The 69,356-nt window shown below is 51.9% G+C and overlaps 2 protein-coding genes and 1 pseudogene across 5 annotated transcripts in view; all 3 read right to left on the minus strand.

Annotated features, from left to right (window-relative positions):
* Positions 1-10,265: 10,265 nt before the first annotated feature.
* On the minus strand, positions 10,266-21,288 carry UBTF (upstream binding transcription factor; the record flags this gene model as incomplete). 3 transcript variants are annotated; one of them, XM_080712536.1, is made up of 20 exons in its annotated part: positions 10,266-10,391; positions 10,483-10,629; positions 10,736-10,807; positions 10,904-10,951; positions 12,585-12,774; positions 12,873-12,961; positions 13,314-13,424; positions 13,514-13,669; positions 13,996-14,151; positions 14,230-14,343; positions 14,451-14,492; positions 14,779-14,920; positions 15,063-15,196; positions 15,537-15,647; positions 15,988-16,108; positions 16,370-16,434; positions 18,610-18,765; positions 18,862-18,945; positions 19,413-19,588; positions 21,231-21,288. In XM_080712536.1, the coding sequence occupies 20 exons, from the start codon at positions 21,286-21,288 to the stop codon at positions 10,266-10,268; spliced, it is 2,298 nt and encodes a 765-aa protein (XP_080568662.1). The 3 variants fall into 3 exon arrangements, with proteins under 3 accessions (XP_080568662.1, XP_080568663.1, XP_080568664.1); XM_080712537.1 differs by lacking the exon at positions 15,537-15,647; XM_080712538.1 differs by lacking the exons at positions 15,537-15,647; positions 15,988-16,108; positions 16,370-16,434.
* Positions 21,289-36,249: 14,961 nt separating this feature from the next.
* On the minus strand, positions 36,250-37,123 carry LOC308275337 (small ribosomal subunit protein RACK1-like; annotated as a pseudogene). The gene has a single exon. The product of its transcript is annotated as a small ribosomal subunit protein RACK1-like (transcript).
* An 18,907-nt stretch (positions 37,124-56,030) lies between these two features.
* SLC4A1 (solute carrier family 4 member 1 (Diego blood group)) overlaps positions 56,031-69,356 on the minus strand; it is a gene marked incomplete at both ends in the record, with an annotated part of 13,782 nt that continues 456 nt past the window's right edge. Inside the window, 17 exons of the mRNA XM_080713150.1 lie at positions 56,031-56,111; positions 57,241-57,414; positions 57,491-57,660; positions 59,860-60,113; positions 60,421-60,587; positions 61,099-61,188; positions 61,552-61,725; positions 65,000-65,194; positions 65,284-65,432; positions 65,595-65,807; positions 65,981-66,191; positions 66,689-66,870; positions 66,991-67,075; positions 67,197-67,320; positions 67,684-67,819; positions 67,910-68,090; positions 68,715-68,791. Of these exons, the coding sequence (XP_080569276.1) occupies positions 56,031-56,111; positions 57,241-57,414; positions 57,491-57,660; positions 59,860-60,113; positions 60,421-60,587; positions 61,099-61,188; positions 61,552-61,725; positions 65,000-65,194; positions 65,284-65,432; positions 65,595-65,807; positions 65,981-66,191; positions 66,689-66,870; positions 66,991-67,075; positions 67,197-67,320; positions 67,684-67,819; positions 67,910-68,090; positions 68,715-68,791 (2,663 nt within the window). The remainder of the gene's footprint in view (positions 56,112-57,240; positions 57,415-57,490; positions 57,661-59,859; positions 60,114-60,420; positions 60,588-61,098; positions 61,189-61,551; positions 61,726-64,999; positions 65,195-65,283; positions 65,433-65,594; positions 65,808-65,980; positions 66,192-66,688; positions 66,871-66,990; positions 67,076-67,196; positions 67,321-67,683; positions 67,820-67,909; positions 68,091-68,714; positions 68,792-69,356) is intronic.

The raw sequence follows: 69,356 nt of genomic DNA on the forward strand, positions 1-69,356 counted from the left end.
TGTGAGACCATCATTGTCTCTTCCTTCCACCAAACATTTATTGAGGTGGTAATATTCAGAATATGAACCAGGCTGGGGAAGGGAAGATGCAGAAAGTGAGCAGACCAGATCATACAGGACTAAGCATGTGTCAAGGAGCTTGTGGGCTTTAACCCTATGAACAGTGAAGAGTCTTCCAGGGAAATCCTTTGGTCTGACTTGTGGGTTTAATTAATCACGCTGGACTGGATGTGATGGTGTACACCTGTAATCCCAGTATTTGGGAGACTTAGGAGGATCCCAGGTCTGCAAACAGCCTCAGCAATTTAGCAAGACCTTCAGCCACCTAGCAAGACCCTATTTCAAAACAGAAAAATAGCCTGGCGTGGTGGTACACACCTGTAATCCCAGTATTCAGGAAGCTGAGACAGGACCTCAGGAACTTAGTGAGACCCTTGGCAACTTAGTGAGATCCTGTTTCAAAATTAAGATATAAAAAAGTCTGAGGATTTAGCTTAGAGGTAGAATGCCCCTGGGTTCCATCCCCAGTGCTAAAAAAAAAAAACAACAAAAAAAAAAAACCCACAACAATTAAAAAGGCTGAGACTAGTCAGGCGTGTTGACGCACGCTTGTAATCCCAGTGCTTGGGAGGCTGAGACAGGAGGATCGCGCAGGTTCAAAGCCAGCTTCAGGTACTTAGTGAGGCTCTCAGAAACTTAGTGAGACCCTGTTTCCAAATAAAATATAAAAAATAGGTCTGGGAATATAGCCTAGAGGTAGCAAGCCTCTGGATTCCACCTCTAGTACTACAAAAAAAAAAAAAAAAAAAAAAAAAGAGTACTCCTGGGTTCCATCCCTAGTACTGCAGGGAAAAAAAAAAAAAAAAAAAAAGGTCTAAAAGTGTAGCCCGGAGGTAGAAAGCCCCTGGATTCCATCCCCAGTATTAAAAAAAAAAAAAAAAGGCTGGAGGTAGAATGCCCCTTGTGTTAAATCCCCAGTAGCACAAAAATTAAAGTTACAAAAGGGCTGGAGGACGCCGGGCGTGGTGGCACACGCCTGTAATCCCCGCGCTTGGGAGGCTGAGACAGGAGGATTGCCAGCCTCAGCTACTTAGTGAGGCTCTCAGCAACTTAGTGAGACCCTGTTTACAAATAAAGTATAAATAGATCTGGGAGTATAGCCTGGAGGTAGAAAGCCTCTGGGTTCCACCCCAGTACCACCAAAAAAAAAAAAAAAAAAGCAGTAGGAGCAGTAGGTTGTCATTGACTGAGTTGTATAGAATAAAGGAGACCGGGGCCCTGAAAACATCTTTAATGGGGATGGAGAACGCCATGGGGGGTGGCAAGTTCACGTAGGGACACATTGGGGTTACTGTGGGATCAGCTGGTTGATACACAGGTGGTTGAACTTAGTCAAGAGCAGAGAAGTTAGCCAGGTTTTCCGGAACTTCTACAGCATGGCTTCAGCCTTGCTTTCCTCTTCTGATCTCCCACCTACCTTTCAGGAATTCTCCACTCCACTGGTATTGATCTGTCTCTACTTAAATATGCCCACAACATCCTGCCCTAAGGGATTTGCACATGCTCAGGAACTTCTCCTGGCTGTTCCTGCTTTCCTGAATGCCTCCTGGTATCCTTACCCATGGCTGTCCTCATACCAAACTTCTTTACAGCTGGACTGGACTGTTCTGTGTGGGGACCTCTTTGGGCATGCACCCAGTGTCCATAGTTAGCACCAGCTAACTAAGGACTGAGCTGGTCCTGGCTGTGGGGGAGGCCCTGGGGTTACAGCAATTATTAAAAAAAAAAAAAAAAAAAAAAAGCCCGGCAAAGCCTGATATAGAAGAAACAAGTCTGTGTGCGGAGGTGTCCAGGCTGCTGAAGAAACACAGGGCATGGAGACCTTTTTGTCAGAAGTTCAGGGAAGACCCCTCTGGAGGAAGCAGGCTCCTCAGTGGAGCCCTGATTGACTAGCCATGGAGAACACCATATGTACAAACCCTGCAAGAGAGGGTGGTATGTTTGAGGCATGGAGGGATAATGTGGCTGGATTGGGGGCAGAGAGGCTAGCAGGGGCAGCTGACTTACCTCCTGGGGCCTCAGGGCTGTACTTAGTCAATGCACGTTTCTTGGGTGTCATGTATACGCCAGGCAGTTTGGGGTTCTGGAATTATTGTAATGAACAAGCAAGTTAAGCATCTTTCCCTTGGGGAGATAAGAAATGAACAAGTAAACAAATACATAATATATAAACAATGCATGTATTAGGAAATGGGGGAGGAGGCCTCTCTGGAGAGGGTAGTTGGGAAAGGCCTGTGTGTGAGGTGATATTTTAGCTAAGGCCTGAGGAATGAGAAAACCAGCCATGTGTAGAGGAATAGCTATTCTGGACAGAAAGAAGAGTGCAAAGGCCCTGTGGTAGGCACGTTCAAGAAATAGAAGAGAACCCAGGTGTGGTGGCGCACGCTGGTAATCCCAGCATTCAAGAGGCTGAGACGGGGATCGCGGTGTGTGGCCAGCCTCAGCTACTTAGTGAGGCCCCTTGCAACTCAGTGAGACCCTGTTTCGAAATGAAGACTAAAAAGATAGGACTGGGGGTGTAGCTTGGAGGTAGGATGCCCCTGGGTTTCATCCCCAGACTTGCAAAAAGAAAAGAAAAAAAAGAAATCCCTTGGTTGGATCATTGTGAGCACTTGGAAAGAGTAGGGTGAAAATAGAAAGAATGTACAGGCCAGGTAAGACAAAATTTTTCTTGTGTGGGTGGGGGGGTACTGGGAATTGAATCCATTGTCTACCTCTAAGCTACACCCATCCCTTTTTTTTTTTTGACACTGGAAACTGAAGGTCATTCTACCTCTGAGCTATACCCCCAACCCTATTTTTATCCTTTATTTTGAAACAGTGTCTCTCTGAGTTCTGAGGTCCTAACTAAGTAGCTGAGGCTGGCTGCAAACCTATGATCCTCCTGTCTCAGCCTCCCAAGTATTGGGATTACAAGCGTGTGCCACCATGCCCAGTTTACATCCAGGCCTTCTCTAATTTTTTAAATAGAGCTTCAAAGTTAAAGTTACCATGTACTGATTTTGAACCTGTCTTAGCCACTCAAGTACTAGAATTACATGTGGTAAATTTTTTAAGTAAAGAAGTCATCTGATTTGCTTTTTTGGTTTGTTTTTGAGATGGGGACTTGCTATATTGCTTAGGCTGGCCTCAAACTCCTGTGCTTAGGTGCCTCCAGCTCAGCTTCCTGATCACTTCGGACTGTGGTTGTACACCACCATGCCTGGCTTCAGCTGTTTTTCCTTTTCTTTTTTGTAGTCATGAGAATATACTACCACTGAGCTACATCCCAACCTTTCTTTCTTTCTTCTTTTTTTTTTTTTTTTTTTTTGTGTGTGTGTGGGTCTGGAGATGGAACCCAGGGACATTCTACCTCCAAGCTACACCCCCCTGCCCTATTTTTTATTCTTTATTTTGAAACCGGGTCTCACTGAGTTGCGGAGGGCGTCACTAAGTAGCTGAGGCTGTCTGCAAACCACAATCCTCAGGTCTCAGCCTCCCAAATGCTGGGATTACAAGCATGCACCACCACATTCGGCTCTTATTTTTCATTTTAAGACAAGGTCTTGCTAATTTTCCCAAGCTGGCCTAGAACTTTCAATGTTCCTGCTTCAGCCTCCCAGAGAGGCTGGGGTGATAGGCATGGGCTACTGTACCTGGCCAGATCTTTCTTTCTTTCTTTCTTTCTTTCTTTCTTTCTTTCTTTCTTTCTTTCTTTTTTTTCTTTCTTTTTTTTTTTTTCGGTACTGGGGATGGAACCTAGGGGCATTCTACCATGCCCAGCTTCTAGATTTGTTTTTTTAAGGCTTGACTGCTGCTGGGCGTGGTGGCACACGCTTGTAATCTCAGCATTTAGGAGGCTGAGACAGAAGGATTGCAGTTCACGGACAATCTCAGCTACTTAGTGAGGCCCTTTTTGCAACTCAGTGAGACCCTGTTTCAAATATAAAAAATTAAAAATAGTAAAAAATAGGGCTGGGGGTATAGCTCGGAGGTAGAATGCTCATGGGTTCCATCCCCAGTACCGAAAAAACAAAAACAAACAAAAAAAAAAAACCACTTGACTGCTGTGTGTGGAGCAAACTATAGGGGCAAAAGTGCCGCAAGAAGGCCGATTTTAGGAGGTCTTTACAAAGCTGAACAGTGGAGGTTGCCTTCACTAGTCTGGGAACGGCAGCTGTGGAGAAGGGGAGAGAGCTCTGAGAGGGGTGTAGGAAATAGAATAGACAAGTCTAGGTGATGGAAGTGAGAGAGGAGTTGATGCCCTGATTTCTAGGTCGAATAGGAACTAAATAGTTGATCGCTTTAGGTCTTAAACTACAAGACATTCTTGAGGTATCCCAGAGGATGCACAGGTGCACAGAAGAGCAGTCAGGGTCTTATGCCATTTTCTGCTACAACCATAAAATATCACAGACTGGGTAAATTACAAACAATAGAAGTTTATTTGGCTGGTGGGGCGAGGTGATGCAGGGTTGTAATTCCAGGACTGGGGATTGAACTCAGGGGCATTCTACCTCCAGGCTATGCACTTAGCCCTATATTTTTTTTATTATTTTTTTATTTGTTTGTTTGTTTGTTTGTTTGTTTTTTGGTGGTACTGGGGTTCCTGGAAGCCCTTCTACCTCACGAGACCTATTTTTATATTTTTATTTGGAAACAGGGTCTCTTAAGCCAGTGAGGCTGGCTTAAAACCTGCGCCATCCTCCTGTCTCCGCCTCCCAAGCTCAGGGATTACAAGCGTCTGCCACCATGCCCAGCTTATTTTTTATTTTTGAAGCAGGGTCTCACTAAGTTGCAGAGGACCTCACTAAGTAGCTGAAGCTGGCTGAAAACCTGTGATCTTCCTGTCTCAGCCTCCCAAGTGCTGGGATTACAAACACATGTCACCACTTGCCCCCACCGCTAAGGATCAGTTTCAAAGCTAGCTTCAACTACTTAGTGAGGTTCTCTGCAACTTAGTGAAACCCTGTTTCAAAAATAAAGAATAAAAATAAGGCTAGGGGTAGCTCAGAGGTAGAGTGCCTCTGGGCTCAATCCTCAGTACCACAAAACAAACAAACAAAAACAAAAATCAAGTTTATTTGGCCAACAGGTCTGGAGGCTGAGAAGCCTAGGAGTCTTGGTGCGAACATGTGGCGAGGGCCTCCGTGCTGTGCCGTGCCGTTGTGAGAAGGCAGGGAGGAAGTCTGACTGAACTCGCCCTTTTTATCAGGAGGCCTTTTTATCAGGAGGTTCGGGGAGACAGGACACCTGGGATAGGATGTGGGGGAGGGCTGACACCTGCAGAGTAGCCCAGCAGGCAGGACACAGACAGGCACTCCCTGGATACCATGATGGACATGTTAGTGACCAGAGAGGAGCCCCAGGGGAATGGTGAAGGTTTGGCCAGAGTCAGGCATGGTTTCATACTTCTGTAATCCCAGTATTTTTTTGGGGGGGATAATGGGGCTGGAACCCAGGGGCATTCTACCTCTGAGTGACACTCCCAGCCCTAATTTTTTTTTTTTTTTTTTTTTTTTGTGTGTGTGTGTGTGTGTGGGTCTGGGAATGGAACCCAGGGGCATTCAATCTCTGAGCTATATACCCTCTGCCCTGTTTTTTATTCTTTATTTTGAAACAGGGTCTCACTGAGTTGCGGAGGGCCTCACTAAGTAGCTGAGGCTGTCCACGAGCTGCGATCCTCTGGTCTCTGCCTCCTGAATGCTGGCCTGAATGCTGGAATTACAAGCATGCGCTACCATGACCGGCTCCAACCCTACTTTTTTATTCTTAATTTGTTTTTGGTTTTTTTTGTGTGTGGGTTTAGGGATGGAACCCAGAGGCATTTGACCTCCGAGCTACACCCCCCCGCCCTATTTTTTATTCTTTATTTTGGTCTCACTGAGTTGCAAAGGGCCTCACTAAGTAGCTGAGGCTGTCCGCGAACAGCGATCCTCCGGTCTCACCCTCCCAAATGCTGGGATTACAAGCCTGCGCCACCACGCTCGGCTCTATTCTTAATTTTTGAAGCAGGGTCTAACTGAGTTGCAAAGGGCCTCAGTAAGTAGCTGAGGCTGTCCGCGAACTATGATCCCTCTGGTTTCTGCCTCCTGAATGCTGGGATTACAAGTGTGTGCCACCACGCCCCACTTTTCTTTCTTTCTTTCTTTTTTTTTTTTTTTTTTGGTACTAGGGATGGGACCCAGGGACTTTTCTACCTCCAGGGTACACTCCCAGACTTATATTTTATTTGGAAACAGGGTCTCACTAAGTTGCTGAGAGCCTCACTAAGAAGCTGAGGCTGGCTTCGAACCTGTGAGACCCTCATATCTCAGCCTCCCAAGTACTGGGATTACAAGTGTGCGCCACCACGCTTGGTTTGCAATCCCTGTACTTGGGAGGCTGAGACAGGAGGATCACAGGTTGGAGGGCAGTCATAGCAACTTAGCAAGACTCTCAACTTAGGCCCTGTTTCAAAATAAACAAGGACTGGGGATGTAGCTCAGGGGTAGAATGCCCCTGAGTTTGGCCAGGAATGGGAGAGGGGTCAGGGTGGAGGGGAAACTCATGGACAGAGCCAGGACCTTCACCCCTTCTAGACTCCAGGAACCCAGCTGAGGCCTGTGCAGTGAAGACGGGCCTCCTTATCCACGGTCATCCTGTTCCAGCCGCTTCCCACCAGAGAGCTGGGGGGAGTTAGGAAATCACGTCTAACTCTGGTGGAGCGGAAGGCTACAAGTAGGACGACCCCCAGAACCCCTGATAAGCCTTCACAGACTGCAAGGGCTTGCCTCCCAGAGTGAACCCTTGACCTCAGGGGTTCATCGTTTCCTAAGGTAGTGCCCTCTGGGTGGGAGAAAATATGCTCTCCAATTTCTCAGAGTCCTTAGTGGCTGAGAACCCCAAGTGAACAAAGAGAACTGAGAAAGTACAAGAACAGAAGCACAGCCAGGCATGGTGGCACGAGCTTGTGATCCCAGTACTTGGGTGGCTGAGACAGAAGGATTGCAGGTTTGTGGTCAGTCTCAGTTAGTGAGGCCCTCTGCGACTTAGTGAGACCCTGCCTCCAAATAAAAATATAAAGTAGGAGGCAGAGACAGGAGGATCGCACAGGTTCGAAGCCAGCCTTGCTGGCTTAAGAGACCGTTTCCAAATAAAGATATATATAAAAAAAAATAGGTGTCTGGGAGTGTAGCCTGGAGGTAGAAGGGTTTCCAGGAACTCCAGTACCACACACACACACACACACACACACACACACACACACACACACACAATATACATATATATGGTAGGTCTGAGGGTGTAGCCTGGACGTAGAAGACCCCTGGGTTCCATCCTTAGTAACACACACACACACACACACACACACACACACACACCAGAGCACAGAACATTGTGAAGGTTGCGAAGGCAGGCTGTCCATGGAATCTTTAGAAAGAGGAAGGTGGTTTTAGAAAAGCCAATGATGTGAGGCGTGGTGGCACACACTTGTAATCCCAGTATTTGGGAGGCTGAGACAAGAAGACCCAGGTTCATGAACAGCCTCAGCTACTTAGCGAGGCCCTTCGCGACTCAGTGAGAGCCGGTTTCAAAAATAAAAAGACAAGCCGGGCATGGTGGCACATACTTGTAATTCCAGCACTTGGGAGGCTGAGACAGGAGGATTGCTCAGGTTTGAAGCCAGCCTCAGCTACTTAGTAAGGCTCTCAGCAATGTAGTGAGACCATTTCCAAATAAAATAAAATAAAATAAAATAAAATAAAAAAGTAGGTCTGGGAGTGTAGAGTGGGGGTAGAAAACCCCTGGGGTTCCATCTCTAGTACCACAAAAATAAGACAAAAAGACTAAAAAATAGGGCTGGGGTTATAGCTCAGAGGTAGAGTGCTCCTGGGTTCCATTCCCAGTACTAGGGGAAAAAAAAAAAAAAAAAAAAAAAAAGCAAACAAGCTGGCTTCAAGGGTTTTCTATACCAAATCTATCGGGTCACCTCTGCCACCCACTTTTATTTATTCCAGTGACCAGACAGCAGTCAAACCTTTGTTTTTCATTTTATTATACAAAAAAAGGAAAACAAAACTTCCACAGTTGGCCTTAAGCTTAGGCAGACACCTCTAAGCCACCCCCTCCCACTTCCCGTGATACAAATTCAAGTGTGGTTGTTGTTGAAACCTACAAAACACTCCTTAAATATTAGAAAAAAAAGGTGAGGGACTGGGGGTCCTCCCACCCCAGCCATCCCGTCCCAGTGCCAAAATGCACTCAGAGCAGCCTCTTACAGCGCCAGCACCCCACCCCCACGGCCCTGTCTGTACTGTAAGAATTTTTCAGTTTTTTTAAAACAGGAAGAAAAAGCGTCCTGTTCAAAGTTGTTTTTAAATGAAAACACATTCCACTAAAACATAATAGTTCAGGGGCATCAAAATAAAAGAAATAAGGTTCTTTGCAAGGGCTCCAGGGAAGAAATTGAGCCTGTAAACCCCTGTACCTAATTCCAGGGTCAGAAGGGAGTTGGGAGTGGGGAGTTCCCTCCCTAAACCTCCCCACCCAAGCACCAGGGTCCAGGTGAAGCCATCGGCTGTCACTTGAGAGGGACATACAGCCTATCTGAGGCGGGGCCTTCGTTTCCTGCTCTACCCCGTCGGGCAGAGCCCACTTCCCCTATTCCTGGCTTCCATTCAGAGAGGGACGGTAGAGCATAAAGCCCCAATTAAATAGGTCACTGACATGATTGTAAAAAAAAAAAAAATTGTTTGACCAATTTAGTAAAAAACAACAAAAAATTCAATCCACAGAGATAAGGTGGCTTGGCTTATTAAGAGTCAAGGAATCAGGGTACCAAAAAGCTGAGGATGGCTGGCAAGGATTAGAGGGCCAGCTGCAGGAAGCAGCTTCTGCAGCCCTTTCCCAACCAAGGAGCTGAGGGCAGGGCAGAGGGGAAGCAGACCTGAGAAATCAAAGGAAATGGGGCGGCCAGACGACAGGGGGAAGGCAATAGGGACGTATACATAAGAGCTCCCAACACACTTCCCGGCGCCCAGGTTCCGAGCCCAGGGTGGCCGGGCTGGCCCCTCACGGGAGCCAGGGCGGCCTTTTCCAAAGACAAGCTTTCAGGTTCACACCATCACCTGCCCTTCCCACCTTCCTGCTGGACCTTAGGAGCAGCAGCTCAGATGCACGTGACCCTGGCAGAGGGGAAGTGGTACAGAACCATCCAGAGTGACCTCACCACCCTTCCCTGACCCAGAGACCAGGCAAAGCAGAGGCCGTGCAGAAAGGGGGAACCTGGGCCTGTTCACACCTGGGTCACCATCTCCTGGCCCTCACCAGCCCTTTCCCAGAATCACAAAAACCGCAGTGGGCTCCAGGACAGACCCTTCTCTCTTCCACACACACTTGCACACATCCACAGGTACACCCGTGCTATGTACAGGACACACACACACACACACACACACACACACACACACTCTCTCTCTCTCTCACTCTTTCACACACATCAAGACCACTTAAAAAAAGCCCCAAATCTACCCCCCTAAACCCTCCCTCTCCCAGAAATGACAATAGAGACGGCAGCCGAGATCGGTAGGAAACGTCTCGTTGACAGCTCAGAGCTTAAAAAAAAAATATGTACACATATATAAAAAACACTTCTGCCCCCTCCCCCATAAGTGGGTCCAGGCAGCTCCTTCCTGCAGGGGCAGGGGAGAGGGCCAGCAGGGGAGTGCCTGTTTTCTCACAAAGGCACCCGCCCTCCTCTCCCCACATGTCCCCCGCCTCCAGTTCCGATGCAGGGGTCCAGGTGGAGAGCCCCTCTGGGAAGGGGTCCTCCCCAGGCTTCCACCCCACCTTGGTTTGGGCTGCAGGTATGGAGGGCCTCACTGAACTCTTTGGGAGCCCCCCCACCCCTACTCCCCGGTCCATTGTCCATGCCGGACCCACAAGTGCAGAAGAGGGGTGGAGCGTGGAGCGGTCCGGTCTGTCCAGTGCTGGCTCAGTCTGATGGCTGCTCTCCCTGGAGGACTCCCAGGGCTGACGGCTCCGAGGCTGCAGAGTCCTGGCCTGGGCTCCTCCAGCCCTACCCCCACAATATTTTGATTTTAAAAAAAGAAAGAGAAAGAAAGAAAGAAAGAAAGAAAGTGGGGGAGGCCAGAGGGCAGGGGACAGAACATGGGGAGAGACACAGGTGGTCAGCTGGGGAGGGGAGCGTGGGGCTCTCCCTGGCCGCCCCGGGGGGCTGAGCCTCAGTTGGAGTCAGAGTCTGAGGAGTCCCCTGAGGAGGAGGAGCTGGAGCTGCTGCCCTCGGACTCGTTGTCTTCATCCTCGTCGTCGTCCTCGTCGTCGTCGTCGTCCTCGTCATCCTCCTCGTTCTGGGGGGAAGAAAGGATGTGGAGTCACCAGGTGGCCCGCGTCACCCGTGGGACCCAACTGTCCCCGGCCACCACGCCCCGGCCACCCCACCTCATCGCCGTCTTCGCTCTCGTCCTCGCTGCTGGACTCGGAGGAGTCGCCGCCATCCTCGGAGGAGTCCCCGTTCTCATCATCTTCCTCCTCTTCATCGTCGTCGTCCTCGTCCTCCTCATCCTCGTCGTCGTCCTCTTCAGATTCCTAGGAGGGGCACAGGAGGCACCTCAATGGCCTTGGCCCATTCCAGGTGCCCTGCTCCGCCTACCTGCTGTACAGACACCCACTCCCTTTTGGAGGGGCTCCTTACCGACTTGGACTGCAGGGCGGTCCTGCTGGACTTGGGGTTTGGACCTCGTAACTTGGTCATGTTTTTGCGTTTCTGAGGGAGAGGATTGGAGACGCAAAGGGGGCAGTTGTGAATTCCAGGCCCCGGGGTACCACCCATCCCCAGCCACAGACCTGCTCACATACTTACATTGGAGATGTATTCTTTATATGCTGCACGGACCTGGGGAGACAGACTCTGGGGAGACAAGAGGGGAACCGGGGGTTGGAACACTCCAAAACTACTGCTCAGGCTATTGGCTGAACATGCTGACCTCTGCCAGGAAGTAGGCAGAGCATTTGTTACCCTTCCCCACAGAACTCCCAATCTTTGAGTATCTGCAGAGTCCCCGGTTTGAGTTTCTGCTTTCGATGTGGCCAGACTCTTTTTTTTTTTTTTTTTTTGGCGGTACTGGGGATGGAACCTGGGCATTCTATCATGGAGCTACATTCACAGCCCTATTTTTATTCTTTATTATTTTTTTTGGTGGTGGAACCCATAGGCTTTCTACCTCTGGGCTATACTCCCAGACCTATTTTTATATTTTATTTGGAAACAGGGTCTCATTAAGTTGCAGAGGGCCTCACTCAGTAGCTGAGGCTGGCTCCAAACCTGTGCAATCCTCCTGTCTCAGCCTCCCAAGCACGAGGATTACAAGTGTGCGCCACCACAAATTGCTTTATTCTTTATTTTGAAACAGGGTCTCACTGAGTTGCAAAGGGCCTAATTAGTTGAGGCTATCGGCGAACCGTGATCCTTCAGTCCCAGCCTCACAAATGGTGGGATTACAAGCGTGAGCCACCATGCCCGGCTTGCCAGACTTCTTTTATGTGTGTGTGGTACTGGAGACAGGACCCCAGGTGTTCTATACCTGAATTATACTTCCAGTCCTATTTTTTTTCTTTTTTTGGAGGTACCAGGGATTGAACTCAGAGGCATTCTACCTCCAATTTACACCCTAGCCTGATTTATTTCTTATTTGGAAACAGGGTCTCTCTAGGTTGTTGAAAGCCTCACAAAGTTGCTAAGGCTGGCTATGAACCTGCGATCCTCCTGTCTCAGCCTTCCAAGTACTGGGATTATGAGCATGTGTCAACATGCCCAGCTTTTTTTTTTTTTTTAATAGGGTCTCACTAAGTTGCTGAAACTGGCCTGGAACCTGTAATCCTCCTATTTCAAGTCTTCCAATTACTGGCATTACAGATGTGCACCACCATGCCCAACTTTTTTTTTTTTTTTTTAAATAATACCTGGGATTAAACCTAGGGATGCTCTATCACTGAGCTGTACCTCCAGCCCTTTTCTTTTTCTTTTTTTGCAGTACTGGGGATGGAACCCAGGGGCATTCCATCTCCAAGCTACACCCCAGCCCTATTTTTTATTCTTTATTTTGAAACAGGGTCTCACTGAGTTGTGGAGGGGCCTAAGTAGTAGCTGAGGCTGTCTATGAACTGTGATCCTTGTCTCAGCCTCCCAAATTACAAGCGTTTGCTACCACGCCCGGCTAGCCCTTTTCAACTTTGAGACAGGGTCTCACCAAGTTGCCTAGGCTGGCCTCCAACTTGGGATCCTTCCATCTCAGCCTCCTCCCAAGTGGCTGGGATTATAGGATTAGTAGCATGTCACCGCTCTGGCTAGTTGTCCTTCTGTAAGCCACGCTGCACTAAAACTACGTTCCCTCCAGTTGTTTGGCCTGGGTGGAGGCTCTACAGTCAGGGCCTTCCTGAACTCAGACCTCCCCTGCAGCTCCATCACCCACTCGGTCTCTAAGCCCTTTAGCCACTGGGCCTTCCCAAACCTTCTCCCTTCCAAGGGTCTTCTGCCCTCTCACCTTGACCCAGAGATCCAGGTGCACCTTGTACTGTTTCTGCTGCTCCTCGGCCAGCTTTTTGTAGTGCTCCTTCTGGCTTTGGGAGATGCGCTGCCAGCGGCTGCCTATCTCCACCATGCGCTCCTTCAGGGGCAAGTGGTTCAGCTCCCCGTTGGACAGCAGCTCCTGGGAGAACTTCTGGTAACCGTTCCTGGAGGACAGGGGTGATGCAGGAGGGTCAGGACCTCAACCATGCCCTCCAGCTCCGTCCCCTGCCCCCAGCAGGGCAGGCTCCAGCCCCTGACTCACATGGGGGGCTTCTTGGGTTCACCCTGGAACTTCATCTTCTTGGAAGAGTTCGTAGCAGCCGGGGGTGCCCTCATCTCGCTCAGTTCTCTCTGTGGGGAAATCTGGAAAGTCATACCATCCCCCACCCTTCCCGCTCCTGGAAATACCTGCCCTAGGTCATCAGGAGAGACTGAGGCACAACCAGGGAGCAATTACGGTTCCCAAGTGCTTCAGGCACTGAACTCATGTCTCTTAAGAATCACTCTTTTTTTTTTTTTTTGTGGTACTGGGGTTCCTGGAAGCCCTTCTACCTCCGGGCTACACTCCCAGACCTATTTTATATTTTTGAAACAGGGTCTCTTACGCCAGCGCGGCTGGCTTCGGCTCCCAGTGCTCTGTGTGTGTGTGTGTGTGTGTGTGTGTGTGTGTGTGCGCGCGCGCAGGCCATGGCTTTCTTCCCACCTCGTATCGCTTTTGGTCTTCGGCTGCCTTTTTAATCCACATCAGTTTCTCCTTTTTCTCCATGCTTTTCCACGTCATCTCCATGGCTTTCAAGGCCTTCATCCGATCGTTCTGGGGAAGGTAGGGGGATATCCGTCAGCTTTGGGCAGGATCCTCTCAGGCGGGAGGGGGCAGAACATCCCTCTCCCACGCCCTGCCACCTTGAAACGGGCCAGGTAGTCGCCGATGACACTCTGCTGCCAGATCTCCTCGGCTCTCTTGGGCGACTCGGGCAGCTTGCCCCGCTCCTCGCGCTCGGCGCCCGGCTTCCTCTCCGACTGCGCCTTGAGCGCCGCCTCTCGGGCCTTGTACTTGGCCTGTGAGGGAGGCGCAGGCGTCAGCCCGCGGGCCGCCCCCAGGGGGCGCGCTAAGCCAGGCCAGCGGCGGCTCCGGCGTGGGCGGCGCAGATGTCCCAGCCAGCTCCGCCCCACCCAGCCGCTCCCGCGGGAGCCTCCGGCCTCGCACCCGGCTTCCCGCCTTCCTTCCCGCCTTCCGGCTGGCATCCCAGCCCAGTGGGAGCCGGGCACATGTGTGGGCCGGGCACCCGGGGCAGGGTGAGGCTGCGCAGTGCCGGCGGGAGGAAGTGGCCCTGGCAGCCCCTTTGGGGACAACGGCGCCAGGGGCTCTCTGAGGCAAGCCTGACCTTCTTCTTCTCGGACAAGTCGTTCCACATGCGGGCCAGCTGGCGGGTCAGCTCGCTCTCTGAGAGCTCCGGCCGCTCCTCCTGCAGCTGCCGCCGCTTCTCCTCGGAGAAAATGAACATGGCTGACACAGGCCGCTTAGGCTTCTCGGAGCCGCCCTGGGGAGGTGCAAAGGCTCTGGGTCAGTGGGTGCCGAGGGCCGATCTCCACCCCACCTGGCCGCGGGCCCTGCCCACCTTGCCGCCCTCCTGCGCGGGCTTCTTGGAGGCTGGGCTGGTGGCCTGCTTCTTGTTGATGTTCAACATTTTCTCCTCTCCCAGGACCCGCTGCTGCTCCTCCTCCGGCAGGCTCTGCTCAGGAAGAGGCACAGGGCTGCATCCGGCCTGCCCTCCAGGGCTCCTTAAGGTCTTCCCAGCTTCACCGTCTCTGCCCTCTCCCTGCCTGAAGCAACACTCACCTCAAGAAATCGGAGGAGTTCCACTTCGTAATCTTTCTTTTTCTGGGAAAATGAGGGGAATCTGGATCAGTTGGAAACGGGTTCTCCAGTACTCAAGGACAGTAGCCCTCAGCATGCCCCCCGGGGCCTGGCCTGCTCTCCCCCACAGATGATAAGCGGGAAGGCCCGCTGCTCGCATAGGCCCGGGTGCTAACCCTAGCACAGCATGTGGGAAGCAGGCATCTGGACAAATGTGACCAGTGGCCGAGTCTAGCAGGGTCAGACTTCATGACTTAAAACCCGCAGGTGGGGCCCAGAGCTTTCCGAAGGGAGTCCCTGCCCTGAGCACCTGGTCGCATTTCTTGTGGTAGGCATCCTTCTCCTTCTGGGACAGCAGCTTCCACTGCTGGCTGCAGAGCACCATGCGCTCCGTGCTGGGCACGTCCTTCATGTTGGCCATGAGCTCTGCGCAGTACAGCGAGTAGCTGTTCCTATTAGAACCAGCAGGAAGAGAGGCACACCCCGTGAACAAGTGGACCGCCAGCCTCCTCGCCGCAGAGCCCGGGCCGATGCCCTTCACTGGGCCAGCTCCCTGGCTGCCCACTTGCCCACCCACCCTGGGACTGCACTCACGGAGGCGGCTTGGTGGGTCGCCCGTCAAACTTGTCCTTGAGCTGGCGCTCAGCCTTGGTGAGGGTGGACTTGGTGATGCCCTCCTCGCTGATGTTCAGCTCGGGGTGCTTCTGGATATAGTCCCGCATGATCTCCTGCAGAGCGAGGTGGGGGCGGAGGGGAAGGGGGTGTGGGGTTAGCGGGGGCAGGGGCAGGGGGAGAGCCGCTGGGGAGGGGAGGCAGGGAGCAAAGCTGGGGGTGGCCATGTGTCTGCTGTGTCACACGCGACACGGAGCCCTGCCCTGCCCTAGCCTGAGATCTTATGGGGGTGGTCGGGGGTTTGGGGAAGATCGGGGCAGAGGCAAGGGGCCCAAAAGGCCCCTCCCTCAATGGAGGGCTGGGGAGTGACTGCCTCCCGCAGCGTGCGGTGGCACCGAGTCAGAGGGCATTGGCTCGTGAAGAGCCGGACGGGGAGGAGCGCAGCGGAAGCCTAACCTCGTACTCCTTCCGCTGCTCCAGGGCCTTATGAATCCATTTCAGCCTCTTTTTGTCCGAGAGCTGAGACCACTGCTTCCCCAGGGATTCCTTCACCTCCTTCGTAGTGGCCTGCAAACCAAAAGCCGTCAGACACACACAGGCAGCCAGGGGCAGGGGGAGGGGGGTGGGGGGCGCCAAGGCCCCCGCCCCCTCAGGCCACAGGAGGTCACGGCAGTGTCCCCCACAGGCCAGGAGGGTAAGGCGGAGATCCCGCCTGGGTGCAAGGAGACAGGCTCACACTCACACACACGCTTGCACGCCAGCTGGCCCAGGCCCTGTCCATGCAGCCCACCCCTGGGGAGGGGGCCTCCTCTCCTGCTCCCCTGCACCGTGCCCAGCCGACCTGGCGCGGCTCCCCCCTTGCCACCACCGTGCGCCCTCCACCCCTACCCCTTGGCCAGACACTCACATCTGGCCGTACTTTGAGATACACTTTCTTCTCATGGGTGTACCACAGCTGCTGGGGAGTTTTGGGCTTCTCGGGAATGTCCGACTTCTTTGCATTCTGGATAAGGTCAGGGTGATCCTCCCTAGCCAGGGTGCAGGGAGTAAGGGTGAGTAGGGGCCACTGCCAGGGCGGTCCCACGCTAGCTGCCCCACCCACAGAGCCTCCTAGGGCTTAGTGGGACAGTGGCTGCCTGCCTGTCCCAGAGCAAAATACACTATGGTCTATATGTGATTTGTCCTTCTTGCATGTCTTAGGGACGGCCAGCACCAGGCTCAGGCCGGCGCTAGTCTATCCTGCCACACCCAGTGCCCCACGGCCCTCCTCTGGGGCTCCACTGCCTTACCTGAATCGGGCCAGGTTTCGCTCGAACTCCTGTTTCTCCCTCTGGAAGTCCTGAATATATTTCATCTGGGGGGAGGAGGGGATCGGGTCACTCAGGACCCAAAGCCTATCTCACCTGGAGCTACAAAAGCCACCAGGAGCCTTCCTCCTCACTCCTGCCTCCCTGTGATACGGATGAATGGTGGCCTGTGCCTTCCAGTGGGTTGGGCTCACCACACACCAGACCTGGCGGCTGAGGACTAGAATGGAAGATACAGCCATCTTCCAGATACAGAATCCTACACACTATTTTAAGCCCCAGAAAAGGGAACTTGGCATTTCCCAGTCACTAGGTGGCAGTGCTGGGACCCCCCCCCCTTCCTACAAAACCAGGGAACTCCCATGGGGCATCTGGGGGACCCCTCACCCCTCTACCCATTGCCTATGGCAGCTGGTGTCGGACTGTCCCCTTGGGACACGGGGCAAGTTTTGTCCTGCTTCCAAAGGATTAGGGGAGACCGTGTTGAGGGGAATCAGAAAAAATCTTTGCGATACAAGTCATATCCTAAGACTGACTCCTGACTGGGGTTTTCTTCCCCATCCACTATTTCTGGGGCTTCAGCTGCCTCTCACATTCCTCAATTCTGTCACCGTCCCCTCCTGCCTCAGCCATCACCATATTGTCTGGCCGATTCCTTCCTCCAGGATTTGCTGGACCCTCAGGCCCTCCATCCCTTGCCCCCCGCCCCATCTCCAATCTTCTTTCCTATGCAAAACCCACCAGCTCTTTTCTTCCTCTTTTCCCCAAGGTCAAGAGTAGCAGTGGAAAGGATGGGGGCTCATGGTGACCAGCCCAGCCCCTGCCTCACAGATGCAGGGCAGCCTGCAGCTCACTTCCCACTGTGATTCCCGCAGAGAAAAAGGAGCAGAACCCAGCCCCCCACCTCATCGTGGTCTTCCTCAGACAAAACTGATTTTTGGAACCAGAAGGTGCCTCAAAAATATGGTTCACCCTCCACAGACAGAAGACCAGGCCCAGAGAAGTGTGGTGACTTACCAAAGGCCCCACTACACAGCGATTTGGTGGCAGAATCAAGAGGACAGGCTGAAGTCTGCGTCCCCCAGGCCAGCAACTACCAGTTCTTGTCCCTCCCTGGATCTAACCCTTTGCCTGTTAGGCCCTCCCTCCCGTCCTGTGTGTTCGGTGGCGGGTGTATAGTCCCTGCCCCATCCGTGGGGCCAATCACAGCTCCGGCAATTGTGCTCCTGCTCAGCATGGGCAGCGGCTGCAAAGGGCTGCTTTTCCCCATCCAAGCTGGTTTCGTTTTGGGGTCCGGCACCAAGGACATGTGATTCTGCAGCCCACGATTGTGACCAGGAAAAAGGGCTACTGGAGGTGGCAGCTGGTGCCACTTTTTGAGGGCTGGCTGCGTACAACTTTGTTTCCTCACCCAACCAAGGTGCCATTTGAACCGGACCACTGGCCTCTACCAACTTCTTTCCCCGGCTCCACCTTACCACTCACCATCTCTTCTTTGTGTCTGCCTCTCTCCTCCCATCTCACTTCCACCTTAAGGCTCCTTCAGTGTGTTTTTTCCTGTCTCTGCTAGGGAACCCCTGAGCTCCATCCTTGACTAACGTCCACCTCTACCCAAAGTTGCCTCCAAGGGCCTGGGACGGTGCTTCCCTTGTGCAGGGAAAGCAGTGTGTGTCCTTGTGCACAGGGAAGAAAGCCCTTGGAACACGTGGACGTGGTGGTGAGGGGCACCGAACAGGGAGTCTGGGACACCAAGTCCAAAGTCCAAGTCCCGCTCTAGCATCATTAGTTGGTTGACCCTAGTTACTCAAGGACCCTGTACTTCAATTCCTTGCCCACAAATATCAGGATAATCCCTTTTCCTGGGGCTGCTTGCATGAGGAGGTTACAAATATTAACTGAGACCAAGAGGAGAAATGTTGTAGGGGGCACGAAGCTGCTGTGCAGACTGACTGAGCAGGTGTGTGTGTGTGTGTGTGTGTGGGGGGTACTGTAGGGAACAGAGTGCTGAGGATGGTCCAAGGGGAACCCAAAGTTGCTCTGCGTACCTGCCCAGGCCCGGGACGGGGCAATCGGGCGTGGCTGCCCAGGACGCTACTCTGCTGTGCTGACTCACCCCCGTCCCTCAAAGGCCTCCAGGCCCCACCCCCACACCGTGGACCTAACATGTGGGCTGTGCCCATCCTGTCCTTCCGCCTCCCTCGAGCGCAGCCCCCTCCCCCCACCTTCTTCTTCTCTGGAAGCTCCTTGTATTTCTTGGATAAAATCTTGGTCAAATCCAGGTTGCTCATCTCAGGATGGAGTTTCGCATACTTGGCCCGCTTCTCCATGAAGAAGCGGAAATAAGGGGTCAGGGGCTTCTTTGGGAAGTCTGGGTGTTTCTAGAAGGTGGGACAAGGAAATAATGGAGGTCAGATACCATCCATTCTCTGTACCGCTCCTCCCTACCCCCTGAGCTGCTCCTCCTCATAACTCACCTTGAGTTTTTTGCCTTTGTAAGGATTTTTAACATGTTCCTGAGCATCGAGAATCAATTCTGTCAATGTACGGAACTTCCTCACCTGGAGGAGGAAGGGAGGTGGGTGAAGGGGAAGTTGGGTGTGCCCCGCAGAGCGCAACCCACTTTTCCAATGGGTCCCCACTACTTTCCACAGACTGTAGAGGTCAAGAGCCTTACAACACAGGCAACCTCCGACACCCAGCACTGGCCCGCGCCCACCTGCCCTCAGTATGGCTCCTGTGCCAGCAATTCATTCAGTCCATGTAAGCAACTGAAGCCAAGACAGTAGGTGCGGAAGGCTGAAGCCCACGGCACAGCTGAGACCTCTCGGCAGGTGCCGTCAATGCCAGCATCTCCCACGGGCACCAGGTCAGGCAGAGAGCTCGCTGGCGGCCACATGAGTACCTTGCTCGGCCTCTTTCTTTTTGTTTAGACTTTTGTGTGATTTTCCCTGCCAGGAAGGCTGAGGTAGGGGGTATGTGTCGATGTGTATTAAGTGTGTCAGAAAAGGGAGGGGGGATCAATTACCTCATTAGAAATCTCCACCCACTTGAGCTTGCACATGTCTCCAGAAAAATCCTTAAATGCCACTTTTTCCCAGTCCATATGTGACTCGGTGGTTTTGAACTTGGAGCTGTCATTGGACGGAAGGTTGTTCTTCATGCATTCCAGCAAAGTTAGCATGTCTTCCTGGGACCAGCGGTCTGGTGAAAGGGTAAGAGGCCATCAGGCCTGGCTCCTGCAATCACCCTGACCTGTTCCCCCATTCTAGAATGTCCATCCCCAGAGCCCCTGGTTGCTGAACTAGGACGTCTTTCCTTAGGCATGGCTCCACCCTCAAAAAACTGTGGTCACAGTGGATTAATGCACAGACTCCAGTCCAGACAGTGTCATGCCTAGAAAAACCAGGCTTGAACCCAGGTCTGGCTTACTTCAGAGATGCTATCACTTCTGACATGCGAGGCTGCCATGGACTCCTCTTTAACTGTAGGGGGTGGGGGCAGGGAAAGCAGCTAGCTTATCACAGAGGGAGGGAAGCAGGTTGGCAGCATATCTTGTATGTGTGTTACCAGAGGCTGAACCCAGGGGCATCCCACCTCCCAGCTACACCCAGCCCTTTTTTTCTTTTATTTTGGAACAGGTTCTTGCTAGGTTGCTGAGGTTAGCCTTGAACCTGCGATCCTCCTGTCTCAGCCTCCTCCCAAGTACTGGGATTACAGGCATGGACCACCACCCCTCGATCGTCATACATCTAAACGTGTTGCTACCTCCAAGTTCTAGGTGGGTACCCTAATCGTGCAAGGACGGGCAGTAAGGAGATTCCATGTAGATATCGCACCAACACAGCTGGGACCTGCATTAGAGCCGTGGATCCGTCACTCTCCCTCCCACGCCCCAACGCACATCAAAAGAAAACTTCTACCAAATAAGAAAAGTGGGATGGAGATGGAAGAAGCAGCTCTGAGACGCAGGAGAGTCAAGGCTCTCAGGACCCTGCTCCAGAGAGAAGCCCCAGAAGTTCCAGTTGTCCTCTCAGACCAACTCCCCAGGGAGGCAAAAAGGGGCTCTGGCACCAGCTATTTTCAGTCACTGAAATGCAGCCCGGAGCTGAGCTTCTCTGGAGGGTGGCTGCCCTGGAAAGGGAGCTCAGGGAATAGCATCCTTGATGACTGAGGACCAGGAGTTAAAAGGGCTCTTCCCTTTCATTTGCATCTGGTAACCTGGGCCAGAGTTTCTGCAGAGCAGGTCACATGGACCCACAATCCTCTCCCCTCAGTGTCCCACAGGCACCACCAGGCGCTCAGCTTCGGGCTACCTGCGACCCCTGTAATACTGGATCCCTCTGCAGTGACAGGGGTCTAGTCATACATATGTGTGTGTATGTGTGCGTGCACACACCCCATCTCTCTTATGGCTTGGGGTCGCAAACTACCAAAAGTCACATTCTCTCCACCCACCTCTGTCAAAAGCTTATCTTTTCAGTAACAATAAAAAACACCCTGACAAGTCTTCCCAGCCCTGATCCACCCCCAGGACACTGGACACACTTCAAGCTTACTGAGAGCTGACTTTCCCAGGCCGTCCTTACCCTTCAAACACGTGTGCGTGTGTGTGTGTGTGTGTGTGTGTGTGTGTGTATAGAGAACACAATTTATAGGCTCAGGACCAAATAATTAGTATTTATCCAAACTCCAAGTGTAAGGAATGCTTGGCTCTACTAATACTCAAGAACTCTCCCCCCAGTTCAAAGAATGCACACTGGAGGATCCCTTTCGAAGGAGTGAGCCCTACAGATGGCCACGTGTGATAAAAGATTTTAAGTTCATGTGGGCTAGGGGCCCCTACCTTGGCCTTTGGGGGCGGCCATTTCCAGGTCTGTGGGGCAGTCGGCTTCTCCGTTCATCCTCCAGCTGTCCAGCCACCTCCTTGGTCGCGCTGGCCGGGCAACCTGGGGTCAAAGCCACCTCACCCTTTAGAAGAGATACAGTCCCCACTCAGACCAGCTGAGAGGGAAGGGCCTATCCCACCCCATCCCAAAGGGAAAGGGGTGCAGGTCCCGATCTCAGCGAGACTCAGCTGGGGCGTTCAGCCTTAATGGGTAGGAGGGTGTGAACGTGCACCCCTTCTTTTCCGACTCTTTCCCCAGCCCCAGCCACCGGCTCCGCGGCGTGCGCCCTCCCCTGCCCACGCGAGAGACTGCTCTCAGCTCCCGCGTGCAGCGGGCGCCCGCCCTTCTCCCCCCCCCCAAAAAAAAATCTCCTCCTCCTTGGTGCGCCCGCCCCGGGGAGGCCCCAGGCTGCAGGGCGGGGGAGGAGGAAGGGCGGGTAAAGGGCGCGCGCGGCCACGGGAGCGGGCGCGCGCCCCAGTCTCCTCCTCCCGCCTCCCCCCGGCCGGTTCCCCCCGCCTCCGCAGCCTGGCGGGGACCCGGACGCCGCGCAGCCGCCGCCAGCCCCGGAGCGCAGCGGCCGCACCGCCCCCGGGGACCGGATCCGGATCCGCGGCTCCCCCTCCCGAGCTCCCAGCGCCGCGCCGGCCCGCCCGGCGGGCGAGCAGCCGAGAGCAGCGGCCGGGCCCGCGCCCGCCCCCGAGCCACCCACTCGAGCCAGAGGCGCCGCCGCCGCCGCCGCCAGCCACCCGGACGCGCCCGGAGGAGCCCGGCGCAGAGGCGCGACCGCGCGGGAGCCGCCGCCTCCTCCCCCGAGCCCGCGGCCCAGCCCCGCCGGCGCCCCCGCCCCGGCCTCCGGGGAGCCGAGCCAAGGAGAGGGCGGGAGGACAGCGCCGGGCGGTGGGGGCGCAGCGCTCCCCGGCCCCGCCGCCCCCTCCGGCGGCCGGCGAGAACTGCGCCCGCCGGCGGGGACCGGCGCGGGCTGCTCGCCGGCGCCCGGCCTCCCCTCCCCCGGCTCTCGCCGCCCGCCCGCCCGCCCGGGCCGTGCCCGCCCGGAGCTTGCCTCGGGTCCTCCCGGGCGTCCGCCGCGCCGCGGCTCGCTCCCTGCCGCGGCCCGGCCCGGCCCCGGCGCGTCCAGCCGCCGCGGTCCCCGGCGAGCGCGGCCTCCCGCTTCCCGCTCCGACGCCGCCCGCCCCGGCTCTGCGCGCCGGCGCCCTCCCCCGCTCGGCCGGGCTCAGCCGCAGCTCCCTCCCGCGGCGGCAGCGGCTCCTCCTCCGGGCGCGGCGGCGGCGGCGGCGGCGCTGGGGCGGCGGCTGCTGCTGCTGGGGCGGCGGCGGCGGCAGTGGCTGCTGCCTGCTGCTCCTCGCGGCGAAAAGCACAAAGCACAGCGCCCTCCGCCTGCAGGCAGCCCGCCCGCCGCCCGCCCGCCGGCCCCGGCCTCAGCTCGCACACCCCCCGCCGCCGCAGCAGCCTCCGCCGCCGGAGCGGGGAGGAGGAGGGAGAAGGGAGGAGGAGGAGCGGGAGGGGGCGGGAGAAGCGGGGCAGCGAGCGCGTCCTTCCCCGCAGAGCGCACACCGACCCCCGGGGAGCGAGCGCCAGCCCGCCCGCCTCGCCGGCTCCGCTCCCTCCCACAGCCTGCCCGGGCGGGCTCCGCGGGGGGCAGCTGGGAGGAGGGGCGGGAGCTGGGGACCCGGGCGGCCGAGGCGGAGGGAAGGAAGAAGGGGAGGGGGGTGGCGGCGGCGGCGGCGGCGGCGGCGGCTGCTGCTGCCGGGGAGGGGGGGCCGGGGCAGGGAGACACGCAGCCGCCCGGATGGCGGCGGGGCTCGGAGCCGGGGCGGGCGGGCGGCGAGAGCGACCTCGCCAGACCCGCGGGGGGACCAGCAGGCGCGGCCGGCGGGAGGGAGGGACGAGGCGCGGCGGCGGAGCGGGTGCCGGAGGCCCCGGCGCGGGCGGCGCGGCTCCGGGGCTCGCCCCCAGCCCTCCCGGCCCGGCCGGCCTCCGCGGCCGCCCGCACGCCGCGCTCCCGCCGGGCGGCGCGGGCTCCCGCGCGGGGCTGGTCCCGGAGCGTGGCCGCCGGCCGGGGCGCACGCCGCCGATCGCGGCGCCGGGCTGGGGCGCCTGCCTCGCGGTGCCCCGGCTGCCGAACGGCACCCACAAAACTTAAAAAAAAATCACCTCTGGCCCCCGGCAAACAAACAAAAAATTCCCTCCGCTCCTAACGCTCCGGAAGCGGCGCGCGGCGAGGCCGGCGGAGCCGCTCCGGGGCCGGATCCAGCCAGCCGGCATGGCTCCCGGCCTGCTCCGGCGCGGGCGGCCGCCCCTCTCCCCGAAACCCGCGGCCCCGAGCTCACCTACCGCGCGTGCGGACCGCAGCGAGGCCGGGGCTCCCGGGGGCGCGGCGGGCCGAAGAGCCGAGCCGCAGCTCCGCTGCAGCCGACGCCGGGGCGGCGAGTCGCCAGACAAAGCCCGAGATGGCGAAGCGGAGCGACGGCTAATGGCGAGCCCCACGCGCCGCGCTCCGCCCGCCCCGCTCCGCCCGCCCGCCCGCCCGCCTCGGCGCAGCGCAGCGCCGCTCCGAGCGCTCGCCCGTCAGAGCCGCCTCGGCGCCGCCGCCTCCCGGGCCGGCCTCGCCTGGCCCTCCGCCTCCTCCGGCGGCGGCCTCGCCCCTTCCCTCCCACCGCTCTGGGGGCTGCACGAAAATAAAAAAAGAAAAAGAAAATGCTTTTCTTTTTTTCCTTTTTTTTTTTTCTCTTTTGCAGGCGGGGGTGCAGAGGCTTCGGGTCTTTCGGCCCCCAGCTCGCACTCACCTGCGGAGCCGCCGCGGGGCTGGGGGCGGGGGCGCGCGGGGCTGGAGCCGGCGAGCGCGGGCTGAAAGCCAGCCAAGCTCTGCAGCGCCCGACCCGGGCGTGTACGCCGCCGCCAGTCCCCGCAGAGAAATCGTCCTCCTACCCCCGCCTCCATCGCTCTGCGCTTTTCTTCCAATCAGCCGGTCGCCTGGCGGCTCCTCCATGCTCCGGCCAAGCCCGCCGCCTAGAGCGAGCTCCACTCCTCCATCGGCTCGCCCGGCGCCCGGCTCCCCTGCCGGGCCGGCGGGCCGCGGGGGGACTCGCCGGGAACCTGCCCGCCGCCCGCGCCCAGGCTCGGCGCCGCCGCCTCTGCCTCCTGCTCCTCTCGCGTCTTCCCAACTCTCCCCCGTCGCCAGTGGCGTGTGTCTGTGTGTGCGCGGGTTCTTTTTTTTTTTTTTTTATTGCATTTGCTTTTGCAACCCTGAAGCCAGAGCGGGGGGGAGAGCCCAGGGGGTGTTATAAAAAGGAAAACAAAACAGCAACAACAAAAAAGCCCTTCGATTGGCGACTCGTCGGAGCCCGGGGCCGCCCGCCTCGCCGCCCGCCGCCGCGAGGCCTTCCGGGTTCCCGCGCGCGGCTCGCCGTGGCTCCCGCTCCCGCCGGGCTGGGGATCCGAGGCGTCCGGGCACAAGTCGCCCCCTGGGTGGCGTGAGGGTGTCAGGGCGGGGGCGGGGGGCATTTCTCCAGAAGCGGCAGCCGTCGCCCCTACCCCGGCTTCGGTAACTGGGCGGAGGCCGGCCGTGGGAGGAGGAGGAAATCCCGGCGGGCTGGCGCGAAGGAGCTTCTTTGGGGAGCCCGCGCCTCGCGCATCTCCCCTCGGCCTCTGACTCCCGTCCCCTGCCAGCTCCCCCTTTAATTATTTTCCCCCCTCGCCTTTAATCTAATTTCTTCCAACTCCACCTTTGTTGTTACCGGCGTCACGCCCGAGCCAGCCAATCCCCGCCACGCCAGCGGCTTGTCAAAAAGGCTCGGCCAGCCCCGCGAGCGGGGAGCCGGCGGCGGGGACGGCGCGCGGGGCCTCTCGGCCTCGGCCTCCGCGGAGCGGCCGCAGCGCGGGAGTCGGGACGCCGGCGAGGCTGGAGGACGCTGGCCGCCGGCCCCGCCTCGGCCAGCTCGGCCACGCCGCCCCCGGGACGGTCCCCCGGCACCCCGCCGCCTCCACCCTCACGCCGCCCGCCGCCGCTGCGGCTGCGGTGTAATTCCTCTCGTCTCCGGGGAGAAAGGAGGTTCATTCCTTTCCCAGGACTCGCACATCTCGCTTCTGCCACGTTGCACAAACAGCGAGGGAAGCGCTCACGACCTGGTGCTGCCGGGTTTTTAGAGGGCCTGGCGCGAAGAGGCAGATTGACCCCGATACAAATCAAGTGTGAGCGCCGGGGCCCCTTCCTCGCAGGGCCTGTTAAGGTTCTGTGCTTCCTTTTGTACTATTTGTTTTTATCTTTTTTTGTTTGTTTAAGAGTTCTAATCGGCTCGTATATATTTTGGGCCTCACAAATTCGGATCTGCCCTTAGAAGACACGTTAGGGCATTTTGTGTAAGATAAAGCCATCTCACATGTTATGAACAACAGGACGTGGAACCGATCTTATTTTTTTTTTTGACTGGGAAGAACAAAGTTTGCTGTTGTTGTTTTGCACTGGGTATTGAACCTTAGGGGCATTTTACCTCTGAGCTATACTCCATCCTATTTTATTTTATTTTTTTAACTTTGAAACAGGGTCTTGCTAGGTTAATGAAAGGCTCACTACTTGCTAAGACTGTCCTCAAATCTTTGATCCTCCTATTACAGCCTCCTAAGTACTAGGATTTAAAGGGAGGGCCACCACATACCCAGCTCTCCCTACCTTCTTAATATTATGTGAAGCCAGGCATTGTGATGCACACCTGTAATCCCAGTACTTGGGAAGCAGAGTCAGGATGATCCCAGGTTCCAGGCCAGCCTCAGCAATTTAGCAAGACCCAGTCTGAAAAAAATAACACAAAGAGCTGGGTGTAGTATGAAGGTAAAAAAAAAAAAAAAAAAAAAGCAAACCCTGTGAGTGTGGGGGCAAATCCTAATCCTAATCTCACTTTCCCTGTCTAATTAGAATAACACCTATTTAAGCTGGACATAGTGAAACAGGCCTATGATCTCAATATTTGGGAGGCTGAGATAGGAGGTTTGAGGCCAACCTTAGCAATTTAGTAGGGCCCTGTTTTAAAATTAAAAATAATAACAATAAAAAAGCTAAGTATGGTGACACATATCTGTAATCCCAGTACTTGGGAGGCTGAGATAGGTCAGCAGGTACCAGGATAACCTTAGCAACCTAGTGAGACCCTGTTTCAAAACAAAAAATAAAAATGGTTAGGGTGTAGCTTGGAGGTAGAATGCCAGTGGGTTCAATTCTCTGTCCAAGAAAGAAATAAGGAAAGAGAAAGAAACAAAGAAAGAAAGAAAAGAATATTTAAAAATTTAACAAGAAGCCAGGCATAGTGGCACGTGCTTGTGATCTCAGCATTTGAGAGGCTGGATCCAGTTCACAAAGCCTCGGCTACTTAGTGAGGCCCTCTGCAACTCAGTGAAGCCCTTTTTCAAAATAAGGACTGAAAAATAGGGCTGGAGGTATAGCTCAGAGGTAGAATGCCCCTCCCTGGGCTCCATCCTCAGTACCGCCAAAAAGGGAAAAATTTTTTTTTTTTTTTTTTTTTTTTTGCGCCAGTACTGGGGATGGAACCCAGGGGCATTCTACCTCCGAGCTATACCCCCAGCCCTATTTTCTATTCTTTATTTTGAAACAAGGTCTCACTGAGTTGCAAGGTCTCACTAAGTAGCAAGGTCTCACTAAGTAGCTCAGGCTGTCCAGGAACCACCATCCTCCTGTCTCAGCCTCTCGAATGCTGGGATGTGTCACCACCCCTGGCTAGAATGATACCTATTTATTCTGGTTTCCTTATCAGGGACTGGAGGGTGAAGCGAGATGATATATGTAAAAATTGTGAAATGTTCCATGTCTGTTACTGGCCACAGTTACAGCCAGAGAAACTTAGACCCCAAGAGAATTCCCAGTGTTCCCAGGGTTCTACATGCCCTGAACTTCTTGGCAGGGCCAAGGTACTTTTTGGTAAAGCGCTTTGGAATAAAAATTCAAGATGAACATGAATCAGAAGAATTATTGTTATTGATTCCTTGGGCAGCAAAAATGATGGCTGGCACCTTTCCCACTTGGAAAGCCATGGCTTATTTTAATTTTGTTGTGTCTCTGGTGAGGTCAAGAGTCTAAGGCTTGGGCTGTGGGCCAGAGTGTGAGAGAACCCGCCCTTGGCCCTTTTGCTTTGCCCCTTTCCCAATTTGTCTCCGTCCCCTTCCCAGCTTGCTGGCATGTGCCTTGAAACGGAGCCTTGGCATTCCATCACCCCACCCAGGCTGGTGACAAAGCAGAATCCTAGCGGTGCAATCTCCACTTGGCTGCAGCCCTTCCTTGGGTTGCCAGCTTCAGCTTCCTAGCACTGTCTCCTATAAAACCCCCAGAGTGCCTGGAATGCGTTAACCAAAATGTGGTACTTGAATTCCTGTTATATATGTAGGAATTTTAGATGGTATATGGATATAATTTTCAAAGTTACACATTTTAGCATGCATTGGAAGTGTTTTGCTTTTAAATTTTTACTTAATGATATAAAGACTCCTTTTTGGGGGGGCTATTGTTCTTTAGGTGTTTCTTTTATTGCAGTATAACTTACAGATAGTTAAGTGCAAACACTTTAGGCATAAAGCTTGATGAATTTTTACATATATATATATATATATATATATATATATATATATATATATATATATATATATATATATATACTTAGTAATCATGTTACATATGTATATACCATGTAACCACCACCCAGATCAAAATAGTGAACATTTCCGGCATCTAGCAAGCTCAAAGTCAATATTCCCCTCCAAACATCATCAGTATTCTAAGCTCTATTACCATTGAACAGTTTTGCTTGATTTTGTAATATTCCATTGTACAAATATGTCATAATTTATCCATTCTACAGTTTATGGATGGTTAAATAGTATCATTTTAACTTTTACCTCCAAAGCAGTTCTGAATAGTGCATAGCTTTGATAGATCTATGTATTTATTTCTCCTGGGTATATTTCCAGCTATGGAATTTCTAGCTCATAGAATTAAATAGGTAGTGCTAATTGATACAGTTTACCACCCCCCTACACCAGTATATGGGAGTTCCAGGTTCTCTGTATCTTCACCAACATTGATATTGTCAGTCTTTATCATTTTAGCCACTCTGGCTGAGATGTAGTAGAATTTCAATGTGGTTTTATTTTGGGGTGTGTGTGTGTGTGCGTGTGCGTGTGCGTGTGCGTGTGTGTGTGTGTGTTACTGAGGGTAGAACCTAGGGGCCTTCTACCCCCGGGCTATACTCCCAGACCTATTTTGTATTTTATTTAGAAACAGGGTCTCACTAAGTTGCTGAGAGCCTCACTAAGTAGCTGAGGCTGGCTTCGAACCTGTGAGATCCTCCTGTGTCGGCCTCCCAAGTGTGGGGATTACAAACTTGTGCTACGACGCCAGGCTCACTTTGTTCTGTTTTGTAATACTGGGGATTGAGCCCAGGGGCATTCTACTTTCAAAGCTAGACCCCCAAATCTTCTTTTATTTTTTTTCCCTCAGGGTCTTATCAGATTGCTGAGAGTCTTGCTAAATTGCTAAGGCTTGTTTCAAACCTCCATTTTCCTATTTAAGCCTCCTAAGTACTGGGATTACAGGCCTGTGCTGCCATACTCAGCTGCTGCTGCTGCTGCTTCTCCTTCTTTTTCTTCTTCTTGCAGGTCTGGGGATGGAACCCAGGTACATTCAACCTCCAAGCTACACCCCCTGCCCTATTTTTTATTCTTGATTTTGAAACTGGGTCTCACTGAGTTGCAGAGGGCCTCACTAAGCAGCTGAGATTGTCCACAAATCGTGATCCTCTGGTCTCAGCCTCCTGAATGCTGGGATTACAAGCATGTACCACCACGCCGGCTTTATTTATTTTTTTAATTTGCATTTATCTGATAACTCATGATGTTGAGTACACACACACACACACACACATATATATATATATATATATATATATATATAATTTTTTTTTTTGAGTTTGTTTTGTTTTGTTTTTGTGGTGCTAGGGATTGAAACCAGGGGCATTCTACCTTCAAGCTACACACCCAGCTCTATTTTATTTTTTGTTTTGAAATGGGGTCTCTCTAGGTTGCCAAGAGTCTTGTTTTGTTCCTGAGGCTGTCCTCTAACCTGTGGTCTTCCTGTCTCAGACTCCCACTTACTGAAATTACATGCATTCACCACTATATCCAACTTTATATTTATATTTATTTATATTTATTTATTTATATTTATTTATTTATTTTTTATATTTATTTATTTTTTGGGGGGGGGTCTGGGGATGGAACCCAGGGGTATTCTACCTCTGAGCTACACTCCCTGTCCTATTTTTTATTCTTTACTTTTGAAGCAAGGTCTCACTAAGTTGTAAAGGGCCTCACTAGTTAGCTGAGACTATCCTTGAACCGTGATCCTCTGGTCTCAGCCACCCGAATGCTGAGATTACAAGCGTGCGCCACCATTCCCGGCTTATATTCAACTTTATTTGAGGTTTTTTATTTTATATTTTATATTTTATTTTCAGTACTGAGGATGGAACCCAGGGGCATTCTACCTCTGAGCTAAACCCCCAGCCCTATTTTTTAGTCTTTTTTTTTTTTTTTTTTTGCGGGCCTGGGGATGAAACCTAGGGACATTTGACCTCTGAGCTACACCCTCTGCCCTATGTTTTATTCTTTATTTTGAAACAGGGTCTCACTAAGTTGCGGAGGACCTCACTAAGTAGCTGAGGCTGTCCACGAACCACGATCCTCCAGTCTCAGCCTCCCGAATGCTGGGATTACAAGCCTGCGCTATCACGCCCGGATTTTTTAGTCTTTTTATTATTATTATTTTCTTTCTGTGGTACTGGGGGTAGAACCCAGGGGCTTTTTTTTTTTACCTCTGGGCTATATTTGGAAACAGTCTCACTAAGTTGCTGAGAGCCTCAGTAAGTAGCTGAGGCTGGCTTTGAACCTGTGTGATCCTCCTGTCTCAGCCTCTCAAGTGCTGGGATTACAAGTATATGCTACCATGCCTGGCTACTTTATTTGAGTTTTAAAACTGAACCAATGTTAGCTAGGTGTGATGGCGCACACTTGTAATCCCAGCTTTCGGAAGGCTGAGACAGGAGGATCCCAGCTCCAGGACAGCTTTGGCTACTTAGTGAGGCCCTTTCCAACTCAGTGAGACCCTGTTCAAAATAAAGAATAAAAAATAGGGCTGGGAGTGTAGCTCGGAGGTAGAATGCTCCTAGGTTCCATCCCCAGTACCACAAAAAAAAAAAAAAAAAAGTGAACCAATGTTGCATCTCAGTGGTAGAGTGTTTGCTTAGCCTGTGTGAGGCCCTGGGCTCAATTGCCAGTACTGAGGGGGAAAAAAAGGAAAGAAATAAAATGTGAATCAATGGAAAGAAAAATATTAAGTAAATAATAGCATTAGTACAACACAGATCTGGCAAAGATTATTAAGGTGATTGTGTGTGTGTGTGTGTGTGTGTGTGTGTGTGTGTGTGTGTGTGTGTTAATATGGTGCTGAGGATTGAACTCATGGGCATTCTACCTCCAAGCTACACCCCCTGACCTATTTTTTATTCTTGATTTTGAAACCGTCTCACTGAGTTGCAAAGGGCCTCACTAAGTAGCTGAGGCTGTCTGTGAACTGCGATCCTCCTGTCTCAGCCTCCTGAATGCTGGGATTACAAGCGTGGGCCACCATGCATGGCTAATGAAATGTGAATCAACTTTGAGAAGCTCTATATAGCTGTACTGTTTAACATGGTAGTTATTAGACACATGTGGCAATGTCAATTTATTGATGTAATTTACTTATTTATTTATTATTTATTTTTGTAGTACTGGGAATAGAAACCGGGGGCATTTTACCTCTGAGCTACACTCCCAGCCCTATTTTGTATTTTATTTATTTATTTATTTATTTGCGGTACTGGAGATGGAACCCAGGGGCATTCTGCCTTTGAGCTACACCCTCAGCCCTGTTTTTTTATTCTTTATTTTGAAACAAGGTCTCACTGAGTTGCAAAGGGCCTCACTAAGTAGTAGTCGAGGCTGTCTGAGAACCAGGATTCTCCTGTCTCAGTCTCCCAAATGCTGGAGTTACAAGCATGCATCACTATGCCCGGCCTAACTCTATTTTTATTTTTTAATTTGAAACAGGGTCTCACTAAATTGCCGAGGCTAACCACAAATCTGTGATCCTTCTGTCTCAGCCTCCCAAGTACTGGGATTACAAGCATGCACCACCACACCCCATCCCCATTTATTTATTTTGAAACAGGGTCTCACTAAGTTTTGAAAGGTCTTGATAGGTTGCTGAGGCTGACTATAAGCCTGTGATCTGTCTCAGCCTCCCAAGCACTGGGATTATAAGCATACACCAGCATACCTGGCTGGTCTGTCGATTTAATTAATAAAAATTAATTAAAATTGAAATTTCAAGACAGGCGTGGTGGCACACGCTTGTAATCCAGTACTTGGGAGACTGACAGGAGGATTGTGCAGGTTCAAAGCCAACCGCAGCTACTCAGTGAGGCTCTCAGCAACTTAGTGAGACCTTGTTTCTTTTTTTTTTTTTTTTTTTTTTTTTTTTTTGGTGGTACTGGGGTTCCTGGAAGCCCTTCTACCTCCGGGATACACTCCCACGGGCTACACTCCCAGACCTATTTTTTAACCTTTTTCATTTGGAAACAGGGTCTCCTAAACCAGCGCGCGCGGCTGGCTTCCGCTGGCTTCGAACCTGCGCGATCCTCCTGTCTCCGCCTCCCAAGCGCGGGGATTACAAGCGTGCGCCACCACGCCCGGCCCCTTGTTTCTAAATAAAATATAAAATAGGCCGGGCGTGGTGTCACACTCTTGTAATCTCAGCATTTGGGAGGCTGAGACTGGATGATCGCAGTTCGTGGACAGCCTCAGCTACTTAGTGAGGCCCTCTGCAACTCAGACCCTGTTTCAAAATAAAGAAAAAAATAGCGCTGGGGTGTCACTTGGAGGTAGAATGCCCCTGGGTTCCATCCTCGGTACTGCAAAAATTAAATAAATAAATAAATAAATAAATAAATAAATAGTTCCATCAAGTAACAAAGCTCTACAGAGAATCCTTTAGGGCAGTGACTTAGATTTGGTCAATTTCAGGCCTTGAAACTCAGTTACTGTAAGTACCAACACCAATATTCTAGCCTGCAGCTCTGTCCTAGGACTTGGTGATGATAGTGGTGGCTGTTGGATTAGAAGGTGTTATATTGGTAGTCAGGAAACCTCGGTTCTAGAAGTCACTTTTCTCAGGCTAAGATGTGTGTACTTCAAATGTGTCAATCCTTAGCTGGGCGTGGTGGCGCACGCTTGTAATCCCAGCATTCAGGAGACTGAGACCGGAGGATCGCGGTTCACGAACAGCCTCAGCTACTACTTAGTGAGGTCCTCTGCAACTTAGTGAGACCCTGTTTCAAAATAAAGAATAAAAAATAGGGCAGGAGGTGTAGCTTGGAGGTTGAATGTCACTGGGTTCCATCCCCAGACCCCCCCCCAAAAAAAAAGTCCTTCAATGAGAAGCTGTTCTCCAAACCCAGTGTGGTGGCGCAGGCTTGTAATCCCAGTACTTGGGAGGCTGAGACAGGAAGATGGCACAGGTTCAAAGCCAGCCTCAGCAACTTAGTGAGACCCTTCCAAATAAAATATAAAATAGTTTTGGGAGTGTAGCCAGAGGTAGAAAGCTTTGGGTTCCATCCCAGTACCAATAAATAAATAAATAAATAAATAAATAAATAAATAAAAAGAAGCTGGTCTCGTCTGGGTCCAGAGGGATAGGAAGACAGTCTGCTGAGGATTGTGCCTAACATAAAAGTCTACAAGCTGTGTGCAGTAGCACATACTTGTAATCCCAGCAATTTGGGAGGCTGAGGCAGGAGGATTGAAAGTTTGGGGCAACTCTGGGCAATTTAGTGAGGCCGTGTCACAAAATAAAATTTAAAAGGGCTGGGAATAAAGCTCAGTGGTTAAGCCACTAGGTTCAATACCCTTCCCCCAAAACCAGGCGTGGTGGCGCACGCTTGTAATCCCGGGGTTTGGGAGGTGTAGACAGCAGGATTGCACAGGTTCAAAGCAAGCCAGCCTCACTGGCTTAAGAGACCCTGTTTCCAAATAAAAATGTAAAATAGGTCTGAATAGGTTTGGGAGTGTAGCCCAGAGGTAGAAGGGTTTCCAGGAACCCCAGTACCACCAAAAAAAAAAAAAAAAAAAAAAAAAAAGAAGTCTGTCTGTAGAACCCTCTCCTTGAGGAGCTATGGGGAGGGAGTGGGGGAGAATAAGAGAGGACATAAGAATATTGCAGTGTCAGCCGGGCGTGGTGGCGCACGCTTGTAATCCCAGCATTCAGGAGGCTGAGACCGGAGGATCACAGTTTGCGGCCAGCCTCAGCTACTTAGTGAGGCCCTCCATATCTTAGTGAGACTGTTTCAAAATAAGGAATAATTAAGCCGGGCGTGGTGGCACAGGTTTGTAATCCCCACACTTGGGAGGCTGAGACAGGAGGATCACGCAGGTTCGAAGCCAGCCTCAGCTGGCTTAAGAGACCCTGTTTCCAAATAAAAAATATATAAAATACTAGGTCTGGGAGTGTAGCCTGGAGGTAGAAGGCCCCTGAGTTCCATCCCCAGTACCACCAAAAATATAATAATAATTAATAATAATAATAATAAAGAAAGAATAATTAAAACAAACAAAAAATGAGCCAGGCATGGTGGTGCATGCTTGTAATCCCAGCATTTGGGAGGCTGAGACCAGAGGATCGCAATTTCACGGACAGCCTCAGCTATTTAGTGGGGCCCTTTGCAACTCAGTTAGACCCTGTTTCAGAAAGTAAAAGAATAGCTGGGCATGGTGGCACACGCTTGTAATCCCAGCATTTGGAAGGCTGAGACAGGAGGATTGCGGTTTGCAAACAGCCTCAGCTACTTAGTGAGGCCCTTTGCAACCCAGTGAAACCCTGTTTCAAAATAAAGAATAAAAAATAGGGCAAGGGGTATAACTCGGAGGTCAAATGCCCCTGGGTTCCATCTCTAGACCTGCAAAAGAAAAAAAAAGAATAAAAAATAGGGCTGGGGATGTAGCTCGGAGGTAGAATGTTCCTGGGTTCCATCCCCAGTACTGCAAAAAATAATAATTAAAAAAATGTAAAATAAATATAAAATAAAATAAAATAATCCTGGGTTTAATCCCCAGTACTACTGGGGTGTAGCTAGGAAGTAGAATGCCCCTGGGTCAATCCTCAATACCACAGGTGTGTGCATGCACACACACACATACGCGCGCGCGTGCACATACACACACACACAGCAAATTCAGAAAGACCGTGTGTTATTGTTGTAGTCAGTAGTTATGGTTTGAATATGACGTATCCCCCAAAGACTCGTGTTGGTCCCCAGTGCAGACACGTGGCTCTTGGGAAGTATCTGGCCCCTGAGGGGCTGAGCACCAATGAATCCATCCACCTCTAGCTGAAGGGACCGGCTGGAGGTAGTGGGAACAGCAGGCGGGTGGGGGCATGTTTGGAGGAAGCAGGTGCCTGGCCCTTCCTTCCCTCTCTGCTTCCTGGCTGCCCTGAGCGGGCTGCTTTTCTCCACCACGCCCCGTCCATCTTGAAGGGCTCTCACCTCGGGTTCAAAGCAGTGGAGGTAGCTGCTCATGGGTCGAAACCTCTGAATCCGGAACCAAAATCAACCTTTCATCCTCTAAGTTTCTCTCTGGTGTCTGTCACAGTGATGAAAGGCTGCCCAACAGCAACAATGGGAAAGATGCTCGTAAACAAAGGCCAGAGCTCAGGCTGGGCCCTCAGCATGGGTGCCTGTGTCTTACCATCCCCCCCCTTCCCAGGGAAAGCAGACTTAGAAAGGTAAAGCAACCAGATAAATGTGGGGCTGGACTGTAGCCCAGGCTGTGTGAATCAGGAGCCTGAATCAAGATATATTTTAAGTAACAAATGCAAGATGCAAAACAATGTGGTTCCTGTTTGTCGAAGTTCTTTTTTAAAGTAAGTTATAATTTATATCTGTGACACTTTTTGTTGGACTTTTTTTTTAGTTTTGGCAAATACAATGATGTGTTTATCATGACAATGAAAATATTTTATTTATTTATTTATTTATTTTTTGGTGGTACTGGAGATGGAACCCAGGGGCCTTCTACCTCCAGGCTACACTCCCAGACCTTTTTTTTTTTTTTTTTTTTTTTGGCAGGTCTGGGGATGGAACCCAGGGGCATTCGACCTCCGAGCTACACCCCCTGCCCTATTTTTTATTCTTTATTTTGAAACAGGGTCTCACTAAGTTACAGAGGGCCTCACTAATTAGCTGAGGCTGTTAGCGAACTGCAATCCTCCGGTCTCAGCCCGATTTTATTTTTTATTTTGAAACAGGGGCTCACTAAGTTGCTGAGGGTCCACTAGGTTGCTGAGACTAACCTTGAATCTATTATTCTCCTGTCTCAGACTCTCAAAGCCTGGGATATTAGGCATGTGCCACCATGCCCAGTTTATATATAGTCTTTTGAATCTGGCTTCTATCACTGGGCATAATGCATTTAAGATTCTCTCACACTATGGCACATGTTAGTAGTTTATTCCTTTTTATTGTTAAAGAGTATTCCATTGTATTTACATACCATTTAATTTTTTAATTTTAATTTTAGAAAGCCAGTTAATTTAATTTTTTTCTTTTTCTTTTTCTTTTCTTTTTCTTTTTTTTAGGTTTGGGGATGGAACTCAAGGGCATTCAACCTCCAAGCTACACCCCCTGCCATGTTTTTTTTTTTTAATTCTTTATTTTGAAACAGGGTCTCACTAAGTTGCGGAAGGCCTCACTAAGTAGCTGAGGCTGTCCGCAAACCGCGATTCTCCGCTCTCAGCCTCCCAAATGCTGGGATTACAAGCGTGCGCCTGGCTAGTTACTTTAATTTCTAAAGCTCTGCTGTAAATTTCTAGCGAGTACCAATGGCCACCTGCCACACTCGAACCAGGTTTTCCCTGTAACCAGCAAATAGAGTCTGGCCATCGGCAGGCCAGGGAGGTGCACTGCGGTGGCTCAGCCTCGCTGCTGGTGCTGATAACTTCTTGCTAATCCCAGATCTTGGTGCTGGGGCCTGTGGCAGCACAGAGCCTGTAGCTGTTGGGCCTGAAGCACAGGTGCTGATGATGCCCCCTCCATCTAGAGTACACAGGTGCTTGCCTTCATTGAGATCCCACAGCATGGCCTGACCACCCTCCAGAAGCACAGAGAGATCCATCTGGAGACACAGTCACGGGGTCCAGATAGCCAGTGTGGCCAATGTGGTTGGTCTTCAGTTTGCAGTTAGCCAAATTCCATACCTTGACCAGCTTGTCCCAGCCACAGCAGACAATGATAGGGTTGCTGCTGTTGGGTGAGAAGCGGACACAGGACACCCACTGCGAGTGACGCTCATCCTAACTTTATGGTTTTGTCTCGGGATCCAGACACAATCTACTGGTTGTCGAAGGAAAAGGCCACACTCGGCACATCCTTGGTATGGCCTACGAATCGTCTTGTGGTGGTGCCCGTTGTGAGATCCCAGAGACAGGGTTCCATCCCAGGAGCCCGAGAGGGCAAACTGGCCATCTGAAGAGAACCACATCACTAACAAAGTGGAAGTGACCCCGCAGAGCACGCTGTGGGATGCCGTAGTCGGTCTCATCCCTGGTCAGCTTCCACATAATGATGGTCTTATCTTGAGAGGCGGGCAGGATCATGTCTGGGAACTGCGGGACGGTAGCGATCTGGGTTACCCAGCCATTATAGCCCTTGAGGGTGCCACAAAGGGTCATCTGCTCAGTCATGGTGACAGCTGGTCTTAGTGTCACTGCAGAGGCGAGGATGGAAGCAGATGACTCACCTGACACACCATTTTTTAAAAAAATGAGGGGCGCCGGGCGTGGTGGCGCACGCTTGTAATCCCCACACTTAAGAGGCAGAGACAGGGGGATCGCGCAGGTTCGAAGCCAGCCGCACTGGCTTGAGACCCTGTTTCCAAATAAAAATGTAAAAAAATAGGTCTGGGAGTGTAGCCCGGAGGTAGAAGGGTTTCCAGGAACCCCAGTACCACCAAAAAAAAAAAAAAAAAAAAAAAGGATCTTCCTATGTTGCTTAAACTGACTTCCAACTCAAGATCCTCCTGACTCGGTCTCCTGAATAGAATACCTGGCATTACAGGCACATGCCACTGTGGGTATACCATATTCATCTATCATTTTCCCACTCTGGGTTGTTTCTAGTTTCTGGGGATTACCATTAAAGCTTCTATAAACATTCCTGTATAAGTCTTTGTATGAACATTAAGTTTTCATTTCATCTAAGTAAATATTTAGGAGTAGGATTACCGGACTTGAGTCATATGATGTATTCATCAGGGTTCTCCAGAGAAAGAGAACCAACAGGATGCATAATGGTTTGGACATGGGTTGAGTGTGTCCCATGAATTGAAATTTACTTCTCTCTTTCTCTCTCTCTCTCTGTACTGGGGATGAACCCAGGGGTATTCTACCTCCAAGCTACACTCCCAGCCCTATTGTGTGTGTGTGTGTGTGTGTGTGTGTGTGTGTGTGTGTGTGTTTTACTGGGGATGGAACCCAGGGGCTTTCTACCTCTGGGCTAAACTCCCAGACCTATTTTATATTTTATTTGGAAACAGGGTCTCTTAAGCCAGCTGAGGCTGGCTTCAAACCTGTGTGATCCTCCTGTCTCAGTCTCCCAAGCACGGGGATTACAAGCCTGAGCCACCTCACCTGGCCTATTTTTTTAGTCTTTATTTTGAAACAGTCTCAGTAAATTGCAGAGGGACTCACTAAGTAGCTGAGGCTGGCCATGAACCTGAAATTTTTCAGTCTTAGCCTCCCAAGTACTGGGACTACAAGCATGTGTCACCATGCCTGGCTCATAAAGTTATTTAGTTTGTGGTATTCAGTCATTAGCAATAGGAAACAGACTAATACAGACAAGTTGATAGGTAGGTAGGTAGGTAGGTAGAAAGGAATTAAGTCGCATGACTATAGAAGTCCCAAGGTCTGCAGGCAGCAGGCTGGGGAGCAGCAGAGCTGATGGTGCAGCCCCAGTCAGAGTCTCAGCCCCAAGACCCAGGAGAGGCAATGGTGTGAGCTGAAAGCCAGCAAGATCCAGGCCGGAGAAGGACAGATGTTTCTGTTTGAGAGAGAAGGCTAGAAAACACCAGCTCAAGGTGCTCAGGCACGAAGAGTTCCTTCTCTTGATTTGGTACTAGAGAGCAAACCCAGGGGCACTCTACCTCTGAGCAACACCCAAGTTCTATTTACTTTTTTTTTTTTTTTTAATTTGAAACAGGGTTACACTCAGGTGCTAAGGCTGACTGCAAACCTGTCCTCCAGTCTTGGCCTTCTAAATCCTGGGATTACACATGTGTGCCACCATACCAGACTAAAGTTTCTTCTTACTTAGCACTTTTTTTTTTCTTTTTGGTGCTGGGGATGAAACCCAGAGGCTTTCTACCTTTGGGTTATACTCCCAGACCTATTTTCTATTTTATTTGGAAACAGGGTCTCACTAAGTTGCTGAGAGCCTCAGCAAGTAGCTGAGGCTGGCTTCGAACCTGTGCGATCCTCCTGCCTCAGCCTCCCAAGGACTAGGATTACAAGCGTGCACCACCACGCCCGGCTTACTTAGCACTTTTTTTCTCTGTGTGGGTACTGGGGATTGAAGCCAGGATCATTCTACCTCTGGACTCCACTCCCAGTCTATTTTTTTTTTTTTTTTTGCGGGTCTGGGGATGGAACCCAGGGGCATTCTACCTCTGAGCTACAACCCTTGCCCTTTTTTTATTCTTTATTTTGAAACAGGGACTCACCGAGTTGTGGAGAACCTCACTAGCTGAAGCTGTCCGTGAACCACGATCTTCCAGTCACAGCCTCCCCAATGCTGGGATTACAAGCGTGCGCCACCATGCCCGGCTCTCAGTCTAATTTTTTATTCTTTATTTTGAAACAAGGTCTCACTAAATTGCAGAGGGCCTCACAGGTTGCTGAGGCTGGCCATGAACCTGCTATCTTCCTGTCTCAGCCTCCCATGTATTGGGATTACAAACGTGTGCCATCATGTCTGGCTTAAACATTTTATACTTAAAAACTGTGTATCTTCCCTGGTGAAGAATCTATGCAATTTGCCGTGTGTGTGTGTGTGTGTGTGTGTGTGTGTGTGTGTGTGTGTGTGATAGGGCCGAGGAATGAACCAGGCAAAATTATAAAAAAAAAAAAAAAACAACTACAGACCAATATCTCCTATGAACATAGATTCAAAAATCGGGCATGGTGCGCACGCTTGTGAACCCAGCATTCGGGAGGCTGAGACCTGAAGATCATGGTTCATGGACAGCCTCAGCTACTTAGTGAGGCCCTCTGCAACTCAGAATGGTGGCTCTTGTAATCCCAGCATTGGGGAGGCTGAGACTGGAAGACCGTGGTTCATGGAAAGCTTCAGCTACTTAGTGAGGCCCTTTTCAATTCAGTGAGACCCTGTTTCAAAATAATGAATAAGCTGGGCGTGGTGGCGAACACTTGTAATCCCAGCATTTAGGAGGTTGAGACAGGAGGATCCCGGATCCCAGCCAGCATCAGCTACTTAGTGAGGCCTTCTACAACTTAATGAAACCTTGTTTCAAAATAAAGAATAAAAAAATAGGGCTGGGGTGTAGCCCAGAGGTAGAATGCCCCTGGATTCCATCCCCAGTACTGTAAATAAATAAATAAATAAATAAATAAATAAATAAATAAATAAATAAATATTTATATTATTTTAGGCGTTTTATAATGTTTATGCATGGTTTTTGAAATATGAAAACATGTTTTAGCCAGATATGGCTGTACATGGCTGTAATCCCAGTAGTTAGGAGACTGAGACAGGAGGATCACAAGTTTTAAGCCAGGCCCCCGAGTTTATTATTTATTTATTTATTTAATTAATTAATTTATTTATTTTGCGTTACTGGGATGGAACCCAGGGGCATTCTACTTCCATTCTACTTCTGAGCTAGACACCCAGTCCTCTTTTTTATTCTTTTTTTTTTTTTTGGTGGTACTGGGGTGGAACCCAGAGGCTTTCTACTTCCAGGCTATACTCCCAGACCCATTTTATATTTTATTTGGAAACAGGGTCTCACTAAGTTGCTGAGAGCCTCACTAAGTAGCTGAGGCTGGCTTCGAACCTGTGTGATCCTCCTGTTTCAGCCTCCCAAGCATGGGGATTATAAGCGTACGCCACCACGCCCAGCTTTATTCTTTATTTTGAAACAGGGTCTCACTGAATTGCAGAGGGCCTCACTAAGTAGCTGAGGCTGTCTGTGGACTGTGATCCTCCTGTCTCAGCCTCCCAAATGCTGGGATTATAAGCGTGTGCCACCACGCCAGGCTCAGGCTTTGAACTTAGCAAGAACCGTTTCAATTAAAAAAAAAAAAGTTTGTGGAGGGGGCTGGCAAAGCATCCTCCTGTCCAGTGTCAGCTGAGCCTGCCTGTCCTTCGGCCAGCCCACACCCTTGGCATCTGCTGCCTCCCCAGGCCTGCCTTCCTCGACTCCTGCCATCTGGCTATGGCCCTGGGCTCCTGGGGCAGGAACAGCCTTCTGAGGTGGCCCCGTGGCCTGCCGGCCCAGCAGGCCTTCCATGATGTCACTTGAGTTTGCTGAGCCAATTCCACCCTCTCATCTTCAGGGCATTTCTCAGATTCCATTTTCTAGACCCTATTCCCGCAGGACATTTCCCTCTCTCATCACTAGGCCAACTCTTGCCTGTCCCCCAAGATCAAATGTCCCGGCCTCCAGGGAAGCTGGCCTGCCCCTGGGCCCCTGCTCCCTTCGCTATCCTGAAGGCCACGCCCATCATGCCATTCTCCCGAAGGCCACACCCACTGCGCCGGGCTCTGCCACCTGCCTCTGCTGCTCACTGAGACGGGCAGGGATTCCAGTTTGCCTCCCTGTAGCCAAGTCCTCCCATAGGTAGCTCTCAGGTGAGTCACTATAATTTAATTAATTTATTTTTTAGTATTGGAGACTGAATCCAGGGACATTCTACCTATGAGTCACAGCCCCAACTCCTCTGTTATTTATTTATTTATTTATTTATTTATTTATTTATTTATTTATTTATTGGTGGTACTGGGGTTCCTGGAAGCCTTCTGCCTCCGGGCTATACTCCCAGATCTATTTTATATTTTTATTTGGAAACAGGGTCTCTTAAGCCAGCAAGGCTGGCTTCAAACCTACGAGATCTTCTGTCTCTGCCTCCCAAGCGCAGGGATTACAAGAGTGCGCCACCTCGCCCGGCATTATTTTATATATTTTTATTTGGAAACAGGGTCTCTTAAGCCAGCACAGCTGGCTTCGAACCTGCATGATCCTCCTGTCTCTGCCTCCCAAGCGCAGGGATTACAAGAGTGCGCCACCACGCCTGGCTTATTTATTTATTTATTTATTTATTTATTTATTGTGGTACTGGAGATGGAACCCAGGGGCATTCTACCTCTGAGCTACATCTTCAACCCTATTTTTTTTTTTTTTTTTTTGAGGGTCTGGGGATGGAACCCAGGGGCATTCCACCTCCAAGCTACACCCCCTGCCCTATTTTTTATTCTTTATTTTGAAACAGGGTTTCACTAAGTTACAGAGGGCCTCACTAAGTAGCTGAGGCTGTCCCCAAACTGCGATCATCTGGTCTCAGCCTCCTGAATGCTGGGAGATTATAAGTGTGCACCACCACACCTGGCTTCCAACCCTATTTTTTATTCTTTATTTTGAAACAGGGTCTCACTAAGTTGCGGAGGGCCTCACTAAATAGCTGAGGCTGGCCGGGAAACTGTGATCCTCCTGTCTCAGTCTCCCGAGTACTGAGATTAGAGATATGGACCACCACACCCCATTTCCAAGTAAGTCACTTTATTTATTTATTTATTTTTGTGGTAGTGGAGATGGAACCCAGCGGCATTGTACATTCGAGCTACACCCCTAGCCCTATTTATTTATTTATTTTTTTTTTTTGTGGTACTGGGGTTCCTGGAAACCCTTCTACCTCCAGGCTACACTCCCAGACCTATTTTTATACTTTTTTATTTGGAAACAGGGTCTTATAAGCCAGCACAGCTGGCTTCCAACCCTATTTTTTATTCTTTATTTGGAAACAGGGTCTTACTAAGTTGCAAAGAGCCTAAGTGTCTGAGGCTGTCCATGAACCAGGATCCTCCTGTCCCAGCCTCCCAAATGCTGGGATTACAGGCTTGGATAAGTCACTTGGGTAAGTTTATGAATCTGCAGTGACTTCCTAGTGCCCTCTGAATCAAGTTCAAACTCTTCCTCTTTTTTGGGGGGTACTGGGCATTGAACCCAGGGGCCTTCTATTTTATTTTATTTTTTTGGTAGTACTGGGTTCCTGGAAGCCCTTCTACCTCCGGGATACACTCCCAGACCTATTTTATACTTTTTTTTATTTTTGGAAACAGGGTCTCTTAAGCCAGTGCGACTGGCTTGAACCTGCGTGATCCTCCTGTCTCTGTCTCCCAAGCAAGGGGATTACAAGCATGTGCCACCACGCCCGGACCCAGGGGCCTTCTAGCTACACCCTTATCTCTATTTCTGTGTGTGTGTGTGTGTGTGTGTGTGTGTGTGTGTGTGTGTTACTGGGGATGGAACTCAGGGGCTTCTACTTCTGGGCTACACTCCCAGATTTATTTTATATTTTATTTGGAAACAGAGTCTCTTAAGCCAGATGAGGCTGGCTTTGAACCTGCACAATCCTCCTGTCTCAGCCTCCCAAGTGCGGGGATTACAAGCGTGCGCCACCACGTCTGGCTCATCTCCATTTTTTATAGTTTATTTTCAAACAGGGTCTCACTAAGTTTGGGAGGTCCTTACTAAGTAGCTGAGGCTGGCTGAGAACCTGTGGTCCTTCTATCTCAGCCCCCAGGTACTGGGATTACAGGCGTGTGCCACCACATCCAGCCCAAATTTTTCCTCTTGACATTCAGAGTTCTTCAAACCTGTCGTTGCTCTCCCAATCTTATATTAACCTCTTTTTCAAGAAGGACTCACCTCTGTAGTCAAGTTTTTTTTTCTGTGCTTTTCACACACAATTTCCACTTTTCTGACCTTTGGCCCAAACATTCACCTACATACCTGGAAGTTACTGACCCCCAAATCTCTCTTACACTTGAGAACAACCTGTATTCTAGCCACTGTCCAAAGTCTAATTTTCTTCTGCACAGGTCTTCTGTCTCTGGATTATGTGTTCTTGATGGGTGTCTTAGTACATTTTGGCTGCTATAACAGAAATGTCTTAGACTGGGTAATTCATTTATTATTATTATTATTTATTTATTTTTAATTTTTTAATTTTTTTCTTTTTAAATTTTTTATTGGTGCATTGTTTAAATTTTTTATTGGTGCATTGTAATCATACATGACATTGGAATACAAGACTTGAGAGGATATACAAGCACACATCATCCAATTAGCCCTCATCCAGTCCCCATCCCATTCCCTCCCCCTCCCTCGATCCCATGCTTGATTGGTGATTATTTTTGATACATTTGTTTACATACCTCATGAGTCTTAAAGAGGTTCCATCCTCCCCCATTCCATCCCCTCTAAATGGTCACCTTAGGACCCCCTCCCCACCTGGAAGGACCCTGTGGTCTGGGCCCCTGGCCCTGACCCTGGGCAGGTGGGCAGGCGCTAGCAGGGCACCCTTCAGCGACCCCCTCCCCACCCGGAAGGACCCTGTGGTTCAGGCCCCTGGCCCCAACCCTGGGTGGGTGGGCAGGTGCTGGCGGGGCACCCTTAGGCGATCCCCTCCCCACCCAGAAGGGCCCTGTGGTCCGGGCCTGTCGAGGGGTGAGGCCAGCAATGGACATAGCAAAGCTGGGATTGGAGCCTGTCGTGAGGCAAGGCCGGTGTTGGGGCCTTCAAGGCCGGGATCGGAGCCTGCCGAAGGGTTAGGCCAGTGCCGGGGCCAACAGGGCCGGGATCGGAGCCTGCCTTGAGGCAAGGCCGGTGCTGGGGCCTCCAAGGCCGGGATCGGAGCCTGCCGAGGGGTTAGGCTGGTACAAGGGCCAATGGCCGGCATCGGAGCCAGCTGTGAGGCAAGGCCGCTACTCGGGCCTCCGAGGCCAGGATCGGAGCCTGCTGAGAGGTTAGGCTGGTGCTGGGGCCAACAGCCGGCATTGGAGCCTTCCGTGAGGCAAGGAAGTTATTGAGGCCTCCGAGGCCGGGATCAGAGCCTGCTGAGGGTTTAGGCCGGTGCTGGGGCCAGCGAGGCCGGGATCGGAGCCTGCTGTGAGGCAAGGCCGGTGCTGGGGCCTCCGAGGCCAGGATCGGAACCTGCTGAGGGGTTAGGCTGGTGCCGGGGCCACTGGCTGACATCGGAGTCTTCCGTGAGGCAAGGCCACTATTGAGGCCTCTGAGGCGGGGATCGGAGCCAGCTGAGGGGTTAGGCCAGTGTCGGGGCCAGCGAGACCAGAATCGGGGCCTCCCACGAGGCAAGGCCACTGCTTGAGTCAGCGAGGTCTGGATCAGTCCACCAGGTAGCTAGGCCACAACTGGGGCCGTCAAGAGTGGGATCGGTATTTGCAACGCGGCATGCACAGAGAAATATCGCATAAAATTAAAACCAGATGCTTCCCCTAATCAGCAATAACTAGGAGGAAAGGGGCAACAGGAAGTGGTCGAGCTATAGAAAGGGCCCTATAGTGAAGCAATTAAGGTGACCAATCAGAGGGTATGGAATAAGGGAGGATGAAGCCTCTTTAAAAAGCAGGAGGTACATAAACATATGTATCAAAGTTAATCACCAAACAAGCATGGGATGGAGGGAGGGGGAGGGAATGGGATGGGGACTGGATGAGGGCTAATTGGATGATGTGTGCTTGTATATCCTCTCAAGTCTTGTATTCCAATGTGATGTATGATTACAATGCACCAATAAAAATAAATTTTAAAAAATACAACTATTATTATATTATAGTATCCCTTTGGATCTAATAATATTTGCTTTATGTATTTTGGGTGCTCTGGGTTCATATATACCTATAATTGTTATATCCTCTTACTGAATTAATCTCTTTATCATTATATAATGATGCACACATATAAATATGTAGAGATATAATTATATAAAGTCTAATAATGATCAAAAAAATAAATAAATGGTCACCTTAATTGCTTCTCTATAGGGTCCTTTCTACAACTCAACCTCCTCCTGTTATCCCTTTCCTCCTAGATTTTGTTAGGGGAAGCATCTAGTTTTTACTTTCTGTGATATTTCTCTGTGCATGCCGCATTGCAAGTTCCAATCCCACTCTTGACATCCCCAGTAGAGGCCTGGCCACCGGGAGGACTCTGATCCCGACCTCGCTGGTTCCAGCAACAGCCTTGCCTCATGGGAGGCCCCAATCCTAGCCTTGCTGGCCCCCGCACCAGCTTAACCCCTCAGCTGGCTCTGATCCCGGCCTCGGAAGCCCTAGCACCGGCCTTGCCTCACGGCAGGCTCCGATCCCGGCCTTGCTGACCCTGGGGCCAGCCTAACCCCTCGGCAGGCTCCTATCCTGGCCTTGGAGGCCCCAGCACCGGCCTTGCCTCACGGCAGGCTCCAATCCCGGCCTCTCTGGCAACGGCACCAGACTTACCCCTTGGCAGGCTCCGATCCCAGCCTCAGAGGCCCCAGCACTGCCCTTGCCTCGTGGCAGGCTCCGATCCCGGCCTCACTGGCCCCGGAACTGGCCTAACCCCTCAGCAGGCTCTGATCTGAGCACCCTCTTCACCCAGAAGGTTGTCCCACTTTCCCGAGGTGCGTGGTGGTAGCATTCTGCCTCTGTGGTTATTTCTTCAAAAGTTCCAGGTGTGTTGCATCAGAACTCTGCCTCCCCTGAGTACTGGCCGCTGCCATTGGCGCTGCCTCCACCATTTCAAATCTTTCCCAAGCTATTTTCCCACACTGCATGTTGTCCAGTGTTCCTAAGCATGCGCGACGGTAGCATTCCACCTTTGGAGTAATTTCTTCAGAAGATCAGGGTAGGTTGGATCCGATCTCTGCCTCTCCCAAATACAAGCCTCCACCGCCATCGCGGCCACTGCTGCCCACACCGCCTTCCTCCTAGGTCTCCACTACACTCTCTCCTTAGAGGTGATGTCCAGGATTCTTAAGGATGTAGAGGAGAAGCAGTCCTCTTTCGTGGGGAATTTTTCCAAAAGTTCCAGTTCAGATGGATATGTTTTGTCTGCATCTCCAGTACCCTGGCTTCTGCCGCGGCCATCTTGACCCCTCTCCAATATTTTCTTTTCTTTTCCTTTTTTTTTTTTTTAAATAAGAGAAGACAGTTTGTGTGGTTTGAGGAAGTTGTGGCTATCAGGCACTCGGTAGCAATTAGTTTTGTTTCTTTCCTCGCTTCCAAAAGCGGAGTTCAACAGTCTCACCGTGCAGAGCAGTTTCTGCTGTTCTAAGCGCACCACTGCCTGCTATAGCACAGCAGAGCTGAGTTCCTCTGTACCCGCGGTTAGGTCTCCTGTTTGGTACTGGGCCTCCCGGAACTTGGGCTCAGCCTCCTGCCTGACACCATGCCTTCCTGGGGGCAGGCCAGGCTGCCCGTCCCCCACCCGGGGCCCAGGGCCTTATGGCCCGGACCTCCGGACCTTCCAGGGAGCAGGCATGCCCCACTCAACACCCGCCTGGGGGCCCAGGGCCCTGGGGCCCAGCCCGAACCTTCCTGGGGGCAGGCGTGCCTGCTTGACCCCACCTGGGGGGCCCAGAGCCCTGCAGCCCGGCCCAGTCCTTCCGGGGCCAGGTGTGCCCTGCTCGATCCCCGCCCAGGGGCCCAGGGCCTTGCGGCCCGGCTCGGTCCTTCTGGGGGCCAGGCGTGCCCCACTTGACTCCCGCCCAGGGGCCCAGGGCCCTGCAGCCTGGCCCGAACCTTCCTGGGGGCAGGCGTGCCGGCTCGACCTTTTTTTTTTTTATTATTTTATTTACTTACTTATTTATTTTGGTGGTACTGGGATTCCTGGAAATCCTTTTACTTCCAGGCTACACTCTCAGACCTATTTTATACTTTTTATTTTCGAAACAGGGTCTCTTAAGCCAGTGTGGCTGGCTTCGAAACTGCGCGATCCTCCTGTCTCTGCCTCCCAAGCACGGGTATTACAAGCGTGGGCCACCACGCCCGGCTTTAGACTGGGTAATTCAGAAACAACAGAGCCAGGCATGGTGGTACAGTCTTGTAATTCCAGCATTCGGGAGGCTGAGAAAGGAGCATTGTGGTTCATTGACCGCCTCAGCTACTTAGTGAGGCCTTTGCAACTCAGTGAGACCTTGTTTCAAAATAAAGAATAAAAAATAGGAATGGGGATGTCGCTTGGAGGTAGAATGCCCCTGGGTTCCATCTCCAGTACTGCAAAAATAAATAAATAAATACATAAATAAAAACAACAGAAATTTTCTTCCTTTCCTTTTCATTTCTTTTTTCTCGTGGTACTGGGAATCAAACCAGGGCCTTTCTCATACTAAACACCCCCTCTACCAACGAGCTATGCCCCCTGCCCAAAACAGAATTATTTTTAATTTTTAATTTTTTTTCTGCGGTACTGGGGATGAAACCCAGGGGTATTCTACACCCCCTAGTTTTTCTTCTTTATTGTTTTTTATTATTTTTATTTATTTTTTTTTTTGGTGGTACTGGGGTACCTGGAAGCCCTTCTACCTCCGGGATACACTCCCACAGGCTACACTCCCAGACCTATTTTTTAACTTTTTATTTGGAAACAGGGTCTCTTAAGCCAGCGTGGCTGGCTCCGAACCAGCACGATCCTCCTGTCTCCGCCTCCCAAGCACGGGGATTACAAGCGTGCGCCACCACGCCCGGCTTCTTCTTTATTTTGAAACAGGGTCTCACTGAGTTGCAAAGGGCCTCACTAAGTAGTAGCTGAGGCTGTCCGTGAACCGCGATCCTCCTGTCTCAGCCTCCCAAATGCTAGGATTACAAGCGTGCGCCACCACGCCTGGCCATTAGCAGGCCTTTTTATTTTTATTTCTGGAGAATCTTACTAAGTTGTCCAGACTGGCCTCAAGCTGGCAGTTCTCCTGTGTCAGTCTCCTGAGTAGCTGGGATTACAGTTGTACACCACTGTGCCCAGTTGAGGCCTCTTCTGTAAAAGCATGAACCAAGCTGGGCATGGTGATGCATGCTTGTACTACCAGTATTTAGGAAGCGGAAACAGGAGGATTACAGGCTCACGGTCAGCTTCAGCTACTTGGTGAGGCCTTCCACTGCTTAATGGAACGCTGTTTCAAAATAAAATAATAAAATTGGGGTGGGGGTGTAGCTTGGAGGTAGAATGCCCCTGGGTCAAGTCCCCAGATTACCCCCACACAAAATGATAATAAAGGCATCAATCCCAGTCACAAGGGTGGAGTCTCCTGACTTCATCGCCTCCCAAAGGTCTCACTTGTGTGTGTGTGTGTGGGGGGGGTGCTGGGGATGGAACCCAGGAGCATTCTACCTCTGAGCTACACCCCTAGCTCTATTTTTTTTCCTTCCTTTCTTTCTTTCTTTCTTTCTTTCTTTCTTTCTTTCTTTCTTTCTTTCTTTCTTTCTTTCTTTCTTTCTTTCTTTCATGGTACTGGGGTTCCTGGAAGCCTGTCTATCTCCGGGCTACACTCCCAGACCTATTTTTTTGGAAACAGGGTCTCATAAGCCAGTGCAGCTGGCTTCGAACCTGCGCAGTCCTCCTGTCTCTGCCTCCCAAGTGCGGGGATTACAAGCGTGCGCCACCATGCCCGGCCTTTATTCTTTATTTTGAAACAGGGTCTCACTGAGTTGCAGAGGGCCTAAGTAGCTAAGGCTAGTTGCAAACCGTGATCCTCCTGTCTCAGCCTCCCAAATGCTGGGGTTACAAGCGTGGGCCACCACACCTGGCTATCCACCTTTCAATAGCGTCAGTTTGGTATTTAAATTTGAACATGTGAATTTTAGGGGGACATAAACATTTAGGCCATAGCAACGAGGCAGCCGTGGAAGTCAGGCTCTGTGGTCAAACACTGGTATGTTTGAATCCCACGCCATCTCTTAGAAGTCATTTGACAGCCAGGTGTGGTGGCGCAAGCTTGTAATCCCAGCATTTGGGAGGCTGAGACCGGAGGATCGCGGTTCGCAGACAGCCTCAGCTACTTAGTGAGGCCCTTTGCAACTCAGTGAGACCGGTTTCAAAATAAAGAATTAAAAAAAATAGGGCAGGGGGTGTAGCTCAGAGGTGGAATGCCCCTGGGTTCCATCCCCAGACCCGCCAAAAAAAAAAGAAGTTATTTGACAAAGGGCCCGTTTTTTATATTCTCTGGGCTCTCATTTCATCCTTGGTAGAGTGGGCTGGAACCTTCAGCAAAGGGTTGTCATGAGGACTAAGAGAATAAGAACCCAGGTGGTGCACACCTGTAATGCCAGTACTGAGACAGGAGAGTCATAGGTTTGAGGCCAGCCTCAGCAACTTAGCAAGGCTCTCAGCAACCTAGCGAGATCCTATTACAAAACAAATATAAAAAGAGAAAATGGTGCCAGGCGTGGTGGCGCATGCTTGTAATCCCAGTATTCGGGAGGCTGAGAACGGAGGATCGTGGTTCGCGGACAGCCTCAGCTACTTAGGTCCTCTGCAACTTAGTGAGACCCTGTTTCAAAATAAAAGAATAAAAAATAGGCCAGGGGGTGTAGCTCAGAGGTCAAATTCCCCTGGGTTTCATCCCCATACCCACAAAAAAAAAAAAAAAAAAGAAAAGAAAAGAAAAGAAAATGGCTAGAGATGTAGCTTGTAGGCATCAGGATGCCCCTGGGCTCAAAATTTCTAGTAAAAAAAAAAAAAAAGAAGTCTGGCATTTATTTTTTTGCCATGCTGGGGATTAAACCCAGGGCCTTGCACATGCTGGACTCTACCACTGAGCCACACCCCAGCCCATAGGAATGAATTTCTGGCCACTGGCTGCAGCCCTGGGCTGCGCCTCTAGTGATGGCTCGTCATTCTATCCCCTCATAACACTGTGAGAAGAGAACCATCAGCTCTTTCACACGTGCATTTAACCGAGCGTGGGGCTGGGTTCTGTTTCCCACTCCTTCTGAATCACAGGGCTGGCCTCAGAGACCCAGGATCATATGATTGCACCAAGTTGACCCAATGGCTTCTTCATAATTATTCCTTTGAAGGCACCCATTTTGTTGATGTGGGATAATTCACTGTAATTTACTAGCTGCTGGCCTCTTTCTGAGTCTTTGGGCTCTCTAGTTCTTAGCTTTCATAGAAAGCTTTGTGAAGCAGCTTTGGGTTCAGAGCTCCCATTTCCTAAAACCAGGATTCCTCCACTGGTTTGTGCATACAGATGGCCCGGGGATCTGTTTAAAAGGAGGGTTCTTATCACTGATTCTGGGGCAGGGCCTGAGATTCTGCAAGCTCCCAAGTCCTGGTGATGCTGCCGGTCCCTGGGCCTGCGGAGCACCAGCGCTCCCAGGACTCCACCAGGGTCCAGCCTGGCCCTGTCCAGCTCCAGGCGCTGGCTCAGGGTGGAGGTAACAAGAAACGAGACCTTTAATAACTTAGCAAGACCAACCTACCTTCCTTCCTTCCTTCCCTCTCCCTCCTTCCCTCTTTCTTTCTGTACGGGTGCTTTGAATTTAGGGGCATTTTATCTCCAAGCTACACTCCTAACTCTATTTTATTTTTATTTATTTATATTATTTATTTATTTATATTATTTATTTATTTATTTGCGGTACTGAGGATGGAACCCAGAGGTGTTCTACCTCCAAGATACACACCCAGCCCTATTTTTTTTTTTTTTTTTTTTTTTGGTACTGGGATTCCTGGAAGCTCTTCTACCTCTGGGCTATACTCCCGGACCTATTTTATATTTTTATTTGGAAACAGGGTCTCTTAAACCAGCGCGGCTGGCTTCGAACCTGTGCGATCCTCCTGTCTCTGCCTCCCAAACGCAGGGATTACAAGCGTGTGCTACCACGCCCAGCCCCAGCCCTAGTTTTTATTCTTTCTTTTGGAACAAGGTCTTACTGAGCTGCAAAGGACCTAAGTAGTTGAGCTTGTCTTGCGAACCGCGATCCTCTTGTCTCAGCCTCCCAAATGCTGGGATTAGAAGCATGCGCCACCATGCCCAGCATATCTTTTATTTTGAAACAAGGTTTCAGCTTGTTGAAGCTGGCCTCAAACCTAAGATCCTCCTTATCTCAGACTCCCAAGTACTGGGATTACATGAATATGCCACCACACCCCCTGAAGCCGAAGCAGTTTCAAAATAGATAGATAGATGATAGATAGATAGATAGATAGATAGATAGATAGGGTTGAGGTTGTAACTCAGAGGCAAATATTCCTGTCAGTCCCCATTAACATTGCCGGGCGTGGTGGCCCACGCTTCTAATCCCCGGGTTTAGGAGGCTGAGACAGGAGGATCGCGCAGGTTCAAAGCCAGCCTCAGCTGGCTGAAGAGACCCTGTTTCCAAATAAAAATATAAAATAGGGCTGGGAGTGTAGCCTGGAGGTAGAAGGCCCCTGGGTTCCATCCCCAGTACCACCAAAAAAAAAAAAAAAAAAAAACCATTCACACACACACACACACACACACACACACACACACACACGCACACACACACGCACACAGGTGCAAGAATTTGTCTCTCAAACCAAGAAGCAAGTGCTTCTCTAAGCACAGCTGTGGCGAGCGGTTCCTCCCTCAGGAGGTGGGAAGGATGTTTAAGAACAGGCTCTGAGCCGGGCGTGGTGGCGCACACTTGTAATCCCCGCGCTCGGGAGGCTGAGACAGAAGGATCACACAGGTTCGAAGCCAGCCTCAGCTACTTAGTGAGGCTCTCAGCAACTTAGTGAGACCCTGTTTCCAAATAAAATATAAAAAAGGCCTGGGAATATAGCCCGGAGGTAGAAAGCCTCTGGGTTCCACCCCCAGTACCACCAAAAAAAAAAAAAAAAAAAAAAAAAAAACAGGCTCTACAGGAAGCAGGGCCCTAAAAGCAGCTGTGCTGCCGTGGCCTGGCCTAAGGGCCTGTGCCTGAGCCTGGGAGGGCCTGTCCCAAAGGTTGGCTTTCCAGTACTTGGAGGTAGGGAGTGGAGGGTCCGCCCTGGAGCCAGGGCCAGGGGAAAACGCAGCGCCCTGTGTGAGAGGTGGGCTCTGGGGACCGCGTTCCGTCCCCGCCTTTTGCCCTGGCCAGCCCGGGAGGGTCAGCTGGGGACAGCAGCAAGTAAATATAGATCCAGGGAAGGAAGCCAGGCGGCCCAGCCTGCACTGACCTCGCGCTGAAGGTTGGGCAGGGATTAGGTCTGGACCTTCTTTCCCTAAGGTGGGTGACATGGGGCCCAGCGGCCCCCTAGGACTGTTGGAAGTGTTCAGGAGATGGTATTCTGGGCTGCAGGTGTAGCTCAGTGGAGTGCTGGCTGCCCATGTAAGAGGCCCTGGATTTGAACCCAGCACTGAAAGGGAGAGAGAGAGAGAGAGAGAGAGAGAGAGAGAGAGAGAGACTGACTATTCTTGTGGGCCTCAGCGAGCCACGTTCCTTCTCTGTACCCTAGTTTTCCAGGGTGATTGCTTCCAAAAGTGCACTCCAGCTTGCTGAATGCAAGGTAGAGTTGACCGATTCAAAGGGACTTGGGGTGCATGAGACCCTGGGTCTAGTACTGCAGAAGAAAGAAAGAAAGAAAGAAAGAAAGAAAGAAAGAAAGAAAGAAAGAAAGAAAGGAAGAAAGAAAGAAAGAAGGAAGAAAAAGCCAGGTATGGTGGCGCATGCCTAGAAACCCATTACTTGGGAGGCTAAGACAGAAGGATTGATTACAGGTTCGAGGCCAGCCTCAGCAGCTTAACAGGGCCCTTAGCACCTTAGTGAGACCCTATTTTATTTTATTTTTTTGTGAAACTGGGTATCGAATCCAGGGGCATTCTACCTCCAAGCTATACCCCCAGCCCTGTTTTTTTTTTTTTTTCTTCTTCTTTATTTTGAAACAGGGTCTCACCAAGTTGTGGAGGGCCTCACTAAGGAGCTGAGGCTGGCCGTGAACCTGCACTCCTCCCATCTCAGCCTCCCAAGTACTGGGATTACAAGCGTGGGCCGCCATGCACAGCTTGAGCTCCTATTTTAAAATAAAAAAATAGAGCCGGGCATGATGGCTCCATGCCTATACTCTCAGTACCTGGAAAGCTGACACAGGAGGATCACAGGTTCAAGAACAGCCTCTGCAACACAGATAGATTATCAGCAACCTAACAAGACCCTATTTTTTTTTTTTTTTGGTGGTACTGGTTCCTGGAAGCCCTTCTAACTCCAGACTACACTCCCAGACCTATTTTATATATTTTTTTGAAAACAGGGTCTCTTAAGCCAGCAAGGCTGGCTTTGAACCTGCGTGATCCTCCTGTCTCAGCCTCCAAGAGTGGGGATTACAAGCGTGCTCCACCACACCCGGCGCAAGACCCTGTTTAAAAAAATAATAAGCTGGGCGTGGTGGCGCACACTTGTAATCCTCGCGCTTGGGAGGCAGAGACAGGAGGATCGCGCAGGTTCAAAGCCAGCTGCTTGCTCTGGCTTAAGAGATCCTGTTTCCAAATAAAAATATAAAAATAGGTCTGGGAGTGTAGCCTGGAGGTAGAAGGGCTTCCAGGAACCCCAGTACCACCAAAATAAATAAATAAATAAATAAATAAATAAATAAATAAATAAATAAATAAAATAGGTCTGGGGGTGTAGATGAGAGGTAGAATGACCCTGGGTTCAATCTCTAATACCACAAAATAAATAAATATAAAAAATAAAATAGTGCTAGGAGTGTAGCTCAGCAGTAGAATGCCCCTTGGTTTAATTCCTAGTCCCACAAAATAATTAACTAAATTAATAAATATAAAAAGAGTATGGGGGTATAGCCTGAAGGTAGAATGCCCCTGGGTTCAATCCCCAGTACCAGTACATACATACATACATACATACATACATACATACATACATACATACTAGATGTAAAGGGACTTAGGGACCCACAGGGGAAAGGTCTTACAGCCCCTCTTCCCACTCACAGGTCTTGCTCTTCCAGAGAGGGAGGCTGCCCTGGGGCTATTCTCCTCTTCCTCTCCTCCTGCTCTGGGCCCTTGTTCCTCTTTGCACCTGGGCTCAGAGCCCCACCCCGCTCCCCCTCCAGCTGCAGTGGTGTCTGCTTCACAGCACACTTGCCATGACCCCCCCACAGCCCCCAACTCTAGGAAAGGGAATTCAAACCAGGGCGTCCTCTGACACAGACACATTTATTGGCAAATCTATTCCCAAGCTTCCAGGGAAGGGTGTGGCGTGGCTCTGGGAGCTGGGAGGGACAGGCCGCCCCCCAGGCAGAGGACCTCCCCGTAGCTGCCCTACCCGGGCTCATTTCATCCTTAACACCCCTACAAGGTAGGTACCATTGACATCCCCCTCCCCTCCTTTTTTTTTTTTTTTTCTCTACAGATAAGGAAACTGAGGTGGTGGCTGTCAGGGCCCTTCCCAGAGGAGCCTCCCCATGGGAGCCAGCAGCAGCCACTCCTTTCAGTCTCTCAGACGCTCGTGTCTCTCATTTCTTACAGTTTTCCATCTTTTCGACCCTTTTTGTTTTATTTTATTTATTTATTTATTTATTTATTTATTTTTCTGCGGTACTAGGGATGGAACCCAGGGCATTCTACCTCCCAGCTCCACCCCCAGCCCTATTTTTTATTCTTCATTTTGAAACAAGGTCTCGCTGAGTTGCAAAGGGCCTAAGTAGCTGAGGCTGTCCGTGAACCATGATCCTCCTATCTCAGTCTCCCGAATGCTGGGATGACAAGCGTGCGCCACCACGCCCAGCTTTTTTGACCCTTTTTATATTTTTGTTTTCTAAAAAAAATAGACTTATCCCCTGTTCTGGCAATGGCCACAGTCCCTTACCCCAACATGGCAGAATCTGGGTTTTCCCCTGGTTTAGTTTGGCTAGGGTTAGGGACAGTGGGTCTCTGGTGTGGGCTTGGGTGGGTGCATGTATGAAGCCAAAGTACAATAAAAGCTCTTAGAAAATACGCAGTAAATAAATTACAAGCCTCCCTCCCCTCTCTGTCTCCCATAACTTCCCATCCTCCCTCCATCCCATCCAAACCTAGAAAAGACTGTGCACAGCCCCCCCCCCCAGGGCAGGGTCTCCTCTCAGCCCCCTGTGTCCACAGGGCCCTCAGCAGGTGTGTGGACGCTGGTAGGAAGCGGATGCTCGCTGGAGACCTTTTTCACCCTATGTCTGGTCCTCAGTGACCGCCCCTTATGTGGATAGTATCTTTTTTTTTTTTTATCGGTACTGAAGATGGAACCCAGGGGCATTCTACCTCCGAGCTACACACCCAGCCCTATTATTTTTATTCTTTATTTTGAAACAGTGTCTCACTAAGTTGCGGGGAGCCTCACTAAGTAGTAGCTGAGGCTGGCTGTGAACCCTGATCCGCCTGTCTCAGCCTCCCAAATTGCTAGGATTACAAGCCTGCGACTCCAAGCCGGCTCCTTAAGTGGGTATTATTATGAATGTGTCCTTTTTCCAGAAGAGGAAGTGGAAGCTGGAAAGATGAGGGGTGTGCCCAAGGTCACACAGCCAGCAGGCGCTTGCCCGCCCCGCCTCCTGCCTTTGGGAGGAGTCTGGCCTGGGCCCGCCCCTCACACTGGCATGGGAACTTCGTCGTATTCATCGCGACCTTCCTCTTCGTCGAAGGTGGGCTTAGCTTCGTCTGAGTCCAGCTGGAGGGGCCGGGAGGAGAGAGGGAGGGTAAGAGACCCAGGCCCACGAGCCCTCCCGGCTGCCTAGAGGTGCCTCTGGAGTAGGGGAGAGTCTGGCTGTCTTTGGACCTTGGACAACTTCTGTGCTGTCCCCAGCCCCTAGGGTTGATCTAGACAAGCAGTTCTCAAAGGGCATGGGGTTCTGGGTCTCTGGCATCCCAGCCAGGGAGGAGCTGTGGAGGGCAAGTGGGGGGTCTCTTGCCAGGGCAGCCTCTCAGGGACCCATGTCACAGGGTGGAAGAATTCTGTTCATCCAACTCTGTCCCAAGTGATTTGGAAGACCTCAGATTCGCTGCTCAGGGGTTGGGCGGCTCTGTGGAGCACAGACCCAGTTATTCTTTTTTATTTATATCTAGTGGTATATGGAATTGAACCTCTGAGCTACATCCCCATCCTATTTTTTAAATTAATTAATTAATGTATTTATTTATTTATTTGCGAATCTGGAGATGGAACATTTGACCTCTGAGCTATACCCCCTGCCCTATTTTTTCTCTTTCTTTCTTTCTTTCATATATATATATATATATATATATATATATATATATATATATTTTTTTTTTTTTTTTTTTTTTTTTTTTTTTTTTTTTTTTGTGGTTCTGAGGATGGAACTCAGAGGCCTTCTACCTCTGGGCTATATTCCCAGACCCATTTTGTATTTTATTTAGAAAAAGGGTCTCACTAAGTTGCTGAGAGCCTCACTAAGTAGCTGAGGCTGGCTTCGAACCTGTGCAATCCTCCTGTCTCTGCCTCCCAAGCGTGGGATTACAAGCGTGCGCCACCACGCCCGGCTTTATTCTTTATTTTGAAACAGTCTCACTAAGTTGCAAAGGGCCTCACTGAGTAGCTGAGGCTGTCCGCGAACCGCGATCCTCTGGTCTCAGCCTCCTGAATGCTGGGATTACAAGCGTGCGTCACCACGCCCGGCTCCATCCTATTTTATTTTGAAGCAAGTTCTCACTAAGTTGCCGAGGGTCTCACTAAGTTACCGAGGCTAGCTGAGAACCAGCGATCCTCCCATCTCAGCCTCCTATGTACTAGGGTTGTGGGTGTGCATCACCACGCCCACCCTCCCCAGGCCAACACTCACACACTGCAGCTCCAGCTTGCTGAACATGAGGGGCAGCAGGAAGCGCCGCAGGGGCACGGTGAGGATGAGGACGAAGGGCAGGGCCAGCGAGGCCTTTGTGGACTTCACCACCCACAGCACGGCCAGGCAGATGATCTGGATGCCCGTGAACACGTGCATGCGCCAGGTCCTCACCTGCAGGGGGCTGGGGTCAGTGCCTGCCCCGCTCCAGCCCCCACCCACCCACCCAGCGGGGCAGCCGGCCCTGTACCCGTTTGACGAAGGGCACATCGGGGTGGTACTTGGGTGGCTTGAACAGAAGCAAGATGCGGTCAAAGAGCTGGATGCCGCTGAGAGACGTGACTCCCATGTAGAGGAAGATGCCGAACAGCACAGCCAGGGGGATGCGGGACAGGATGGGCTCCATGAGGATGGACAGGCCTGTGGGGAGGACCGTGTGCTCTCAGCCCAAGGTCACCTGGGGGTGCGCACCGGCAGGGCTGAGCCTCTTTTTGGGGCTATGAATGAAATCGTGGTACCCTGTGGACTTTTTCTGTGGGTCATCTTTTTGTGTGTATGGTACTGGGGATGGAATCCAGGGGCATTCTACCTCCGAGCTACACCCCCTGCCCTATTTTTTGTTCTTTCTTTTGAAACAGGGTCCCACTAAGTTGCGGAGGGCCTCACTAAGTAGCTGAGGCTGGCCACCAGCCAACCGCGCTCCTCCGGTCTCAGCCTCCCAAGTACTGGGATTAAAACCTTGTGCCACCATGCCCAGCTCGGTGGTCTTCTAAACAGGTGTTAATTCCATTTTGCAGATGTGGACGCTGACTTAGAGAGGTAGTCAACCTGCCTAAGGCCACACAGCTAGCAAGAACCACACTCCTGCCTGCTTGCTTCCAGCCCACACACTCTTCCTCTTCCTCCTCTCTTTTATTATTATTATTATTATTATTATTATTATTATTATTATTATTACTGGGAATTGAACCTAGAGGCATTCTACCTCTGAGCTACATCCCCAGACTGATTTTATTTCTTATTTGGAAGCAGGGTCTTACTAGGTTGCTGAGAACCTCACTAAAGTACGGAGACTGTCCTCGAACCTGCAATCTCCTATCCAGCTTCCCAAGCACTAGGATTACAAGCCTGCACCACCACGCCCAGCTTAGCCCACACTCTTAACCAAGTGGGGGTTGCTGAGGTCAGAGGAACACACCTTTCTTCTTACCCCAGTCCTGAATATCCCCACCATCCTCCGCCTATCCAAATCCTGAACCTCCAAATAATCTCAACTTTTTCTCCTTTAAGAGACTTCCTTGGAGACAGGAGGATCATGGGTTTGGGGCCAACCTCAGCTACTTAGTGAGGCTCTCTGCAACTTAATGAGACTCTGTTTCAAAATAAATGAATAAAAAAATAGGGCTGGGGGTATAGCTTGGAGGTAGAATGCCCCTGGGTTTAATTCCCAGTACAGAAAAGAAAAGAAAAAAGAAAGAAAGAAAGAAAGAAAGAAAGAAAGAAAGAAAGAAAGAAAAGAAAAGGACTTCCTTGGGATTGGAACTGTATATCAGAGGAAAGCATGTGTGCAATCCTGGGTTCAATCCCTAGGGAAAGAAAAGAAAAGAAAAGAAAAGAAAGAAAGAAAGTAAGTAAGTAAGTAAGTTTTTTTTTTTTTTTTTTATGTGTGTGTAGACCTGGGTATTGAACCCAGGGACATTCTACCTCTGAGTTATACCCCAGTCCTATTTTATTTTTATTTTTATTTTTTATTTTTGCAGTACTTGGGATGGAACCCAGGGGCATTCTACCTTCAAGCAACATCCCCAGCCCTATTTTTTATTCTTTTTTTTTTTTTTTTTTTTGTGGGTCTAGGGATGGAACCTAGGGGCATTCAACCTCTGAGCTACACTCCCTGCCCTATTTTTTATTCTTTATTTTGAAACCGGGTCTCACTGAGTTGCAAAAGGCCTCACTATGTAGTAGCTGAGGCTGTCCGTGAACTGTGATCCTCCTGTCTCAGGCTCCCAAATGCTGGGATTACAAGCGTGTGCCACCACGCCCGACTCTATTTTATTTTTATTTTGAAACAAGGTCTCACTAAGTTGCAGAGGGCCTCACAAGTTGCTTAGGCTGGCCGTGAACCTGCAATCCTCCTGGTCCCAGCCTCCCAAGTACTGGGATTATAAGTGTGCTCCACCAGGCCCGGCAGGAAGGAATTGTTTAAAAAAGGAAACTTCCCTGACCTTTTGGTCGGTAACCATAGTCTTGCCCACACTGAACGCCTTGACCCATCTCTAGAACTAGATGGAACCCAGAGGCCCTTCCTCTGCTCTCCTCCACGCTGGAGTGTTACCCCACGTGCTAGTCCTAGCAGCTGAGCTAGAAGAGAATTCAGGGGCATCTAGTGAGCCCTTTGACTGGACAGAAGGGAAACTGAGGCCTGGAGAGCAGGAGGAACGCAGAGTTAGCTGAGGGCAGGACGGGAGCCCACAGCTCACACAGGAGGCCCCTACCTCCCCCGCCAAGGTGCCCTCCCTGTGTGGGCTGCTGATGCTGGGGAGAGGGCACAATGGGTGTGTGGGGGCCTGGGTCCTCGGGGCAGGGCTGGGCTGGGTTTGGGGGCCAGTCCTCACTTACCCACAAGCACCGAGACCAAGAGCCCGCTGATACGCTGCTCCTTGACCTCCTGGATCTGGGCCGCAGCCCCCGGGGCGCTGGCTTTGCCCATGACCGTGAGGGCGTTGGCGTGGGTGACGGAACGCACGGTGGTGGCGCTGAGCCAGGGCATCCCAAAGAGGGCGGCCACCCCGCCCATGCCCACGACCAGCAGCAGGTCCAGGTGGAAGCCGGAGCCCTTGATCATCTTGCGCTCGGGTTTGCTCACAATCAGCCTGGGGACAGGACAGGGTCCCGTGAGCCCCACCCCGGCCCCTCCTTTCTTCTGCACACTGGGTCTGTCTGCACCTCAGTTTTCCTCCTGTTCCAGACTCCCTTCCTCTGGCCCGTTTTGAGACTTCAGGCCTTGATTTCCTGAAGCTAATGAAGCTTCAGGTTCAGGGGGCTTTGCCTGATCCTGCACTGAATTTCATGGTTCTCATTTTTGCATTGTCTTGAAAAGAGCTCTCCTAGTGATGCCATTCGGGCGCCACACGACCTGACCTCCCATCACTCCTGCCTCTGCCCCCACCCGGCTCTTACGTGGTGATCTGAGACTCAAGGAAGATGAGTATGAAGACCAGCAGGGCAGGCAGGGCAGAGGCAAACATCATCCAGGTGGGGAACTCAGAATACAAGCCCAGCGGGTGGATGACCCAGCCCCGGGCTGAGGAGTTGGACACCTTGAGGCCATCAGGCACTGAGAGTTTCTGTAGGAGGAGGGGGGCTGGTGAGGACAGCAGGGGCGGGGCCTGGGGAGAGGAGGGGGAGGGGAGCCGGGGCCTGGGGGTCAGGCGGTGGGTTAGGGTACTTGGACGTAAGGAATGCTTCCTCTGTGCCCAGTTAATGCAGTAGGCCCTTTGCATATACCTTCTCATTCCCCAATTTATAGTCGAGAAACAGGATCAGAGAGGCCATGGAGCTTGCCCCGCATCACACAGATATGGGTGGCAGAGCTGAGATCCATACCCAGATCTGCCTTGGCTCAAAGCAGACTCTTCCCTACTGCCCAGGGCTAAGGAGTAAAGAGGGCGTCTGTCTAGCTAGAGGGGTCTTCTGGGGCTGTGAAAAGAGAATGGGGCTCCAGGGGGAGGCAGGGATGGAGTAGAGGCAGTTCTAGCTGGCTTCAGGTTGGGACAAGCTGTTCTGGGAAGGGGCTTGCAAGGAGAAGAAAATGAGGAAGGGGGCCGTCATGGGGGGAGGGCTGAAAGGGGGTGTCACCTGGGTGTAGGTGTCCTTGACGAAGGAATCCACGAGGACCATGATGAGGATGGAGATGGGAACCCCGAAGTCCCCGATCACCCGACGCACCTGGGGGAAGATGAGGGGACCCGTTTTCAGTGCCCTCTCGCTCCCCCGTGTCTTCTCTCCTGCCCCACTTTACTCGGGGGGGGGCGCTCTTCCCAAGGGATCCACTGCATCGAGTGGCCTGTCCCCCCCCAACCAGATCTGCCTCCCTTCCTCCCCGGCTCCAGCCCCAGCTTCTCCCTCCCGAGAACCATCCTGGGCTCCTTCTGAGGGGAGACAGGCCTGGATGAGGAGGCGCTGGGGAGGTGTGGGACTGGAAGCGGGGATCTGGGGCAGAGGGGAGCTGAGGGCCCAGGGATGCCGGGCGGGCAGGCTTTGGGCTGGGGTGGGCAGCGTGAGGCAGGCGGCGGCAGAGGCTCTGCTGACCTTGCCGGGGAAGTAGGAGCTGTTCTTGAACTTGCGCAGCATCATGGCAAATAAGAAAGTGCCGGCCATAAGCACGAGGGAGAAGAGGGCCGTGTTGGGCAGGGGACCCTGAGGTTTGGGCTTCATTACCACCACAGAGGAATATTGTCCCTTCAGCGGATGGTCCTGGAAGATCTGCAAGAGAAAACCAAGACAACCTGGTCCCTCCAAGCCTTGGCTTGGGCTGAAAAGTAGCAGCTAAATGTACCCAGCACTATCATCCATCCATCCATCCATCCATCCATCCATCTCTCCATTTCTCTATCCATTATCCATCCGTCCATCCATCCATCCATCCACCTATCTCTCCATCCATTATCCATCCACCCATCTCTCCATCAATCTATCATCCATCCACCCATCCCTCCATCCATCTCTCCTTTCTCTATCCATTATCCATCCACCCATCTATCCATCCGTCCATCCATCCATTCATCCATCCATCTCTCCATTTCTCTATCCATTATCCATCCACCCATCTATCCATCCATCCACCCATCTCTCCATCCATTATCCATCCACCCATCCATCCATCTCTCCATCAATCTATCATCCATCCACCCATCCATCCTTCTCTCCATCCTTCCATCTATTCATCAATCTCTTCTCCCTCAACAGACAAGGTAACAGAGGGGCTTCTATAGCTTGGTTTTCAGGGATGAATACCAGATTGGGCTTGGAGGTGGGCCACAGAGGCAATGAGTGTATGTGTGGACAGACATGTATACTCAGAGCTTGGGAGACATGAGAAGGCTGGAGGGTGGGAACAAGTGATAACAAGGTTTTTAAAAGGTGCAGGAAACTGGGCATAGTGGCTCACACTTGTAATCCCAGTACTTGGGAGGCTGAGACAGGAGGATTGCAAGTTCGAGGCCAGTCTCAGTAATTTAGTGATACTCTCAGTAATTTAGCAAGTCTCTGTTTCAAAATAAGATAGGGTTGGGGGTGTGGCTCAGAGGTAGAATACCCCTGGATTCAGAACCCAGTAACACAAAAATTTAAAATAAAAAAATAAAAAGGAACCAGGTGTGGTAATGCACACCTGTAATTCCAGTACTTGGAAAGCTAAGATAGGAAGATCACAGGTTCAGAGCTAGCCTCAGCAATTTAATGAGGCTGTCAGAAACTTAGTAAGACTCTGTTTTATTTTTATTTTTATTTTTTATTTTTATTTTTTATTTTTATTTTTTGGTGGTACTGGGGGTGGAACCCAGAGGCTTTCTACCACTGGGCTATGCTCTCAGACCTTTTTTATGTTTTATTTGGAAACAGGGTCCCACTAGGTTGCTGAGAGCCTCACTAAGTAGCTGAGGCTGGCTTTGAACCCGTGCGATCCTCCTGTCTCAGCCTCCCAAGCGCGGGGATTACAAGCGTGGGCCACCACGCCCGACTTAAGACTCTGTTTTAAAATAAAAAATAAAATAGAGCTGGGAGTGTAGCTCAGAGGTAAAACGTCCCTGGATTCAATCCCCAGTGCCACAAAACTTTAAAAATATAAATATAAATAAATAATTAAAAATAGCCAGGCATGGTGGTGTATGCGTGTATCCCAGGGAGGCTGAGATAGGAAAGTTGCAGGTTCAAAGCCTGCCTTGGGTGGGGTGTGGTGGCACATGCTTATAATCTCAGTATTTGGGAAGCAGGAAGATCACCAAATTTTTGGTCAGTCCCAGCAACCTCATGATATACTCTGCAATTTAGTTAGACCCTGTTTCAAAATAAAAAATAAAGACAGCCAGGCGTGGTGGTGCACTCTTGTAATCCCAGCATTCAGGAGGCCGAGACCTGAGGATCGTGGTTCGCGGACAGCCTCAGCTACTTAGTGAGGCCCCCTGCAACTTAGTGAGACTGTATTTTAGAAAAAAGAATAAATGCCGGGCGTGGTGGCGCACGCTTGCGATCCCCGCGCTTGGGAGGCAGAGACGGGAGGATCGCACAGGTTCGAAGCCAGCCGCGCGTGCTGGCTTAGGAGACCCTGTTTCCAAATAAAAATGTAAAAGTAGGTCTGGGAGTATAGCCCGGAGGTAGAAGGGCTTCCAGGAACCCCAGTACCACCAAAAAAAAAAAAAAGAAAAAAAAAAAAGAAAAAAGAAAAGAAAGAAAGAAAGAAAAAAGAATAAAAAATAGGGCAAGGGTGTAGCTCAGAGGTCAAATCCCCCTGGGTTTCATCCCCAGACCTGCAAAAAAATAAAAATAAATAAAAATAAATAAATAAAATAAAATAAAATAGCTGGGCGTGGTGGCGCATACTTGTAATGCCTGCCCTTGCAAAGTGGAGACAGGAGGATTACGTAGGTTCGAAGTCAGCCTCGCTGGCTGAAGAGACCCTGTTTCCAAATAAAAATAATATAAAATAGGTCTGGGAGTGTAGCCCAGAGGTAAAAGGGTTTCTAGGAACCCCAATACCACCAAAATAAATAAATAAATAAAAATTAAAAAATAAAATAAATAAAATCGGGCGGAGGGTATAGCTCAGAGTAACTGAGTTCAATCCTCAGTACCACCAAAAACAAAAAAACCCAAAAACCACAAAGCACCAACCTCAGCAACTTTGTGAGGCCCCATTTCCAAATAAAATAGGGCTGGGAGTGTAGCTCTGAGGTAGAATGCCCCTGGGTTCCATCCCCAGCACCACACACACACACACACACACGCACACACACACACGCGCACACACACATACACACACATACACACACGTGCACACACGCACACACACACACACGCACACACACATACACACGTGCACGCACACACACGCACGCGCACACACACATACAGACACACACACATACACACACATACACACACGCATACACACGCATACACATACACACATACACGCGCGCACACACATACACACATACACACACATACACACACACACGCACACACACATACACACACATACACACATACACACACATACACACATACACACACATAGACACACACGTGCGCACACACACACACATACACACACACACGCGCACACACACACAGAGCAGGAGAGGACGTGGGGGCCTCAGAGCCCCCAAGCCCGCTGCCCTCACTGTTCGTGCCGTCTCCCAGGCCGCCTCCCTCCCTTACGGCCCGTAAGTCACGCTGTGTGTGGTCACCAGGTGGACACACGGGCACAGAGCGCCTTCTCATGTGTGTCACTCCGCACAGTCGGGGTGAGGACAGCAGCCCGGGCAGCAGGTCCCTGGTCACCTCGGCCCAGATGCGCAGCCCCGCGTGGACAAGGAAACACAAAGGTGCACACTCGCCCGCACTCACGCGCACGGTCACACGGTGACGCACACAGGTGGAAACACGGCCACACCAGTGCTGCAGACACGTGCACGATGGCACGCGTGTGGCCTCTCACACTCGCCCGTGCGTGCGTGCGGACGTCCCCGGGGCCCACCTGGATCAGCTTGGAGAAGGTCTCGTAGATGAAGATGAGGGAGATGAGGAAGGAGAAGATCTCCTGGGTGTAGCGGGAGATGAAGCGCACCAGGAAGCTGCCCTCAAAGGCCACTACCAGCACCACCAGCAGGATGAGCCAGAAGCCGACCCAGGCGCGGCCCACGATGTACTCCATGCCTCTGCTCTCACAGAACTGCGGGGCACCGAGAGGGCGGCGGTGAGACCAAGGCTCAGGGGTGTTCAAGGCCTGTGGGGCCAGGGGCTGGGGACAGTCAGAACTACCGAGAAGAAGGATTCCTCGAACACCAGCAGAGGGCCGGAGAAGCCCAGCACGAGCAAGGGCTGAGCCCCCAGGAGGGCGAAGAGGATTCCCTGCACCGCCGTGGAGATGAGCAGCTCCGACACCCCCATCTGGTTCTGGGTCTTTTCTCCTGTGGGCAAAAATCACAGGAGGGTCAAGGTCGAGAGATCGTTTCCAGGGACCAGAAGCGCCAGTGGTGGGCGGGCTGATGGCAGTGGTCCGAAAGGTCAGACCGGGTCAGATGGAGGCCAGAGGGGCAGAGGTGATAGTTAGGACAGCCATTGACACTAACCCAGGAGGCCACCAAAGGTGATGGCGGGTGACAGGGCTGCAAAGTAGATGAAGATGACAGCGGCCAGGACCTGGGGGCTGAGCGCGTCCGTGATGTCACTCAAGTAGTGGGGGTAGCGGCGCCGGATGTCACGCACCAGGCCCCCGAAGAATCTTCCTGTGCGCTGCAGAGGGTCATCTGGGCCCCCAGGGGCCCCCGGGCCCCCGTTCAAATCTGTGTGGAGGATGGAGGGGAACGTGGTCAGAGAAGGACCAATGGCCATGGAAGCTGGGGTGCCTGGCGGCAGGGAGTGGTGACAGGGCATCCTATAGGAGGAGGGGAGGCCATGTCAGGGTATCTGGGGGCCCCGGGGGCTCGGGAAGCTTTGGCCCAGGTAGGGTAGGTACCTAGGCCCTTGTAGAAGCTGGGGTCTGGCTTGGCAGGGCTGGGCAGATAGCGCCTCCGAAGCAGCTCCTTCTGCACGGGCACCAGGCTGAGCAGGGCCTGCTCGGAGGGGGCATCCGTGGGGGGCAGCACCAAGCTGCAGTCCAGAAAGCCCTCCAGGGACTGCACCAGCTCCCTCCGGCTCTGGGCCAGGTAGGCATCTGTGCGGAACACCTGGGGGGCAGCAGAGAAGGTCGGGGCTGCTTGGACCTGCTAAGCCCAAGGATCCGGGAGTCTGGGGTCAGTGCCGCCAGGAACCAGAATCCTCTCTGGCTTGGAGCTGCCTTTCCTGTCCCTCTGTCCCTATTGTCCTTTACGGAAGGGCTTTGTGGAGGGGCCCTGAGTGGAGAAAGAGCTCAAACAGAGCTGGGGAGCTAAGCAAGGAGCAGTCTGGGTCAGCCCAAGCTGGACTGGCCAGTAGAACTGGGTCAGAAGGGGCTGGACTGGACCAGCTGGGCCAGCGCCCACCAGACTAAACCAGGCCCGGCCAGGCAGAGCGGAGCCAAACTACTCACATCTGGGCTCCCCTGGACAGCTGAGAAAGAAGCGGCAGAATTAGACCGAATGGGTCAAAGTAGTGAAGCCAAAGCCACTCACAACCGTCCAATCCTAAAACAGGCCTTGGCCGCCGTGGCATCCCCGCTCCCCAGCCCGCAGGGGTCCCTCCTCACCCGTTCAGACATGAGGGTGGCAGCAGCCCGGCCGAGCTGGGTATAGTCGGTGTGGGGGTCCTCGGGTCCCAGCAACACAAAGAGGAAACGCACAGGCACCAGCGGGTCAGTGGCCTCCAGCTCCACCGCCTCCTGCAGCCGCACAAAGCCCAGCACTGGTCGCTCCAGGAAGGCCGCGCGGCCTGCGGGGATGGGATGAGGCGGTCAGGCCAGGCCCTGGGTACCCAGGGTGTGCGTGCCCAGGACGGAGGCTGCGGGGCCCAAAGGAAGGTCAGTGTGGAGGGCTGGAGACCAGCTCTTACCCACAAGCACCAGCGAGGCCTCCGAACCCGGGGGAATCTTTTCCAGAATTCCAGATGGTGAGCGCCCTTCAGTGCCCGCGTCTCCCTGTGGGAAGGAGGGTGTGAGGGGACTCGGTGCTCTGGCTCCATGGACCCTGAGCAGCCAGACCTATCCTGCTTACTGGTTCCTCTCGCTTCCCACCCACCATGTCCCCCTGGCCACTCACCTGTGCACAGAAGAGCTGTGTCTCCAGCGAGGGCTGCTGGGGGAGCAGAGGCTGAGAAGGGTCCCCGGAGCGCATCAGGACCACAGGCTTCACGCCTCCCAGGCTCTCCAGGTCTCGGGCATGGCTGCAGGACAGACAGAGCCTGGGCTCAGTAAGCCGTCCACACTGGGCTATCAGCACGGTGGAGGCTAGTGGTGGTCAGGACCAAAGGTAGACAGCCAGTGGAGTTTCCCAGCAAGCAGGCCAGAGAAACCCTGGGCTGCGAGGAGAATCCGGGCCCTTCTCAGAGGACGTTGTGCGTGTAAGTGGGTGGCTCTATCTGTCAGACCAGGAGTGGTAAAGGGAAGGGCCTTAAGGTTCTCTCCTCCTGGGGACCAACAGCCTCCAACTCTGAGCAGGGGTCTCATCCCTGGAGAGGCACCAGAGATGAAAAGGAAAAGTGGAGGGGCCTGTGGACGGGGAGGACAGGTCCTGCAGGCAGACGCACCTGTGTTTGAGCAACAGGGTCCGGAGCAGCTCCTCCCTGTCCTGAGGCCGGATCTGCTCCTCGTAGATAAAGCCGTCCAGCAGCTGGTTGACCACCCCGGCCAGCGAGGTCTCCTGCAGGTCCAGGAGCACGGTGGCTGCAAGGCCGTGGCAGGGGTGAGCGGTGGCTGGCTGCAGCTCCCCAGCAAGACCCTGGGCAGGGTCCCCGAGGGCCCCATGAGGCTCACCCTTTGCAAAGACTCTCTGCAGCTCCAGGAGGCTCCAGAACGTGAGGTAAGACAGGTGCGGGCGGCCCCAGGCCCCGTCGGGCCCCAGGTTTTCCTCCAGAAGCATCCAACGAGCTGCCTCCATCCATTGTAGCTCCTGGTTCTTCTCATCCATCACCAGCTCCTGCAGCTCCACGTAGACCTGTGGCCCCGGGCCCGTGTTAGTCCATCACATCATGGGCAGGGACATGGGCAGCTGGGACCCAGGCTCAGAGCATGGGGAAACACTCAGGAGCCCCGCCCTCCTCACCAGACCCCCACTCCATCTCAGAAGAGGCTTGGAGAACCTCTGGACTGAACGGGGTGCTGGAGGGGCCACTTGGGAGAGGGAACTGGGGCCTGGTGGCTAAGGCTGAGGGGACCTGGGGAGCCAATGGTCATCTCCTGGTGAGCCGGTGTGGCTCAGTGTGTCCTTGGGGCCAGGTGGCCACTCTCAAGGGCACAGAGGAGGGCAGGCCCAAGTTCCTAACGAGCTGGACAGTCTGGCACCCAGCAGGGACTGGGGCCTGAGCAGAGGAGATTCTTGTGTTACCAGGGAGCGCTCAGCAGCCCAGCCAGGGCCTGGTGGCCTCAGGCTCTTGGCCCAGGAAGCTCTGGGAAGGGACCCCATCTCCCCCTTAGTGGGGTGTCCCCTTCCCCTCCACCATTTCCCAGGACCCCACGCCTCTGCCTGTTGGTGGGGTCTCCCTCATTCTGATGCTGCCTTTAGCTGTCCCTTGCCTTCCCGGGTCCATTGGGAAAGGGAAGGGGGCGGCTGGGTCCTCACCTCGTGGGTACCAGGCTGCGATGCGGGTTGCGATGTGGTGAGGGTGTAGTCTGTGTTTGTTTGCTCAGTGGGGAGAGCTGAAAACCCGGAGGCCGGTCAGTGTTGCCCTGAAAGTCCCCTCCCCCAGGCCCTGTCAACCTGGAAGACCCAGGCCTCCCACCGCCCCGGGCTGGGACCCTGGTGGCACCTGTTCTGGGCCCAGCGTGCCTCTGTCACTCCCTAGCTGAGTCTGGTTGAGGAACCCTGGGACTCAGCACTCAGGACCATCCTGGGGTCCTCCTATCCCCCACCCCACCCTCTGGAGCCAGACTCCTCTCCCACCTGCCTTGCCAAGTGGCCAGCTGGGTAGACTCGCCAGGCACAGGAGGGGTGAAGCCCTTATATCTCTCCTACCCCAGCCCTCATTTCCCTCTTAACTCTTTAACTTTAATACCAATCACCCCACACTTAACTCCTGTTGACAGTAAATAAGCCCCCGCCTGAGGCTCCCCACCTAAGACCTTGGGCGGGCCAAGGAAGGTGGTGTGGGCTACTGGGGTCTCTCTGTTCAGGGGGTCTCCATTTCTCAGGACCTCCAGCCACAGGACAGGATGATGTTCCCCAGAGCTGGCAGCCGGTGAGGAGCTGGCACGGAGGGGCCTG

This window comes from Muscardinus avellanarius, assembly GCF_963383645.1.
Source record: "Muscardinus avellanarius genome assembly, chromosome: 16".
Taxonomy (NCBI): domain Eukaryota; kingdom Metazoa; phylum Chordata; class Mammalia; order Rodentia; family Gliridae; genus Muscardinus; species Muscardinus avellanarius.